This window comes from Pinus tabuliformis, chromosome 3_2, assembly GCF_031772625.1.
Source record: "Pinus tabuliformis cultivar Carrire ecotype Pingquan chromosome 3_2, CPIR1, whole genome shotgun sequence".
Lineage (NCBI taxonomy): Eukaryota > Viridiplantae > Streptophyta > Pinopsida > Pinales > Pinaceae > Pinus > Pinus tabuliformis.
In genome coordinates this window covers 547,883,857-547,955,945 of record NC_142302.1, presented here as the reverse complement: position 1 = coordinate 547,955,945, position 72,089 = coordinate 547,883,857, and the positions used below count along the sequence as shown (strand labels likewise).

The following is a 72,089-nucleotide window of genomic DNA, read 5'->3' as shown; positions in this document are numbered from 1 at the left end:
ATGAAGAACCATCTCTGGTGATTCTTTTTATCTCGTCCTGCATCAGATCCGACCAAAGTCGTTCCCAATCTGGCAGTTTTTCTCTTCCATTAACCGAGTCTTGGTAGCTATGCCAGTTCTTAGGAAGACAGAGGAGTGCAAGACTCACCATGTCATCATTAACGGGCGTGATCCCCACACTTCCAAGCTCATCCCTGCAGATGGTGAGCTTGTTCAGGAACGTAGAGATCGTTTCTCCCTTTTCACACTTGATTTCCTGAAGCTTGTCTTTCAACGCCAACTTCCTCTGATCGCTGCTATTCTGATATAGATATTTCAATGTTTTCCACATCGAAAACAGTGTCTCCTTCCCATGGAGACTCGAGACTATGTGGTCTCGAACTCCCTTCAGAAGGATTCTCGTTGCTCTAGCCACACATTTCTTCCATTCCGCCAATTCAGTATAATCAGTCAGCTTGAGGACTTCTTGATAAATGAAGTCCTTTAGACCGTTATCCTCTAATACTGCTTCCATGTGATCCTTCCAGGCTATATAATTCGAACTGTCATCAAGGGCATATTCGAGTCTTAAACCGTTGAACGTCATAGATGAAATAGAGATGTGATAAGAACTCGATTTCTATATTCAGGAATCACAAAATTCGAACTTCTCCCTTCTTGTATATTGTTCTTCCTTGATCACCTTTGCTCTGATACCATGTAGAAATTCTCAATCTAGATCACCTGATAATGCAATATACTAAAGCAAAATACTTGATCTACTTCTACAAGCAATTATGCGGAAGCTTAATCGAATATGAGCAAGATCAATAAGAACACATATAACTGATAAGGAGAAATCAATCACACATAACATAGAAGAAATAACCCGGGGAAAGCCTCGGCCTAAAACCCCAATCTCTGTATATCATACAAGTGGAAAATATAGTCCGGACTACAAAAAGAATCAGCTCACAAGCTATCCTGCTCTCTCTGCAATCCCTTTGATGCTCATAGACAGCCAAAGCCCTCCCACAAACCTTCTCCTCTGTCCTCCAAGCTTCCTATTTCCTTGCGTAGTTTTTCTTAGGGTCTAGTGCTTCCACAAGTGTGAAATCCTACCTCACACTACTCACTTGGCTCAGAAATAACTGCACAAACTTGAAGGAGATAAATCCTTCTACATAGATGAGTTTCCTTTATAGGAAAAATCCATCCAACTGATAGTACATTGTCCCTCCTCTGATCTCAACTAGGTCTCTGACTGAACTGACATGCATGAGTTATTTATGAGAGAATATTTAGTTATCTGAAGTGCAGTAGTTACATGCATGCAAGCATTAACTAACTGAACTCACAATTAATTCAACAACCTGTTTGAATTAATCTAACTGGACTTGACTTAGTTAATTGAGCCAACTGATTACAACTCATCCTTATCTCTTTAACTGATGCATAAATTCCTCAATGAATAGAGAAATTGTTGCATGTCTTCACATAGACTTCATGTTTGATTTTTCACAACTAATTAACTCATGGTGAATTAATTAATTATTTTACAAACAATTGCTAAGATCAAATTAGAATTTTACTTCTCAATTTTAGTCCAAGAGCTGAATAAAATTGAAATCCATCTTGAAATGCTATTTATAGCAATTCTACTTTTAACACTTCCATTTTTCGTTCCTTGTTGCTATGTCCAACGCTAGTACCTGAACTGCTATTTATAGCAGTGTTATTTTTAGCACTTCTATTTTTAGCATTTCTTGTTGCCATTTTCAACAAGCAAAACATAAGACAAAAAATAGAAGTTGGCATGATGATACATGGATTATGTGCATGAACATTTCCTTTTCATATTTGGAACAAATTGTTCTACTTAATGAATGAAAAGGGGTTAAAAGACATTATTTTTTCGAAAGAAGAATTATAGGAGAGGAGGATTCACTCGCTATGGCAGTTAATTGAGACCTCGATGTAGCTAGTTGTAGAGAGATTTAGTGTAGTTGAGCCTAGTGTTGGGTGAAGAGTTATCCCTAATACATTGTTGCAGTCAACGAAATCTGAATAGTGCAACAACTCTAAAATCTCTAGTAAGATATATCTTCGCTTTATAAGTAAGTCTTCTCTTTTCATGGCTTCATAAATTGGATACCAATCAGTTGAATATTTTCTTTGTGTTGATTATTAATAACATTGATTGATGTAAATAATTGGTATATTTTAATGGTGAAGAGTTGTCCCTAATACATTGTCGCAGTCAGCGAAATTTGAATAGTGCAACAACTCTAAAATCTCTAGCAAGATATATCTTCGCCTCATAAGTAACTCTTCTCTTTTCATGGCTTCATAAATTGGATACCAATCAGTTGAATATTTTCTTTATGTTGATTATTAATAACATTGATTGATGTAAATAATTTGTATGTTTTAATTTCGGGTTGTTACGTATAGCATTCGAGCTTAAGTTTGAAAACTAGAGACTTTATGGGTATTAAGCCTATGTTAAAAATTATAATGATGAAAAATATTATTAATGTAGTAAATGGGAATATATATATATACATATATATATTGCTTTCAATCTAATCCACGCACAAAAGAAAATGCATTTATCATGACTAGGATTTTGGAAACCCTAGCTCATAGATTTCAATGCCATATCAAAGTTGAACTCGAATTCACATGCCAACCATAATTGTTTCCTTAATGTCAATACTCCCTCTGTCTAGCACCCCTCGCGCTCTATGATTACTTGGCTTAAAAAAAATGATAACACTACTTTTTGGAATGAATATGGATAGCTATGTGTTGGCTCACATGATCATCCCAATTGTGAGAGCTATAATAAGTAAATATTTTTGTTTTGACTGGATTTTCCACTTACATTATTGGAGCTGCTCAATTATTCTAGGAAGATGGATGATCCATAAATTGCAAGAAGCTTTAGTTAAAGTTTAAACATTTTTTCCAATTAATAAGCAAGTGAATAATCTTAATGTGACTTGTTATAAAAGATTGAATTATAACCTTTGTAATTTAGTCCCAGCTAAACCTCTATAGTGCTAATCTTATTGTTTTCTTTTTGACTTGCTAGTTTTACGACTACCTAGCCTTTGGTAAATTCGTATGAATTTCATTCCTAAATGATCCATGAATTTGTGCCTTTTTCCTACACTTTCTTCAAAGGATATGTCCTTCCCTTTGTTTATATCTCATCCTTTATTTTAATTTTAGCGGGATCTGCACCAATTTAGGGCCTCTCGACAAAGCCTCTAAACTTGGATGGAATAAAAATATTCCATGTGCTCGACCCTTCGATTTGCAAGTTTTATATGAGTTTTCAATGCCACCATGATGTTATTGCAACATGCGATGATGAATTATTTAAATTTCAATGGACCACAGAGTGTGTCGGAAATATTTATGTGTGAGATGAAGCTTCAAATTTTTTACATTTAAAAATGGAAGATGTAGGAATTAATTAGAATTTAGTCAATAAAAGGGACTTGAACAGAGAAAAATCGTTAAAAGGCACAAAAACCAATTAAGTTCCATAAAACTAGTTGAATTGACATCGAACTTATTTGAAACACCGTAAGATTAGGTTTTTTCACTTGATTTACTAGGAATTTTATCGGGTAAGGTTAAATTTTACCACCAAAAGAATCATATTTTCATCGTTATAGGATTTTAGTGTTACATTTTGGGTTCCTAAATGGAGTGTTTTACATTTTGACAATCAGAGGGGGTTTTACTATGAACACTGTCATTCAGATTGTGGGTTCAAGTTCCATGTTGAAACAACCAAACAAATAGAGGAATTAATGGTTGATAGGGATGATGTTATTATTCACCCAGAGCTTAGTTCAATGATTTTTACTCCATTTTACACAATGAACACAACACAAGATTACCAGAGAATAAGCTCGAAGGATCTTCAACCATGATAGAGGGATGAATCCCTTAGATTGGTTATGGAAGATGTGCTTCTTAAATATTTAAGAATTGTGGTTTGAGTTATTGTTGTGACTTTTGGCTCACCTCCCTAAAAAGAAATATGTTTGAATTCTAGACAAATACCTAAGGTCCACTTAACATCTTAGTATGTGTGCTTAAGCTTAGCTAACTCATTTCCACAACATTGTTTATTCCCATCTTGTCTTGGCATAATTTTCATAAATTGTTGCAAAAATTTTGCAATTGGAACTTGTTGTAGCGGCTACAACCACCCTCCAAAATTTTGGCTTGCACCTAATTTCAGATCCTTCCTTAGGAGTTTCGCTTGATGACTGCACACCCTTAGGTTCCCTCGGTGAGCCCGTGGGAGTCTTTGCATCCGCCTTGCTTGTTCATTTCATCCAAGTTTCTACATGTTGGTGTCTAAGTCATGCTTGCGACCATGTTCTGGTTATGCTCAAGTCTTCGCTTCGTGTGTACTTGTTCTATTCACTATGAAAGCATCAGTCGCACCCACACACAGAGTCACATTCATTGTCACACAAGCGTTGTCATAGTCGATCAACAATCAATCACGAGTGTCGTGCTTGTCCTTGCACTATTGGTCGGTCATGTTGAACATGTGTGTCTGGATGTTTTGATTTGTTTTGTCATCGAGTCATGTGAGTGTGTGTTTGCGTGATCACTTATGCATCTTTCGATTGTTCACACACTTAGTCATTTTGCTGAAGTTTTGACGACTGGACTCCCTCTGACAGTCGGACCATCACCTCGCCATCAACTCGAACGAATGTCACCTAGAACAACACAGAAGCACCAAGCAAGTCTTTCCAAGTTGCATTGATCGCAAGCAATCCAATCAACTCCCATGCTGACCACCCGGACAGTCGGACCCACCATCCACCTCGGGACTGATCCCCTCAAAAATTGCGTAGAGGCCACCAACCTTTCCTGCTCAGCTGACTGAGGAAATTGTGTAGATAGGCTGAACAAAAACTAAGTGCTTGTCCCTGTCTCCCTCAGAGAATTGTGCAATTTTCCTAGTCAGTCCTCCTGACGGTCGATCAACTACTCATCTAGGAAATTGTGCAGTTTTCATGAGTTGTCCTTTTGTTGGACAGAAATCCGCTCAGCTCATAAACTATGCAGAGATGATTAGCAGGCCATCCTGTCAGCCTCAATGCAATTTTCCTCACCACTAGCCCCTAGCAGCAGACTGCCAGTTCCCTCCAGGAATTGCACAGTTTCTATTGCCAAGCTCCCAACAGTTGACCGCCTATTCCCCTTGGGAATTGCGCAATTTCTGCTGCCAGTGACCAGGCAGCCAACTGCCAGTTCCATCTGGGAATTACACAGTTTTTACTGCCAGGCTCCCAACCAGTTCCTCCCAGAACCTATAAAATTTCTGCCTATTGATCCTCCTTGCAACCTGACCTGTTCCTATAGAAAATTGCGCAAATTTGGCCTTCCAGCTCCTGCTTTCCACTCATTCCAGACACTGCACAGATTCTGCCTACCTTGCCTTCATGCAACCTGGACTGTCCCTCCCAAAATTTGTGCAATTTTACCTTTCAGTTGAGCCAGACCTCGCAGATAGTCGTTGTCGACTTGGATTTCCCATCTTCATCACTCATTGAATCTTGCATAGTTTTCATCAGCAGTGCCCAAAGCCATCATCCCACTTCACAATCTTGCTGCCTCTTTGGGTCACCTACTTCCAAAATGATCATGTTTAATGGTAGACTATGAGGTTTTTGGATTTGATGTCGTCTTTTCATGAGTGACTACAGTCATAGGTACACTGGGAAATATGGCATGACAATGAAAGGGATGAACGAAGGGAGCACATGTAGAAGGATAGGTTCACCAACGGACAAACGAACGATGCATGCAAAGAGATGTGCTCACGAACGGATGATCATGAAAAGTTGTGTTCACGGACAGACGGACAAGAAAACATGCAAGATGTGCTCATGGATGGACGAATGTACGAACATGCACCTTTCGAAAACAGATGAGCCTGTCAAGCCTTCCCACATGCAAGTAAGGAACAATGTGCCAAAGCATCATCAAGTGAACCAAAGACCATCAAAGACTCCGTGCACTTTTCCATGCAGAGGTGAAGTTGTGATACATCATGAAGACATCCATCACCTAACAGCATTGTAGCTCGACATGTACTCTAGCAGCAGCATGAATGTACCAACATTGTCATGTCAAGTCATGTCATGAGTCGTGTCGCCCACATATCTACTATGGGCTATGTTGTCAATCAATGTAATGTAACATGGAAGTCCAAGAGACTCACTTGTTTTACATGGAGTCATGCAAAGTCAAAAATTCATGGAAGTCAAACATTCATGAGGGTAGTTGAACAACCACAAGGGTCAGTTTCACCCTTGGCTATAAATACCCCCTCATTTGTACATGAAAGGGACTTTTCACCTCATCTCCTCCCACATAGCCAAGAGAGTCTGTGATATTTTCTTTGAGGAGTAAGTAGTGGCTCCAACGCTCTGCTCATAGGGTTAGTGATGTATGGTGTAACAATGTGTCTTGGAACTTTCGATTAATTCAGAAGCCTACTAATAGGCCAGCACGTTTTCACACATGTATTGTAACTGTTGTAAGACTAATATTGAACACTTGTAATGCATGTTTCTTTAACCTGTGTTGAACACTTGAACTATTTCACTTGTTGTAATACATAATTTGTTAATGGAAATGTGTTGTATATGTTGTTAACACTGTCTCGCCCATGGTGGATATCTCCTTGAACATCAGACAGACCTTTCACATAAAGCTTGTTGTAACAACTGTTGCACTCGTTCAAACTCATTCGTTGAGTGTTGTACATGTTATCTTACCTTGTGTGTTGTGAATTATGCATCCATGTGGACTGCTCCTAGAGAAGCTGTGCATGTCCTATTGTGTTGTGTGTTCCTAACCGAGTTGGGACTTCATCCCAACCAACTTGGGACTCACTGTCACCCTCTCCCCTTATAGTGAAAGAACCATTGACACAAGTACACTAGCATTCACTAGGCACGTGAACCTCACTTCTCGAAGGCAAAGCAAACCACTCTCTTGTGCTGACAAGCAAGAGTTTAGGCAAATCCTTAAGAAAATGGCAACCAGGCTATCATACCAGATGGGACTCCCACACCAAATGGTGTGAGGTCTAGTTGGGACTTCACACTGGAGTGATCCCCTGAATGTTGGCGGGTCCAACACCGTCAACATTTCTAGCGCTAAAAGGAGGGCAGCCAGTTGTATATGGTTGAACATCCCCTCACACGCATTCATCAACCGTCTGGTCAAGGCAGTGACTCGCATTCCCTCTCACCTACACGCGACTATGCAGTTGGTTACTCCTCACCTCCTAGTATTGAACACGAGATTTTGTATCATCAACATCACTTCCTCCGTCCCATTTCTTGCCAGTTTGTGAAAGCATTCAAACTGATCCCAGGCATACACATCAAGGAAGCCAAAAGACACTCCCATAGGAGTTGTTGTATCATCAGTGGAAGAAGAAATCCTTTCCACACTTGAAGGTCTAGCAAAAGCTATTGAAGACGGAGAGGAACCTTCATTCTTCTGGCAAGGCGAACAAGACTCTCTTGTGACCTTGGGATTAAAATCCAGTATAGGAGGCAGAGGGGAAGGCAACGGAGGCAGAGACGAACCAACAAACTCAAAGTTGGAACCATCAGACTCTGAAAGAGAGGAAGAGGATGAAGAAGAAGAAGAGACGGTTGACCCAAATCTTGAATGGATGGCTCAGGGCCCATTAACTCTCCCACCTGTTCTGCACAAGGTGTTGAAGCGAGTGGAGAGAATGAACATAAAGTTCAACCCTGACAATACGGTGAAGGCGGAAGAACACCTAGACAATTTCTACCTACAACTACAGACCCTTGAGGTACGGTTTGACGACGTAGCATGTAGATTGTTCCCATGTACCTTGGATGGTCACATAGCTGCATGGTATCACAACCTTCCACCTAACTCTATACAGAACTGGGGTGCATTCAAACGCATGTTCCTTAAGAAGTTCGTTGCCGACAAAACCCCAACCATGCTACTTAAAGAGTTGGGAAGCCTCAAGATGGAGGGAAAATAAAAAGTAAAAGACTTCAATCAGAGGTTTACGCATATTCTAAACGATTTTGCAGTGGACACTAAACCTCATGACTCCATCACTGTTGATTACTACACGTCCGCACTGCCAACCAGCATTGCGCAATTCGTCAAGCAATCTGCCAAACCTACACCCTTTGAAGGTTGCGAAGAGGCTATTGCTGTTGAGAAAGACCTGCACGCGATCGAAGTCATCAAGGAGGATGAATCAATGAAGGACTCCCAGGATGCGAGTAGGAAGCCCCAAGCAATGGAGAGCAAGAGCAGAGACAAGGAAGCAACCGATATTGAGACCTTCACTCGCCTTGTCAAGAACTTGACCACGGAAGTGCCTGAGCTCAAGAAATGGAAAACAAACACATTTACAAGTAGCCATCCGCCCAGACAAAGACAGGAAAACAGATCATCGAGCGACTCATCAAGCTACAATCGGTTCCCTTCACAAACTGCGCAGAAGGATGTGTTCTAACTCAAATTGTGCGTAGATCCTAAGTTTTGTTCCTTCCACGAAGAACATCTCCCTGAGAACTCTTGTTTGGATTGGAAGCGAGTCGTTAGCTCTATCTATAGTTATACACTCGATGTGAAAACCAATATGCAGGAGCAGCTAAAAGACACTGACGATGACGAAGAGGTTGCACCTAATGAAACATCAAGTTCTAGGCATGTGGTGAACACATGTCAGTGCTTGCAAATAATGTCGAAGGTGAACACCGAGAAGTAGCCCCAAAAGAAAAATGATCGTTACAATCTTAGGAGTAAAGGGGCTCCCACTACACTTGGGAAAATGTAAGAGAAGGTGAGACTACTGATGAAGAAGGTCGATTCACTGGCTGCCCCAAAGTAGAAAACACAAAGCAAGTCCGAGAAGAAAATGACAAATAAGAGTACATCCATGAGTAGCAAGTTGCAAAACAATCTAATGGACAACACGAACATTCGTTCCACCCCAAACACTTTGGTGAGTCTACCACCTCTAGACTATAACATTGTTGATGACATGAAGAAAACTGGAGCGAACATCAGTTTTCTTGAGTTAGCCAAGGTGCAGAGTCAACGAGATATCCTGCCGCGTGCATTGGGATAGAAAACAACGAACAATGTAGCCTCTACCTTCAAGCGAGAAATCACACCTCTCATATCACTTTCCACTATGATCAATACACTCGGATGGAAGAAGCAAACGTAGGTTGCCCCCCATTCCTAATTTCATTTGAAGTTTTTAACTACAATGTTCACAACTACTTGGTTGATTCTGGTGCGACATTCAACGTCATGCTGCTCACCATCTCTAGGAAGATCAATGCTCAATGGAGTGACACATCCATGCGAATCATCCAACTTGATCAGACATCAGTACCAACCATTAGTGAACTACGAGACGTGATCATATGACTATCTCATGACAATCAAGTCCACCAATGCATTAACATAGTTGTTGTGGACATACTGGAAGCATATGGTATATTACTCAGTGGAGACTGGTCCAGCAAGCTAGATGGATATTTTGCTACAGACTGGCCTCCCATGTTCTTCCATACAAGGGAAAATGCAACGAAATCCGAGTGTTATCCGAGAGGTATATGAAACACAATGTCACTCCCCTTAATAATGAGAATGAACCGTTGGCCTTCGCAGAAATCATGTTTGGCAACTGCCTTCTGGAAACAACATTGGAGCGTTATCCTACACGACCAGCTCCAACCTCATCAGACACACAGTTGGGACTCCTTCCTTGCCCAATTGACGGAAATGAAACTTGTATAGTTCATTGTACCAATAATAGCAATAGTAGCAGTAGTACAAGCATGTCAAACGGTCTGTGTATAAACAATTTGTGGGCCATGGATCTTGATGAATCAAAGACATATGATGGCTCAAGGACTGGGTATAGCTTAATTTCCCAAAACAATAGGAAATGCATGATCTCAAGCTGCTTGAAGTTCAAATGCACAAACAACATCGCTGAGCACGAAGTACTCATGTTGGGATTACCAAGAACCCTCAGCCTCAACATGGTCACACTCAAAGTAATACTACACTCCGTAAATAGTGTTGATACTTTCATGCACATAACAATTGATGAAGGTAAGCACGAGCAATCTCTAAAAACTATAGCTGAGGGAAAGAAAGGAAACCTCATCCCTAAAGGGTTGGGTTCTATCAACAAGCTCTATGATTTGCAGAACTTTGGTCAAGGACCAAGAAATAGCAGAACCCACAAGCCCACCATTACGAACAAACAAAGCAACTTGGGGACCAATCACAATCCGAAGATGGTCAGTCTTGGTACAAACTGCGTGCTGCAGCAATGGTCAGCTTTTGACCGCTTGATCAAACAGTACCAGGATGTGTCCACGAGGGTAGATGATGACCTGAGTACATACGACACGCAAATAACCCAACATGAGATTCCAAGTAAAGGAGGAGCCAAACTATTGTAGCAAAATTTAGGTAAAACACATGTCATTTGGACTCCTTATACATAAAGAATTGACTAAATTGTTGGATGGATGGTTGGGTTACTTGCAAGTTTCGTTATCATACTTGGGTTTCTAATTTAAATTATGCACATAAGAAATCTGGGAAAATCCGATTATGAAATGATTTCAGGAACTTGAACCATTCCCGAAATAAAAACAACTACCCTGTGCCATCATCCAAGCCTATGCTGCACATAGTACCTGAAGTAGTGGTGTTGTCTTGACTTAATTTTTTTTTCAAATGCAACCAAATTTCTGTAGCAGAACCCGGTGGACTTACACTGGTCCACAAGAATATTGGCCCACACATGTATCATCTGCAATCACGTGACGGGAGGATTGACAACCTTCCTATCAATGACCAAGATCTCAATCATTGCTTTCAGTAGGTCGGGCTGCACCCGTGCCATGTACATAGTCTACTTATTGCTTGTTGTTTTCATCTTGTTTGCTTTGTTTATTATCTTTGCTTTTAATTTTTTGATTATGCTTACTATTTTTGTTTACATTTGTTTTGTTTTCTTGGTATATTACTATTTTTTTTTTTTGGAAATAAGTTCTGCCAACTACTACGTTCTGGCTTTTGAACAAAGTATGTGGCTGAAATTTGAAGAGACTTGTGACACTGTAGCACTTGGCCAGTTTTGTGTCTGTCTTCTCTGTGCTGCGTTATAACCTTCAGCCGATGAATTCTTGACAAAAAATATGAGCCATCTGCAAGGGAAGTTTTGGTCCAACCATGAACCTGTGTCCACACTGGGAAGCCCCATGCATGTACTCGACCTTCTGCTCTGTGTGTTCAAGCTCATCCAACTAGTAGAAACAAAGAAGGGGAAATTCCAAACTAGAAAACCTATGTCAAAGGTCTTACATGATTCTTTGAAGGAACAACCTCTTCTCCTCTCAATAAGTCAGGATCCCTCTTCCGCCCCAAAAATAAATAAGTGCCTATGCATAGTCCTCTTGAAAAATACAAATGTGAAAGAAGAGAAAGGCTTCCTACGCAGAGAGGTGAAGCATACAACTCCACCGGGGTACTGACCAGGTTCATTGGCAGTGGAGAAATGTGTGTGTTCCTGTGTGACTCTGTTGGAGCACTGTCCAGACCTACTGGCAGCAGAGCAAAACTTGTACTATGAAAATATTCAACTCGCGAGCTAAACTACCATTCCTGAATTCGAAACATTAAGATCCAAGTTGAACTTGTGATTGTGTTTGACTGAGTTGGCAAAGGGTGAACCATGTATGTCCATGGGGTAAGTGGGGAAGCCAAAGTAACCTTCTCGGTGATTCAATACTCCCCAAAAGACCAAGGCCCTGTGCTAGCAATGAACCAAAACAGAGAAGCTGGAGTTCTACCAGTGTGTCACCAAGTGTTGTAGCGGCTACAACCACCCTCCAAAATTTTGGCTTGCGCCTAATTTTAAAACCTCCATTAGGAGTTTTGCTTCATGACTGTACACCCTTAGGTTCACTCCGTGAGCTCGTGGCAAACTTTGCATCCGCCTTGCTTGTTCATTTCACCCAAGTTTCTGCATGTTGGTGTCTAAGTCATGCTTGCAACCATGTTCTGGGTATGCTCAAGTCTTCACTTCGTGTGTAGTTTTTGTGTTTGCTATGAAATCATCAGTCACACTCACACACGGAGTCATATTCACTGTCGCACAAGCGTCATCACAGTCAATCAATGATTAATCACGTGTCGCGCTTGTCGCTTGCATCATTGGTCGGTCATGTTGAACATGTGTGTTTGGATGTTTTGAGTTGTTTCGTCATCGAGTCATGTGAGTGTGCGTTTTGCATGATCACTTATGCATCTTTCGATCGTTCACACACTTAGTTATTTTGCTGAATTTCTAACGACCAGACTCCTCTCTAACAGCTAGACCATCAACCCGCCATCAACTCGATCGAATGTCACCTAGAACAATGCAGAAGCACCAAACAAGTCTTTCCAATATGCGTTGATTGCAAGCAATCCAATCAACTCCCATGCTGACCACCTGGATAGTCAGACTCGCCAGCCACCCCGGGACTAACTCCCCTTAAAAATTGTGCAGAGGCCAACAACCTTTCCCACTCAACTAATTGAGTAAATTGCCCAGATAGGCTAAACAAACACCAAGTGCCTATCCCTGTCTCCTTAAAAAAATTATGCAATTTTCTCAGTCAGTCCTCCCGACGGTCGACTGGCTACTCATCCAGGAAATTGTGTAGTTTTCATGAGCAAGCCTTCTGCTAGACAGCAATGCGTTTAGCTCAGAAACTATGCAAAGATGATTAGCAGGCCATCCTATTAGCCTCAGTACAGTTTTCCTCACCACTAGCCCCTAACAACAGACTATCAGTTCCCTCTAGGAATTGCACAATTTCTGTTGCCAAGCTTCTAGCAGCTGACTACATGTTCCCCTTGGGAATTGTGTAGTCTCTGCTACCAGTGGCCCAACAACCAACTGCTAGTTCCCTCTGGGAATTGCGTAGTTTTGACTGCTAGGTTCCCTACCATTTCCTCCCAAAAATTGCACAATTTCTACCTGCTGATCCTCTTTGCAGCCCGACTTGTTCCTCCATAAAATTGTGCAAAATTGGCCTTCCAGCCCCTGCTACCCTCTCATTCCAGAAATTACAAAGATTCTACCTACCTTGCCTTCTTGCAGCCCAGATTGTCCCTCTCAAAATTTACGCAATTTTGCCTTCCAGTTGAGCCATACCTTGCAGATAGTCACTGTTAACTTGGGTTTCCAATCTTCATCACTTTGTGACTCTTGCGTAGTTTTCATCAACAGTTGCCCGGAGCCATCATCCTGCTTCGCAACCTTGCTGCCTCTCTGGGTCACCTGCATCCAAAATGATCATGTGTTATGGTAGACTAGGAGCTTTTTGGATTTGATTTTGTCTCATCATGATTGATTGTAGGCATAGGTACACTAGCAAACATGGCACGAAAATGAAAGGGATGAATGAAGGGAGCACATGCAGAAGGAGATATTCACCAACGGATGAATGAATGATGCATGCCAAGAGATTTTATCATGAACGGATGATCATGTAAAGATGTGTTCGCGGACGGACAGATGAGTAAACATGCAAGATGTGCTCACGGACGAATGAACAGGTGAACATGCACCTTTCGCGAATAGATGAGCCTGTCAAGCCTTCCAACATGCAAGTAAGGAACAACATGCCAAAGCGTCATCAAGGGAACCAAAGACCATTGAAGACTTCGCACACTTTGCCATATGGAGGTGAATTTGTGCTACACCATGAAGACATCCATCACCTAGTAGCATTGTAGCTCGACATGTACTCCAGCAACAACACGAATGTACCAACACTGTCATGTCGAGTCATGTCCCCCACATCTCTACTATGGGCTATGTTTTCAATCAATGTAATGTAACGTGGAAGTCTAAGAGACCCACTTGTTGTACAAAGATTCATGCAAAGTCGAAAAGTCATGAAAGTCAAATAGTCATGAGGGTAGTCGAACAACTACAAGGGTTAGTTTCACCCTTGGCTATAAATACCCCCTCATTTGTACATGAAAGGGACTTTTCACCTCAGCTCCTCCCACATAGCCAAGAGAATCTGTAATCTTTTCTTTGAGGAGTAAGTAGCGGCTCCAACGCCCTTCTCACCGGGTTAGTGATGTATGGTGTAACGATGTGTCTTGGAGCTCTCACTTCATTCAAAAGCCTGCTAACAAGCCAACACGTTTTCACACATGTATTATAATTGTTGTAAGACTAATCTTGAACACTTGTAATGCATATTTCTTTAACCTGTGTTGAACACTTGAACTAATCCACTTGTTGTAATACATAATCTATTAATGGAAATGTGTTGTATATGTTGTTAACATTGTCTCGCCCATGGTGGTTGTCTCCCCAGACATCAAATAGACTTTTCACAACTGTAGCACTCGTTTAGACTCATCCGTTGAGTGTTGTATGTGTTATCTTACCTTGTGTGTTGTGACTATCATATCCGTGTTGACTGCTCCTCTGGAAGTTGTGCATGTCTTGTTGTGTTGGGTGTTCCTAGCCGAGTTGGGACTTCATCCCAACCAACTTGGGACTCACTCTCACCCTCTCCCCTCACAGTGAAAGAACCATTGACACAAGTACACTAGCATTCACCAGGCATGCGAACCTTACTTATTGAAGGCAAAGTTGACCACTCTCCCAGCTGACAAGTAAGAGTTGAGGAAAATCCTTAAGAAAATGGGAACCGGACCATCATACGGTATGGGACTCCCACACCAAATGGTGTGAGGTCTAGTTGGGACTTCATACCAGGGTGATCCCCTGAATGTTGGCGGGTCCAGCACCATCAACAGAACTCAACATTCAATTTTGGAACAAATTCGTTATGCTAGTCATAGCTTTTGTATGACCAGATGATTGATTGTATTCTTGGTCACATCTTTCTATATGCCAAAAAAATGTTGGGGGGGGGGGGGTGGGGGGGGGTGGGTGGGTGGGGATGGGGGTGGTGGTGTAGATTTTCCACGTATATTCAAACTGCTAATTGTAATTTACTAAAAGAATATACTTGAATATACTCTACTCATATGCAAAAACAAAAAAACGATCGATAAATCACAACATAAACATAAGACAAAATTTAATGACACATATGCTCAAATATTTATCTAATGGGAAAGAAGCTGCTAAAAACCCCTTCCTATATGTATTGCATAAGTAAGAAAATAGAGAAGATTTATAATGCTTTCTTAAGCTTGAGCAACCTCTGCACTAGTACAATCTATCTCACTATTTCTTAGACAACCCTTGGAAAATACTTAAACCAATTTTTTGATTTCCCAAGTCTCTATTTCCTTGTGTTATTTCCTTGGGAATCAACCCCCTTTTAATTAGGGAAATCCCCATCCAGAACTATGCAATCTTCCATAGGCCTTCCTCTGATTGCATGCACCATTTGTACAACTCAAAAAATTATACAACTAATAGTACACTGCTCTTGAACTCCAATCTCAACTGGGTAACTCGAGTTATCTGCATGAATCAATTATTCTGGGATGATTGATGAGTTAACTGGTTGATCACTAGTTGATGCACCCCATCGTTTGATCCTCCACTAATTCTTAATAAGATAAAACTAGTTAAACTCACAATAACTCAAATTAACTAAAATAGATTGCTAGAAATTAGCAATCAATCATAACTAAATACAACTCAAGTGTCTCCTACTTGAACTAACTGATTTAACTGAATGATAAGTCCCATATCACTTCAGTTAAATTCCTCCAAGTATTTTTATGAAATTAGAATTAGAATTTCTCCTAATTAATTTGGGCAAAATCAATTTAGGAAATTCTTGTTGCATTTTCAACACTCCCTCTCAGCAAGAAAGGGATTATCTGATACCTCGATCTTGCCTCTATGGAACTCGAATTTTCTCTTTGACAAAGCCTTTGTCAAAATATTTGCATCATGTTCCTCTGTAGGAATGTACTCCAACAACATGATCTGCCTTTGCACACAATCTTGAAGATGGTGAAACTAGATGTCGATATGCTTGGACCGATCATGAAAAATTGGATTCTCAAAGACTTTGATACAACTCTGATTGTCATAGTAAATCACAGTAGGATCCATCATTTGATCAAATAAACCAACAAGAATTTTTCTCATCCAGATAACCTCACATGTTGTTTGGCTTGCAGCTATGTACTCTGCTTCTGCTGAGCTGAGTGCCATAGATCTCTGCTTCCTATTGTACCAAGAAACCGTTGCTGACCCAACTTTGAAAATATCTCCTGATGTGCTCTTCCTATCTAATGGAATTCCCACTCAATCTGCATCTATGAAGCCTTGTAGCTTCACTCGATCTATCCACCAATACCAAAGACCAAACTGACTGGTGCTTCTGAGGTATCTCAACACATGCTTTGTTAGCTTCCAATAGAGTTTGGTTGGATTAACCATTGCTTGACTAAGTTGTTTAACTGCATAACACATGTTCGTTCATGTGTTCACCAAATACATGAGTGAACCCACAAGCTACCTATAAATGGTAGCTTCCACTACTTCACCTAAAGTAGCATCTTCCTTCCTCCAATTCGTTGCTAGAGGAGTCTCCATGGGTTTGTTTCTCTCCATGTGGAACTTCTTTAGTATCTCATTGGAAAACTTTCCCCGATAGACAAAAAATTCCTCGTCTCCTTGCCATACTTCCATACCGAGGAAATAATGCATGAGCCCCAAGTCCTTAATCTCGAATTCTCTTGCAAAATCCTCTTTGCAAGGCTTTATCAAATTCTCATCACTAGTTAAAATTAAATCATCGACATATAATACCATAATAAATAATTTGCCTTCAACAACAATATGGTAAAGGTTCACATCTCCTTCACTTTTGGTGAAGCCCAACCGAGTGAGATAGCTGTCAATCTTGGTGTACCAAGCATGTGGTGCTTGTTTCAATCCATACAACACTCGCTTAAGTCTGCACACATGAAACTCTTTGTTGAAGATCTCAAATAGTTTTGAATGCTCAATGTACACCTCCTCCTCAATCGCTCCATTGAGGAATGTTGTATTCACATCCATATGATGGATCTTCCATCCCATCTGTGTTGCAAGTGCTAGAATTGATCTAATTGAATAATACCTTGTTATTGGAGCAAAGGTTTCCTCATAGTCAATTCCCTCCACCTGAGAGAACCCCTTGGCCACAAATCTGGCCTTGTGCTTTTCGATGCTTCCATTTGTTGCTTGCTTCACCTTGTAGATCCACCTAGATCCTACAACTAACTTATCCTTTGGCCTTGGGACCACTTCCCAAACATTGTTTCTGATAATGGAGTCATACTCTTCTACCATGGCATCAACCCATACTGGTTGTTGCACTGCTTCCTTGAATGAGGATGACTTAGTCTCTACAAGCTCACTCATCATAGCTATCTAGCCATTATACCGATCTGATGACCTCATCTGCTTGCATTGTGATGTGGGTTCTCCCACATTCTCTCTAGCATCATGCAATAATTTATGAACTTCCTTAATGTGCTTCCTTCCATCTCTGGATGTCTCTATTGGAGTTGGTGTCTCCACTCTCTGCTCCTCTTCTTGTGGTTGCTCCACAACTTTTGGAGGTTCTTCCCTTGGAGCTAAAATCTCTTCAAATGAATGCAACTGAAGCTCCTTCTCAAGAGAACACCTCATTGCCTTCTCCTCATCAAATTTTACATCTCTCCTAACAACTGCCATCTTGAGAGATGACATGTACACACGATAGTTGTGAGGTGTTTCTGTGTACCCCACAAATATGCCCAACTCAGTTGTAAGCTCTATATTTTTGCTTGAGTCCTTGGAAAAATGATAGTATACTGATGATCCAAAGATCCTGAAGTGTGACACATCTGGTTTCTTCCCTAAAAAAGCTTCCTCTGGTGTACTCATGCCAAGGATCCGATGAGGACTCATGTTCTACATATAAACAATTGTGTTGTATGCTTCAGCCCACAAGTTCAATAGTAGGCTCTGGTCATGCAACATGGCCCGTGCAACTCCCACAATATTTTTGTTCTTTCTCTCAGCCACCCCATTCTGTTGAGGGTTATGGGGTGTTTTCAACTCCCACCAAATTCCTTCTTTTGCACATACGTTCCTGGACTCATTCGACACATATGCTCCAATGTTACCTTCACTTTCCTACCGATCTCTTTCTCAACAAGTACTTTAAATTCAAAAAAAATAGAGAATGTTTGGTCTTTCTTCTGCATGAAAAATATCCAGCACTTCCATGAGAAATCATCTACAAATATTACATAATACCTGTGCTTGGCAGTGGAGGTTGTCTACAAAGGTCCACACACAGCTTAGTGAACTCTTTTGAGGGCTTCTTGTGCTTTACTGTTCGGACCATTGAAGGTTTCTTTTGTGTACTTCCCCAAAGTACACCCTTTGCATGTATCTCCCTGCTCTAGTGCTCCTTTGGGAAGTCCTGTAGAAATCGGTTGCATGATATTCAAAGTGCCATGATGAAAATGGCCAAATATTTTATGTCATAATTCATCCGTGTCTCGGCTCTGCAGCTTCTCTATTTTTTTGCTCAATTATTCACAATATTCTACATCAAATTTGTAGAGGTTCTTCACATGAACCCCAATCCACTTCACTTGTCCTATGGCGATGTGTCTACGGAAATCCTTTCCTTTTCTAAATATCACATCATAGCCATAATCTTATAATGTAGCAACTAACGATATTCTTCTTCAAAATTGGAACATACATGACATATTTTAATGTGATAGGGGAGTCAGACTCCCTCTAAAATGTAATTGTACTAATATCGGTCATGCTATACCTTCCATCATCTCCCATCTAGATGTGCATCTGTAGGTCCTCCTCCTCCAAGTCACTGAAGAATTCTCGATTTCCAGTAATATGGAATGAGGCTCCACCAACCAGATACCACACACTACCCATCATTATACTCACTATATAGGCTATGAGGGTTAAATAAAATTCGAATTGGGAAGCCAAGGCTTCACCTGCTCCTCCTCCTAAGGGCTTCTTACCCACCTTCCTGTGTGGACACTTTATAGCATAGTGTCCCAATGCATGACAATGAAAGCATTTTATTTTCGACAAGTCTTTCTTCTTGCGTCCTTCTCCTTTGGATTGGGATTTCTTCCCTTTCCCTTTATGTTCTCTTCTGGCCAAGGCATAGTTCTCCTATTCTGTTGATTTGGATGAGGCCCCATCTCTAGTGTTCCGCTTGAACTCGGCTTGCACCAAATCCGACTAGAGTCACTCCCAATTTGGTAGCTTCTCCCTCTCGTTTACTAAATCCTGGTAGTTGTGCCAACTCTTGGGAAGGCCTAGAAGGGATAGGCTCATGAGATCATCTCCAACAATTGTAATACCAATGCTCCCAAGTTCATCCCCACATTGGATGAACCTGCTCAAGTACTATGGTATTGTGTCACCCTTCTCCATCTTGATCTTTCGAAGCTTGTCCTTCAGTGAAAACAAGTCACTTATTTTTTGGAACAAGTCTGTCAAGGCTTGCCACATTATATATGGAGTCTCTTTCCCATGGAGATTTGAGATGATATGATCTCAAAATCCCTCCAATATGATCCTCCTCCCCTTTTTCACACACTTATTCCACTATGTTAGATCTTGAGCATCAGATGTTGGAGGCTTCAGGATATCATGGTCTATGAATTTCTTTAGCTGGTTATCTTCCAACATTGTCTCTATCATGTCCTTCCAAGCAATATAAATCTATTTGCCCTCAAGGGAATACATGAGTCTCAATCCATAGAACGACATCTTTCTAGCTCTGAAGCATGATAATGGAAATTTGAATTACCTGCAAAGACAACTTCGAATTGTTCTTACTATTGTTATTCCTGCTTCGATACCATGTAGACTTTCCATGTAGATTCAAACTGTGAATTTTAATTTACTAAAACAATAGAAATGAATCTACTCTACTCATTAGCAGAAACAATTAAACGATCAAGAAATCACAACATAAACATGAGAAAAAAAATTCAATCACACATATGCTCAGAGCTTTATCTAAGGGTAAAGCAGCTACTCAAAACCCCTTCCTATTTGCATTGCATAACTAAGAAACTAGAGAATATTTACAATGCTTTCTCAAGCCTGAGCAGCCTCTGCAATAGTACAATCTTTCTCATTGCTTCCTAGACAAACCTTGGCCAATACTTAACCAATTTTCTACTTTCCCAAGTCCCTATTTCCTTGCATTGTTTCCTTTGGAATTAGCCGCCTATTAATTATGGAAATCCCCATCCAGAACTGTGCAATCCTCCATAATTCTTCCTCTTACTGCGAAGGCTATCTTTGGTTTAGAATATGAAGCACTTGAATTACTACTACCTTTTGGTGGATGACAATGGTAGTAGTAATTCAATTGCTTTATATTCTAAACCAAAGATAGTCTTCACAAGCCAAAAGTGAAAGGGAACAATATCTAGCCCACTTGAAGCAAAGTGAGTCCACAATAAAAAGATCAAGTGATATTGAGATGGGAACTTGATGAGATAAGAAAAATATGTATAGCTATCAAGGAATTTAATTTTTATATTGGTGATTTAAAGAATGATTGTGCAGTCAGTAATATTTTAATGATGAATTTCACTAAATTACCTTGGGAAAGAAGAATGCATGACTAGAGATTAAGTTTCATGATGATGAGGTTGATTTGAAGTTTAACAATGCATTTAAATGACTATACCTACTGTGTAAGTTGTCAACTTCTTAATTGAAGGAAGTGGAAATGATTATTAGGAAGCAATTGGTATCTTGATGAGAATATGACACTCATAGTACAAATGATCCAAATTAGACTAACTCACTTAGACAACTATGTTCTATATGGATGCTTAATAAAATCGTTATATTAAATAAGATAGATGTTATTCATTTTTTTATGCATGTTAATGAATTTGATTTTGTCTCATGAATTATGATAAGCATGGTTATGATTATGTGTCGCTTTGTGTGATACATGTTGAGATGATTATAATATTGATATGATGTTATATTAACATGCGGTTCTATTTATTATGTTGATGTAATGCTATATATTTGATAGATGTGTTTATGTTATAATATTATGAGAAAATTTCATGATTTTATGGAATGTGATAGTTTCATGCAGTTTTAATGATGATTTTGTTTCTCATGATGGCATGCAAGATTTGGCATATGGATTATTTTCTATGATATTATGATTTTATAACTAATGCATTGGTTGCATGTTGAGATGTGGAGATTGAAAAGGAATCCACGAATGGATTGAGAGGGTCAGTTTATTTGATGATCTTGTGGGAGCCCATACTTGTGAGGGAGAATATCTAACACCATATGGGTTGGGGAAAACTCAATCGACACTACTTATGCCAATGTTTATTTTTCCTTGTATAGTTATCGATGGGTTATGAGACCATCTTGAGGAGATCGAGTGCCAGATGTTGGAGTTGGGATGCCAAAGTCCAGAAGTGGGTATGGGACTTCAATGCTTGGGGCTATACTTCGTAGGAGCTATGGAGGGATTTTAGGTCAACCTTTCGAGATGCCTGGGGTATGTGAGTACCAAATTGGATGCCTACCTTGGGGAAAATCAGGTTTGAGAATTTGGGCTTTGGTATAGACCAATGGGGCTTTATGTCTGGTTCTAAATGCTGCGAAAGAGGGCTTAAAATTTCTCGTGATTTCCCCATTGTTGTGATGTAACTTTAGATGTTTGTTTTGGTTATTTGGGTGACCTTATACTAGTTCAATAGAGGATTTTGGGTGTATGAGAAGAAATAAATATATAACTTATAAATTAAATGATTAAACTTAACTTCAGGATAAAGTTATTTGAAGAGGGGGAGTATATAGTTCCTCGTATTTAAATCAATAAATAATAATAATAATAAATAAAATAGTAACAATAAAAAGAGAGAGTATTAATATATAAATAAATAAAATAATAAATAATAAACAAAAGATAATAATAGTAAATAAATAATAATAAGTACTAAAGAAAAGATAATAATAGTAAATAAATAAAATAATGAATAATAAAGTGAAGTTCTAAATAAGTAAATAAAAATAAACTATAAAAATAGTAAGAATAAGTAAAGTTAACAAAAAGTAAAAAGGAATAAAATAAGCAATGATCAAATTAAGAAAGATGTTGAGTTAAAGAAAACCTAACATGAAAACATAAGTTGACATGATGACACATGGATTGTGTACATGAAGATTCCCTTTCCAGTTTTGGAACAAATTGTTTCTACTTAATCACTGAAAAGGGGGATTAAAGACATTATTCTTTCTCAAGGAGAATTCTAAGAGAGGAGGATTCACTGGCTATATTAGTTGATTGAGGACTCATGGGTGGTTACTTGTAGAAATATTTAGGCCAGTTGGGCATACGGTTGGACAAAGAGTCGTCCCCAAAATATTATTGTGATCAACAGAATCCTAATATCGCAACAACTCTGAAATCTCCAATAAGATATATCTTCACTTTACAAGTAAGTGTTCTCTTCTTATGGCTTCATAAATCGTATACCAATCAGTTGAATATTTTCTTTGTATTGGTTATTAATAGTATTGATTTATGTAAATAATTACATGTTTTAATTTTAGGCCGTTACAGTTGGAGGGGCTATTGTCAATCATTCAGATATTTGCTAGTGTTTTATAACAAGTTCACAGAATCCTATTTAATATAATAAGCTTGAATTTGTAGCATTTATGGGTTTTCATATTGAAAAATTTATTTATTGTTTTGATAATTTCATGGTCCAAATTGTGCAATTTGATTGGGTTTAAATAATAATAAAAGTATGATGTAGTTTTTAAAGTAAGATTCTAGAAAAAAATATCATTTTTTTTAAATATTAGAGAAATCATGGTTGGATACTTGTGAGCTCTCCCTTTTTAGAGCCTAATCGATATATCCTTCTTGGAGCATCTATGGTTTTAAGGGTTCTTTCTTTGTGGTGAATGTTCTCAAATTTTGAAGTTTTTCCTACTTGGTTTTATTTTGGTGCATAAATATTGATGGTGGAATGTTCAAGTTCTCCACAAGCCTTTCAAATAGATCCATTGAGGGAAAAATAGTATAAGTTGTCTCCTTATTGTTCTTTTATTTATTTGATGAATATTAGATCCCATGCTTTTATTTTCCTTATGGTTACTTGACTAAAGTATTCAGTGATTTCATCAAGTCATAGTTGGTTTTCAAAGGTGAAGGATTGTCTTTCATTGAACCCCATTCTTATAGACCTTGAATTCAATATTGATCTTGATTAGGTAATGGATTACACTACCATTTTTATGCTAGTCGTAAACCCTAATTTTTTAAGGAAATAAGCCATCTCCCTAGAGGGTTTTCTTCTTGATCTCATTTTGTCACTTGTTTCACCTTAACTCCCTTTACTTAGTTAGATTTGACATTAATATTAACATCCTTCCATCAATTTTATTAAAACCCTCAATTCTCCAAACCTACTTTTACTAAGGCTACTCTCAACATCACCTTGTGCTTCATTTATTGGTATTAGTAATCTTAATAAGGAATACTCCCTTAAACCATAGAAGAATTGGCCTAAAGCAGTAGAGGATAGGTTGTTTAGGTGACAATGTTGACCTTCCTAGAGGTTTCACTTGAATGGTACCTTATGGATTAGGGATTCAACCATTACATACAATTTTGTTGGTGACATTTTTTGCCACTATTGTCAGGGATAAATCTCACTCTCCCCAAAAAAAGATGAAAATATTTGGTAAGAGTGATTTCATTCAAGATATCCCTCTCACATGGAAACTTCATGAGGGGATGAAGCCATTATTACTTAAAGTAATGTAATACTTTTCTAGTTCTGGAAGTGATCACATCCATCAGTGTGAAGGCTCTTAAAGAAAGTTCATATTGGGGATTCCACCTTCGCATTGTGTAAGGTATGATCAATTTTCTTTTTTGATTTTTAATTTCATCCTTACATTGAAGTTTACTAGTAAAGAAAAGATGGAATCCATGGATAGCACAATGTTATGATGTGGTTGATTTCTCGAAAACCCAAGGTTTTCCTCATGACCATTCCAAGATATATCTAGAGGAAATTCCATGATTCCATGGGTATACTGATTTAGTTACATGTCATACCTTTTCCTTTATGGAATTAAACAATAATAATGGACTCTTTTATAAGACATTTTAATGATTTTTTTGCAATAAGTCTAAAGGGAAATGAAAGGGATTATTTTAGAAACCTTGGCAAGAAAATGTTTTCATATTTTTCATAATTTTTTCAAACATTTTTGCACACATTGGGAATATGTTCCTAAAAAATGTCTACCATTATTCAAGAGACCGGGATTTTTTTTTTTGATTATTATGAATAAAGGCTAATTGAAGAGGGTTCAATAACACCTCTTAAAGATTATGAAACCAATATTGAAGGAGTATTTTCCATCCTATATGAAGGGAGAAGTTCACAACTTCATGTTTGAAGAAGATGAAGCTTCTACTACTATTTCCAACCCTCTAATTGAAGATGATAAAGAAACAAATAAGGAAGAAATAGTAGAATTTAAAAAGAACCTGGTCCTGATCACTATCTAGAAAGGAGATCATCATGATATACTTATGTACAACCATGAATTGTAGTAGAAAGAAAGGAAGAGGCCTTCACATTACCTTACAATGATAACGATGATGTGGAAAGATACAAGTCGACAATGGGATGATGTTTTAATGCCCTAGAATAATAGAGCAACATGGTTAAATATGAGGGTTTTACTAGAATGAGAAACTCTTCACTAAAGGGAATTTTGAGGTCTAAAATGGGCCTCCTAAGGAAAATAATAAGATAATAGTAAAAATAATATAATAAATGCTATGGATTTTTATAGGAAAAGAAAGAAAACAACATTTTTTTAATTGTATTTTCGACTTATCTCCTGATAGACTTATTCAAATTTCAAGTGTGGGCATTCGTTGGATACAAAATTAGATTCATCATCTAATGAGAGCCCACTCTTCATACTTTTCAGTATACCCACACCTAGAAAAATTGAAAATACATGATAAAAATGTGTTTCTACTAAAACAACACATTTTATTATTATATATTTTCAGTTTTTCTAGATGTGGACTACTTAAAAGTAGTGGAATGGGCACGTGTTGTGTTGCAAAAATGTAGCAATAAAGGCTCAATTTGACTTAGCCTTGGTCAAATTGAGAAAATTCAAAAAATCCACATCAACTTGGAGGCATTTAATTGAGGTGGCATGGCTCTTTTCACTCAGTTAATTCAGTAAATTCGAGTTAGTGGGCTTGGAGTTCAGTTTGCATGTGTTGTTTGCTAATTTGTAGCAATCCAGTTCAATTATCTCCAGTTGTACTCAGTTAAACTAGTTCTAACAATTACTAAGAACTAGTTGGAGATCATTTGTGCAGTGGAACAATGGTCTAACTCAAAGATCATCTAGTTGACTAATTAATCAACCAAAAATAACTCATGCATGCAAGGAATTAGAATTTCTTAGTTGTGGTGGAGATTCTAAGGAAATGTAACATCAATTGTAAACTAGTGTTGAGTGTATAAGTGTTGTATGCAACTAGTGATCAACCCTTGGGAATTGCACAATCAATTAGGAGGAAATTCCTAAACAACAGGGGCTAATTTCCTCAGGATTTGCGAAAGGAAATATGGGCTTTGGTGAGAAAATAATTGGCTAAGTGTTGGCCAGAGTTTGTTCATTGAGAGAGAACAATAATTCGTTTGCAAGTTGATCTCAGAGCTGGAGCTATCTATTATAATAGTTTCTTAGTTCATTGATTAATGCAAATAGGCTTGAGGGGTTTTTCCAAGTTGGGTTCCCCTAGAAATGACTGTGTATTCGTGGTTTTTCTTATTGCATGTTGATGCATGTTGTTCTAAATTGTGGATTTCATTTCACAGATCAATAGAGTAGAATTGTGTCTCTTGATTTTAGATTAAATTTCTTGAGATTTTGCAATTTATATAAAATTTCAACATGGTATCAGAGCAAGATTCACATTAGAACAAGAATTTCGAATTTGTTCCTCAAGAGTTTCAAATTTGCAGCTTTGGTATAGCATGATTTCCTCAGAGTTGGGAGAATGGCCTTCAATGGACTGAAATTAGAGTATGCCTTTGAAGGTAGCTTTAATTTCATTTCCTAGAAGGATCTCATGGAGATAGTGCTTGATGACAATGGATTGTTGGAATATGTCAAGACAAACATTCCAAAACCAAGATCAACTGATGCCCAGCACATAGCCTAATGGAAGAAAGATGTAGCTAAGGTGAAGAGAATAATTCTGGAGGGAGTGAGAGACCATGTAGTCTCGAGTATCCATGGGAAAAAAACTCCCTTAGCAATGTGGAAGAGACTGAATGAGCTATTCGAGAATAGAAGTGACCATATAAAACTGGCCCTGAACGACAAACTTCAAAACATTAAGATGAAGAATGATATTATTCCACAGTATCTCTCCAGATTTACACAAGTTTGGGATGAGCTTGGAGGGGTTGGTGTGAATTTTGTAGAAGATGACTTGGTGGGCCTAGCTCTTCTAGGCCTTCCAAAATCTTGGCACAACTTCTAGGACTCTATGAATGGAAGGGAGAAATTATCGAATTGGGAAGGATTATAGTTTGATTTGGTACAAGAATAAATCAAGATAAATATTAGAGATGGAGTAACATCCACAGAAGAGGAATATGACTTTTCTCTAGTTGGAAAATGATTGAAGGCCAAGGATGATAAGTCCCAAGGTGAGGCTGAATCCATCCAAGGGGGCAAGAATAAAGGCTTATCCAAAACAAAGTGTTTCAATTGTCATGAATTTAGACACTATGTTACAAAGTGTCCACAAAAAAAGTCTAGCTAGAAGGAGCCTGCAGTAGGAGAATCAGGTGAAGAATTGGCTTCACAATTCGAGTTAGACTTCACCCTAATTGCATGCATGGCCAACAATGTGATGGGAAGTGTGTGGTACTTGGACTCAAGTGTGTCGTTCCACATGAAAGGATGTAGAGAGTTTTTCAGTGACCTGGAGGAGAAATATCTCTAGATGTATATTGAATTTGGGGACGAGGGAAGGTACAATGCTATACAGATTGGTATAGTAAGCTTTAAGAGGGAGTCAGGATACCCTCTTCACCTCAAAGATGTCATGTTTGTACTAGGTTTGAAGAAGAATCTCATGTCTGTAGCAGTTTTGGAATATTAGGGCTATGGTGTGATCTTCAATAGAGGGAAAGCCTTTCTAAGACACATAATTACTAGGTAGGTGAAGCAGATAGGTGTTCGAGTCAAGAACCTATATAAACTTGAGGTGGGATAATGTGAAACCTTGAGGCGCAAGGAAAAGATTAGATATGTGGTGGTTGGGAGGGTGCAGGATAGAGCTCTCAAGATGGAGCCTCAACCAGTTGGCAGTTGGGATGAACAGCAATATGATGATGATGATGACAAGCCATAGACCTCCAGTAGAGGGAGAGTTTGAGCCAAATGGGTGTTACACAGTAATTTGTCATTGTTCTCATCTCAGTCCCTCTGTTGTGTCATGCATCCAATAAACATGTTCATATCTTCCCACTCATGAAAGAAGATTAAGCAAATGCTCTCTGATGCTGAAAGTTGACCCTTATTCCCTAAGTTTCTGCCTTGTCGCGCGTAAGCCTTTAATATATGTGATGATCCTCTGTCATAAACACTCTCATCATGACATCGTCGCAAGTGTACACATGTTTCCTACGACAGTCGAATTTTAGGGCCTGGCGCGAGGCTGCCAGCTATTTATTGCAACGATTGGTCTACATGCATTGCCTCCTTGTGATGTCGTTGCTGAGACTTAGTTCATGACTAGCGACGATCCAGATTGGGCGAATTTTTTCAAAAAGTTGGCCTTCTAGATGTCTCTAGAGCTAGTTGTTGGGTTAGTTTGGGTCGCCCTTCCTTCTCTGGGATGGTAGTTTCGTCTTTTGTGCAGCCTCCCTTGAGGATGAGCTCCCTCTCCCTCATTTCATGGAGACTCCTTCTCCTATAAAATCACTCACCATTGCTATGATCTGCTAGTTCTTTTGGTTGGACAGTGTTGTTGGTTCTTTTGAGTTTAGTAGATAGCTTTGGTTTGAGTGTGACAAGTGTGGGATTACTAATAGTTTGGTAAGAGGTTGTGAGTGCCTAAACTTTGTATTAAAGCTTGTGAGTGAGAAAGAGATATTGTCTATTTGGGAGACCCATTTGAGAGTGAATGCTTGAAGAAACATACTGGCTGGAAAGAAGGCTTGCGACATCAAGACTTGGTTGTAAGCTTTACTCTTGATTCATTTTAATACAATCAATGATGATTTCCTATATCTTGTGTACAATTTACTTGATAGCTTATGATTTCTTGACTTTATAAGTAAATAGATTATTTTTGTTCTTGGTTACGTGCTCTATTGTTTTCTTGTGGTGTTTCAGGTCGATTGCTCATTGAGGAGAAAGAAACGGAAGTTGGAGCAGCGCAACGGAATGTCATCAACCACCAGTTTGAGGTAGGCCTCCAACGATGACTATTTAAGGGAATCAATTGTTGTTTTGCCTTTGCTGTGACTAGACCCATTCTAGGGCTAGAGGGGTTGCCTCTGTTTGCGGAGGGAACACTTTCCTACTTCACAAGTTGGCGACTCCATTGGGGAGTCCTTTGTATGTTTTTTCTCTTGTTTTCTTTTGTTCGGTTTTGATTTAGTGTCTCTTGAATTTTGGGGTTAAACCATCAATCTTTTGGGTTACCTGGTTCTATCTGGGAAGTCCCCATATTGTCTGGAAGGATATCCTAGTGTTTGTTTGGGATTTTTCATTCATTTTCCATTATTTTTAATCTTGTCACTGGAAAAATCTTGACATTCGCGCAACGTCGCCTTGTCTTTGTTTTGTAAACCTGTGCATCGCTGAATCCTGTTGTACAATCACCGCGATTCCTAGAATTGGCACATCGCGGAAGATAGGTGTACTCTCGTGACGACATTGCTCTGTTGTTGTGACTATTGGTTGATCGTCACTAGTTGCTGGTTTTATACTTGCGACGGTTCCTGTGTGAGTTAACTTCACCTCCTGAATTCACCAGTCTTGTTTATCCCCTGTTGTCTTCCTCTTGCCCATCAGTTTGTTTTTAATTTTTGTTAGTTAAAGGTATTGCCTCTTTGGTTTCATTGAGTGAATCTTGTGTTTTTAGGCCTTGTGACGTAGATCTTTCAAGTTTTTGAATTATCTGTCCGGGTTGCTTGTCTATCCAAGGTTCGTCCGCAACTGTCTTATTTATTTTCTTGAGGATTTTTCATTGCTTGTTTCTTGCTGGTTGAATTTTAGTGTCGATTATTGAACCAATTTTTGATATTGATTCGATTTCTTCACTACCAAGCATAGATTACAATTGTTTGGATCGATCAGTTCACACTTGCTTGTTTGTCTCTTTAACTTCAAAACAATCAAAATCAAAAGTTTGCATTCATTTAGTATATGAAAGTGAAGTACATTTGCATTTCAAATTTTCATGTTTGAGAAATTGGAAAGAAAACTTTAAATCTATCATTAGTAGTATCGATGCACTGTAGGATTGGTGTGTTAATGCATTGTGTTTCTTAGCACTTGCATTTGCTTGTCTTGGTTTTGTCTTGGTTTGGGAATGAACTTTCCACTTTTATGTAAGTAGGTGTTCATCGAAATGAAAGATGCTTTACTCATTCTAGTTGCATCCTAGGGCTTTTGATATACATACGGTAAGGCCTAGAAATTGAAACCTAATTCAAGATAAACTCTAAAATGAACTGAATGAACTTAACAACACATTGGAACTTAATGCACATTATTTAGAGGTCTAGGCTAGAGATGTGCTCCGCCATCGTTAAACCTAGTCACGATTGCTTTCGCCTAAGGTTCGGTGATTCCTCCTTCTATGACTCAATAGCCGCTAGTACGGATTTGTGCTCCCAGTACCGTTTAGTATATGTTGGGAGACCCCACTAAGTTATCATCCCACATCCATAGGAAGCCGTGTCTGCCGCCCTACAAACTGTAATGCACCGAAAACATAATTCAGTAAGATTGACTGCCGTACAGAAAGTCCTTGGTTATTTTTTCTCTCATTTGATCACCAAGGTGTATATGCAGTTGTACGGGTTGTTTGGTAAAACTTTTGCCTAGTTCTCCAGAGTAGTCATTTTCGTTCCTTTTCGACTCCTTAAAAGAAAAGGTCCATCTGAGCACTTGTCCTTTCAAGCTCATTAAACCTCGAAAGAGATAGAGTCACCTTTTCGTCCTTTTCTCGACTCTTGAAACATGAAAAGGTCAAGTTTTGTTCCTGCATCATAGAATTTACTGCCCATGAAATATTCATGGTAACAATTCGAGTTCTTGGTTGTGATAAGATTATTTTTTAGGCTCGTTCCCGATGGCAACATTCCCCGAGTCTATCATCCAAGGTCTTCCCCTAGATGGAAATCCTGGTCCGTTTCCGCCTTTTGGAAATGTTGGTGCTCCGTACATGGCAACGTTGCCTTTGCTTGGGTTAACCGTCGGTTTTCCCATTTAGTTGTTTTCAACCTCGGTGGTCCCAAGCGTCATGACTCCTGTTCCACTGTCTCCTTTGTCTGAACCACGACATGTTGACTCCAAGGTTGAGCTTGCGCCTTCTTCCCCTGTTTCTTCACCTTCATCTCCTCCTTCGCCTAGTGAAAGTTTCACATCTAATAACCAGGAGACTAAGAAGAATAAGAAGAAGTCGAAGAAGAAGAAGAAGTTAGATAAGCACCAGGCCACCCATGCAGCTTTCGCTCCGAGTACATCCCAGGTCAAGCCACCTTCTGATCCCCCACAGAAGGTTAAGTTCCCTTGTAAATTGTGCAAGGGTGACCATCTTCTTCGTGATTGTCGTGGAATCCCTAGGATCTTAGAAGTATGGTCTCACAATCTGGCTTGTCCCTCATCGTCCTCTAAAGCTCATGTCGATGTTCAATCCTCAATTAGAAGTGGTAAGAAGAAATGGAAGATTCGATTCCCCTATAGGCTATGTGAAGGCAACCATCTCCTTCACCTTCGTCCTCTTATGGATAAAGCTTCAGTTGTTTTGGAAAGTCTTACAGTTTCTTCGCCTCCACTTCTAGTTGGCTATCAGAGGCTCTCTTCAGACCCTCTCCTGGTTGACAAAGAGATTAACTTATACTCTTCTCTTGTCCACCCTTCTCTTCTCGAACCTGGCTGTACTCAGCCTATTCCTGACCAACCATTGGTCGGAAAAAGTGTCAACTTGGATTCACCACCCGTTGATCACTTTGTTCCGCAAGAGCATCATGATTACATTGTTCATGTTCTTCTCATCTCGTTAGATTCTCCTGAGTCTGAGAACAACCCTCCTATCCCAACTGATTCAGAGGGTCCTTCTTCAGTTCTTGTAGAGCATGGGGGAAATCATATGATACCCCCACCAAGTAGTTTTGTCATTTCCTTCGACTGGAGCCATTTGACTACTTTCTGCCTTCCATCCTATGTGCCTTTCCAGATTACTGTACTCGCCTATGATAAGGCCGTACCGGGCACTCTCTTAGATGAAGGTGTGTCTGTCAGTCTTATGCCTTCTACTACTTGGAAAGCTTTGGGCTCCCCACAGCTTGTGCCTATTACTCAGAATCTGTTAGCATTTTACAGAGGAACTCGTCAACCTTTAGGGATCCTTCTGAAGTTCCCTGTTACATTGGGAGGCAAAATCGTCTATATCGACGTGATGGTTGTCCAAGGTGCTTTAGATTTCAGTCTTCTCCTTGGTCGTGACTATATTTATGCCATGGGGGCTCTTGTTTCTTCACTTTTCCATGTGGTTTGTTTTCCGCACGATGGAAGAATGGTGACTATTGATCAATTATCGTTCTTTAGTCACCTAGTGCCTCCTGTACCACTGTCATCCCCCGTCGGTTCTTATCTGCAAGCAGTACCTTCTTTACCATAGGTCAATTATGTGGCTACCTGTTCCATTTCCGCCTCTACTGATGATTATGCAGATGGTCTCGTACATCATGTATTGGGGACATTGGAACTTGATCTGTCATTGGTGTCTAATGACATGTGTTCCTCCCAGAGCGCGATTCTTCCATCCAGTGAAGATATCTTGGAAGTCATGTTTGTGCATGACCCATGAACAGGATTCGAGGATAGTTTTGATCTTGTCACAACCTCGTTTAAAAATGAAACAAGGATCATCGAGCATATTTCCTTGTCTTGTGTCAAGCTTGTTAAAAAATGAAACAAGGGTTATGAGGATAGTTTTTTTACTGTGTCAACCTCATTAAAAAACGAAACAACTCCCTTTCCTAATCGAGTCTTTGATTAAGATCTCGTAAAATCCAAGTTGAGTCTTTCCAAGATCTCGAAAGTGAACCTTCATTCCATCCACCTCGTTGACTGCAATGAAGCTTGGCGGGCATGCGCCTTGATTTGTGTCATTATGCTAGGGGCATGCGAACTTATAATAAGCATAGTTTTTCATTTCAAGCTGGTGTAAACATTAAACCTTATCCAAGCAGAGTTCTTTGTGGTTCAAGCTTGTGTAAACATGAACCCATATCCGAGTTACATCTCGTGATTGCCTTTTTTATCCGCTAAATTTTGCTAGATGAGCCTTGGTTGTTTCATTCCATCGCCACCATCTCTTTGGCTGATCATATGCTTTCACTTGGTTGTTTTTCCTTTATTGAGGGACCGCAGCAATGAGTGGTTTTATTAGCCAGCCTCTTGACCATTACATGTTTTGAGCAGTTCCACCATTGCCGGAACCAGTTGCTACCTTTTATACCACTTGTTCCTCTAGGACGAGTCACCTTTAAGCTCTTTTATGACTTGTAAAAGATGTAAAGATTGCCGAGTATTTTTTCCCTTTTTGACTCGTTAAAGAGAATAAAAAAGGTGGTCCACTTTCAAGTTCTTTTCTGACCGTATAAACATGAAAATATTTATGGACTTTTGTCGTTTCAAGTTCGATACTAGTTATGAAGCGACGTGTCTTTGATCGCTTTTTTACTTTTCGGATCAGGGCCACTAATTACGAAAAGTACTCCTTGATTGTAATGGTCAAGCGGTTCTCTCGAGTATTATTTTATACTTTTTCGGGCTCAAGGGACACAAATTTATGAAAAAGGACCCCCCTGGAGTTTTCTTTTCCGTGTCTTTTTCAAACTCTCTAAACATCATGAAAAAGACCGCGAGTTTTCCCTTTGTCGGACTCATTAAACCTTGACGACATTGGACTTGTCACCATGACGAGACTCGAGCTTCTTCTCCCTAGGACTCATTAAATTATTACTAGGTTGGATTCGTCCGAAGGTCGAACTTATATTACAAGCATATGCTATCCCCTTCAAGCTTGTTTTCAAAAATAATTGGGGTACTCACCAACAATGATGGGGGAAAATTCGGAAGTCATCATTGGTTACCTACAACAGCTAATCACTCTTGAACATTGACACTTTTGCTTCTCATTGGGTTGGGATATCTTCACATCGTCATTGGCCTTCCAGGGTTTTGGGTTGCCATTTTGCCTCATTCCATCTGATCCATGTTGTCTCCGTCAGACCTCTGATCCCTTGGTACCAATATGCTGCCACCCTCCGGAGTCGTGTTGCCAGCATGTTCAAGAGTATAATCCTTCTGCAGTTCACACCCTTACCTCCTCCTTTGATACTTTGTTTCACCATCTACTACTTGTTCCTTATCTCACATCGTTGATGGGGGAAACATTATGGCCCTCCTGCGACAGATCATCTCCTGTCGACACCAGCTCATTATCCAGGAGATTGGTCTAGAGATCCCCTTCGGTACCTTGGAGCTTGCATGCCTCAATGGCAAGTTCTTCGTGCCTGACAATAGACTTTCATCATTGGTCTTCGATTGGGTGATTCCACGAGTGTTTGACTTCAGCTCATTTTTCACACTTGGTGGATTGTACTAGACAGTACCTTGAGAGCCATTAGCATTATTGGTGGTTTCTCTCACACTTGGTAACAGTTTTCATCATTGACCGGTAATCAAGTGACTTTCTATCATGCTCGGCCTCAACAAATTTGTTTGCATGCTAGAATTGTACTAAGATCAGTTAGGGTTTCACAACCCCGAACTAAGCTTACATATGTTCGGGCTGCGTGGATTGGTTCGTGATTACATACATGACTCTTTTATTGGATGGCTACGACCATACCTGAGTCTTCATGGATGGTTGTGACCATACCTTTTTCATTATATGCGGTATTATCAACTGGGTAGTTGTGTCCATACCACAAACCACGTTTCATATGTCTTTTGGATGGTTGCACCCATGCCTAGACTACATGTATTTCACTATCAGAGATATCAGTTGTACTTGTGCCTGCAGGTTCTTCAAAGTGGTGTTCCAGTTCGGTCATGGTTTTGTAAAGCATTTCACCCCTCCCACTCTCTCGGGATTCATGCTTTAGGGGGCATCTATTACACAGTAATTTGTCACTGCTCTCATCTCAGTCCCTCTGTTGTGTCATGTATCCAATAAACATGTTCATATCTTCCTACTCATGAAAGAAGATTAAGCAAATGTTCTCAAATGCTGAAAGTTGACCCTTATTCCCTAAGTTTTTACCTTGTCGCGAGTAAGCCTTTAATATATGCGACGATCCTCTATCATAAACAGTCTCATCGCGACACCATCGCAGGTGTACACCTGTTTCCTACGATAGTCGAATTTTAGGGCCCGACGCGAGGCTGCCAGCTATTTATCGCGATGATTGGTCTGCATGCATTTCCTCCTTGCAATGTCGTCGCTGAGACTTAGTTCATGACTAGCGATGATCCAGATTGGGTGAGTTTGTTCAAACAATTGGCCCTCTGGATGTCTCTAGAGTTGGTTGTTGGGTCACCCTTCCTCCTCTGGGATGGTGGTTCCGTCTTTTGTGCAACCTCCCTTGAGGATAAGCTCCCTCTCCCTCATTTCATGGAGACTCCTTCTCCTATAAAATCACTCACCATTGCTATGATCTGCTAGTTCTTTTGGTTGGACAGTGCTGTTGGTTCTTTTGAGTTTAGTAGATAGCTTTGGTGTGAGTGTGACAAGTGTGGGATTGCTAATAGTTTGGTAAGAGGTTGTGGAGTGCCTAAACTTTGTATTAAAGCTTGTGAGTGAGAGAGAGATATTGTCTATTTGGGAGACCCATTTGAGAGTGAATGCTTGAAGAAACATACTGGCTGGACCCTCCGAGAAGGCTTGCGATGTCAAGACTTGGTTGTAAGCTTTACTCTTGATTCATTTTAATACAATCAATGATGATTTCCTATATCTTGTGTATAATTTACTTGATAGCTTATGATTTCTTGAATTTATAAGTAAATAGATAATTTTTGTTCTCGGTTATGTGCTCTGTGGTTTTCTCGTAGTGTTTCAGGTTGATTGCTCATTGAGGAGAAAGAAACGGAAGCGGGAGCAGCGCAACGAAACATCATCATCCACTGGTTTGAGGTAGGCCTCCAACTTTTAAGGGAATCAATTGTTGTTTTGTCTTTGTTGTGACTAGACCTACTCTAGGGCTAGAGGGGTTGCCTCTATCTGTAGAGGGAACACTTTCCCACTTCACAGTGGGAAAATGGAGAAATTGCAGCTATACCTCCAAGAGTGAGGTGGAGTGATGTAGATCCTTAGTCCCAGAGTTGTGGAATTTCGGGAAAGGTCCGTTGAGGCGTTCTCCTCATGGATCAATATCTTGTTACAAGGGCCCATAGTATTTAGTAGGAGGAGGATAATTGTTAGTTAGATACCGAGGAGTGTAGAGCAATGTTGATAGCAGAGTAGGAGGCTCAGTAGTAGAGTCAACAACAACATAATTTTCCCAGTAGATAGTTGCAAACATAGTTCATTCAATTTTTTTTGGATGCTTCTCAGTTGCAGTTGTTATAGTGCAACAACAACAGTGAGAGGTAGTGCTACAATACATTCCACAAGTGCAGGATAGGGTTGGTTGATAATCTCGTTCTTCCTAAGAGGGTGTGTTGAAAAAATGTAGCAAGAAAGACTCAGTTTGACTTAGCCTTGGTCAAATTGAGAAAATTCAAAATTTCCACATCAACAGACAACTTGGAGGCAGTTAATTGAGGTGACATGGCTCTTGTCACTAAGTTAACTTGGTAAATTTGAGTTAATGGGCTTGGATTTCAGTTTGAATGTGTTGATTGCTAATTTTTAGCGATCCAGTTTAGTTATTTCCAGTTGTACTCAGTTAAACTAGTTCTAACAATTAAAATAACTAGTTGGAGTTCAGTTGTATAGTGGGACAATAGTCTAACTCACGGATCATCCAGTTAATTGATCAATCAACCAAAAATAGCTCATGCATGCAAGGAATTCAAATTACTTAGTTGTGGTGGAGATTCCAAGGTAGTGTAACATCAATTGTAAACTAGTGTTAAGTGTATAGGTGTTGCATGCAACCAATGATCAATCCTTGGGAATTCTGCAATCAATTTAGAGGAAATTACTAAATAATATGGGCTAATTTCCTCAAGATTTGCGCAAGGAAATAGGGGCCTTGGTGAGAAAATATTTGGCTAAGTGTTGGCCAAAACTTGTTCATTGAGCAAGAGAATAATTATTCTTTTGCAGGTTGATCTCAGAGTTGGAGCTAGCAATTGTAATAGTTTCTTAATTCATTGATTAATGCAAACAAGATTGAGGGGTTTTTCCCAGTTGGGTTCCCCTAGAAATCATTGTGTATTTGTGGTTTTTCTTATTGCATGTTGTTCTAAATTGTGAATTTAATTTCGTAGATCAGTAGAGTATAATTGTGTCTCTTGATTTTAGATTAAATTTCTTGAGTAGTTGCAATTTCTATCAAATTTCTACATGTTGGAAGTTGAATTTAATTTTGCATTCAATGAGTTCCCACACTAAAAATTTGAGTAAATTTATAAAGATATAAGTTTGATTAAAAAAATGTAGTTTTTTATTTTCCCTCCAAAAATATTTACAGTTGGGGATGACATCATCATCTTGAATCCAATTGGTTCCTTTAAGTTTATTTTGTTAATACATTTTTCATTTTGATGCCCATTTTTGACATCAAAATTCCCCTAATGACATATTAACAAAAAGCATGTTTGTTTAAAAAAAAAACATGTTCCTCAGTTTAGATTTCATATTCAATGAAGATATTGGTTCAAAATTTGAATTATTTGATGAGGAATAGGTATGTGAAGATGTACGCTTTTCTGGTTTAATAAATAGTGTTAATTTGAATGAATAATATATCACATACTTGAATATCCTTGAGGATATAGGGGAAACTATATATCATATTAGAATAATACAAATTATGATGTTATCGACCACTCTTCTAAGGAGAAAGATTGACCGCTTGTTGACTTTGGACATGGAAAGTGGAAAATATTATATTCTATATCACCACTTGTTAAGTTTGGTCAGGGAAAGTGGAAAATATTACATTATGTATCTTAATGGCCCCCTATATTTGACAACAATTATGATCTTAGCAGAAAGGAGAATTAAAGCATTGATGTTTTTGCACATTTTTTTAAACCCTATTAAAGGCATGCATAATATGGTCTCCTTTGTAATTAATGTTGTTTTTTTATAACTTAATATAAGGTAACATGTGCCTTGGATCCTTCTCTCATCTTGGATGATGAAATCCATATTTTCCAACAATCAAACATTGATCTTGCTATGGATAGTGATAGTGATTGTGTCCCTTTTCCTCATGTAATTGCAAGGTTTGCATCAAAAGGAGAAAACAATGTTGAATGTAAGCACATCTATGATATCATTGCAATGATAATCCATGCATGTGATGAAATAGATAAAGAGAATTCTCACTCCTTGGTTGTAGGCCCTTAGAATGGTTACCAATAGTTGGTCGATAAAACACCTGATACATATACAAGTATTCCCATTGTTAAATATGATTCGTGCATGTGATGAAGGTAAAGGAGTATCACACAACAAGAATGATCTCACACCAAGATCGCCTTCTAAATTATGTGATACATGTAGAGGCATGTTTCAATTTTATTAGACAATATTTGGTGTGAGTAGAGACTCCACGGTTGTCTTGATGACCTTGCATTGTGAAAATTTGAAAAGACATTTACAACCCTGCTTGCAACCTCAATTATGCTTTTGCATAGTCATATTTATGCATTCAAACTTGGAAGATATTTCCTGTTGAAGGTAGTTCAACCTCCAATATAGAGTGGACAAGTGCTACCTTAATGGGAGATGCTAAAATTAATAAATTTGACTGTGTCAACATGTGGCATGTAAACAACCTAGAATGCAATGGTAGTTAAGTGATGTCAGTTCTCATCTTTGTAAACTATATAGTGGAAATACCTCTGATGAAATTATCTATATCCAAATATGAGGTAAACATTGATGTTGGTGGTCTAATTTATATGTCTCATGCATATTTTAGGATACATGCCTAACCTAAAGATTAAGTTGGCTCATCTTTCCCTCAAAATATATTTGAGTCATAGCTCAAAATACCACATAGTGTGTTGATGGTTTTCTTTAGAATAACATATATTGAGAAGATTTCCAAAGGGTGGATGATAGTTATATATATATATATATATATATATATATATATAGATTTGAGAAGTGTCCCTATATGTTACAACAAAGATGGTGACAAGAATAGATACCAAGTGTTGGGTGTCTATTAACAAATCTATAAGATCATAGGTTATAACCTTCCATTGAAAAATAGATTAGAACAACATTCAACTTCTTTATATAGCAACCATCTTCAAGATTACGTCTAGGAAACATGTAGCTATTAGCCTTGGAACCTTTTTGAAGATGTCATTTAGGAGAAAATAACCAAGGTCATTTTCATATTCATTCTCGCAGTTGTGGAGATGCCATCTTACAATATCCATATTTTGACACTGTGTTGTTTTGCATAATGAGAAAATGCAAAGAAAGAGGACATTATAATTTGGAGAATCGAGGTGGTTGCATTGCTTAACATATTTAAAGGAGGTGAAATATGTTAAGCAATGCAACCAACTCCACCTGGACATTCTACATTAGGGTAGGAACAAAATAAGTCTTTTGAAGAATAGTCAAGCTAGAATGAGCTCTTCAAGCATTTCATTTTGTCTTGTGGAGTTGACATGTACAATGATGAGATTATGAGGTCCTCATGCACTCTTGACAAGAGCACATATCCCTGAGTTAGATCAAATTGTTACCCCTCCTTCCATTAGGGATATTCACGTGCAATTTTGATGAATAAGATAATTTGATGGCATTCTAATTTTTGGATGATTTCATTTTTATTGAGGCATATTACTTTTCACAATGCATTGTCCACATATTTCAAGGCATATTTTGGCTTGTTGTACACACTTAAGAATTTATTTTACTGCCACATGGAATGCTCTATAGCACTCTCTGAGTTGACCATTTATTGAGTTGATTTTTCCATCTATTGTGAAGGTTGGTTCAAATGTGTGGATGGTATGATAGATGTGGGGTTACTTAAAGCATGATATCATGTAATGGGGGTCACTTGAGTGACATTTTGTCTTGAAGGTATGACTTCACACTCACTTAAAATAAGTTTGAAAATGTGGAGGTGACTTAAATGACACCACTTGAAGACTAATTAACTAAAATTGAGCCATTAAACTAATCTATTTCGACCTCAATATGGATGTTGAGGGTTATTGCCTTGGCTTTTAGCATGAGAAGTTACTCGCATGCTTCATAGAGGTCCCTTAACCCAAGATATCATCATCAAAGTGAAATTGAGACATTATTTGGAGGTGTTGGAGCATTATATTTCATATTCATAGAGTTACTTTCATGATTTTGCCTCCTTTCAAGGATTTTATTTTTACTTGGCAGATTGTTTTGAACATGGAAGCCCATTCAACCACTTTGGAGGATCTTGGGAGGATCAATTTGCAACCCCTCTCCTACAAAGCAGGTTGAATGATTCCCATGTAGCCTTGAAAGTCTCTCTAACATGTGTAGATGCTCCATGAATCTCTCTATGTTGCAAATCATTCCTCCGAAGATCCCTCCAAATTGATTGAAAAAATGTCTTCCAAATAAAAAATAAAGTCTTGCAAAGGGGGCAACTCCATGAAAATAATTACATAAATTATGGAAAGTAATGCTCCAATACCTTCAAATAATGTCTCAAAAGGATTCCCATGGTTATATCTTGGGTCAAGAGATCTCCATGAAGCATGGGAGAAACTTGCCAAGCTCAAAAACAAGTCATAAAACCCTAAACATCCATAATGATATTAAAATCGATGGGGTTGACCCCTCAAATTTAGTTCATTGGTATTCAAGTGGTGTCTTTTATGTTAGCTCCAAATCATCAAACTTATGTTAAGTGAGTGTCAGTAATATATTTTCAAGATAAAATTTCTTAAGTGACCCCATTTACGTCATTATCATACTCTAAGTAACCCCGCCACTATTATCACAACGACACATGTGGATCACTCTTCGCAATATGTGAAAATTATCTCAATAAATGATCAACTAAGAGAGTGCTCCATAGCCTTCCATGTGGCAAGTTAATAAAAAGTACTAGTGTGCACAACAAGCCTAAAAAATTGCCTCAAAAATTGTGGATCATGCCTTGGGAAAGATGAGATTCTTCGAAAATGTGAAAACATCGAAAAATCACAAGGTCATCATATTGTCATGTTCATCAAAATTTCATGTTAATATTGCTTTTAGGAGGGATAACAACACACATCTTCACTACACGTATAGTTAGATCTATCTTAATAGGCAATATCACTGTTAGAATTGTTAGAGCTTGATTAAGTGTAGTTTTAGAGTGATTAAATGCATTGTCAAGTGTAGTTTCAAAGTGATTAAATGCACTATTAAAGTCGACTTTTGTATTTTAATTAATTTATTAACTCTAACAAATTATCGAGAAAAATTAATAGCATACACTAGGGGAATAATGCCATATCATATTACATGTGAACCAATGAGGAAAAAGATTGCTAAAATTTAATAACTAAGAAAATAAACTTCTTTTTAAAAATAAATTTCACTAAAACTTTTGACATGGTTTTAAATTTAGAATGAAAATAATAATGATTCAAAGAAATTTAACTACAAGTTGAAAAAAATAGTCACATGCTCTCCCCTAGGGTTCAAATCCCCAATGAGACTTTGGCCCATTGTGATAAGGTTGGAAGGGTATACACCCGTTGGGATAGGCCCTTTAGGTGCCTTGGGATGTCTCGACCCTTGCTAAGTCATAAGGTTCTTGCTAGGAATTGGCTTTTGATTTGTCCGCAATAGTCTAGGGGTTATAGTGGCAATGAAAGTTGGGCCCCACTTGGGTAATCTTATTGAGTTACTAATTCCGGAAGATCTAAATTGTATACTAGCACTTGATTTCTAAACGAAAATTGTGTGGTATATGGCATGTTAGGTGTGTGAGAGTTATTTGTAAGAACATCAAAGATTTTTTTTTTTTATGATAAAAGTCACTAAATTTAATTGTTCAATATTAGTGAAGACAATTATTATTGGTTATTCTTAATGAATATGCATTGAGTCATTATCTTTATGTTAGGAAACAAATTTTCCCTCTTATTAGACACCTAGATATTTTAGACTATTAACTTATTTTTTTACATTTAAGAAAAATAAATTCTTAAAATTCAAAAATAATTTTAATTCTTACTTTAATCCGAAAAATAATTATAATTATATATATATAGATATATATAAAATCATTATTAATACTACTTCCAATATTATATTATTTTTACAAACATTTAACTTTAATTCATATCAAATACATAAAATTATATTATTAATTTATAATTTGTTAGATTTTAACAATATGTTCTTATATGTTTTTATATAACACCATGTAATTTGTAATTGGTTGTATCTTCTTCGGTTGGTTGACAATTTAATTGGTTGTAATTGGTTGTATCTTTTGAAGGAGCGTAAAATAACATAATATTTACCCAAATCCAATTCTAATTGCACGGCTGTACAGTCCAGTAACCTATAATGTCACAAGATAGACATGAATGGTGTAACAATGTCATAATACCGAGATGAATGTTTTTTACTATGTTATTTAGAATTTATAATATGGAGATGAATGTTTTTTAAATTTATAATATGAATTTGGAATAGGTTTTAAAATTATTTTTTTAATTTAAAAAAAAATTAAAAAAAAATGGTTTAAAATTTCAATTTATTTAATAAAATTTAAAATTAATTTTTTTAGATTATTAAAATCATTCTCCCCGTTATTGGATCATTTAATTATCTTAAATTTTTTCACTTTATTAAAAAAATTAAATATAAAAATAAACTACTCTAATTTTATGTAAAACTCAACGCATAAAGCTTTAATCTATGCAGAAAGTTTTTTAAGAAAATACAACAAATTACAAATTAACGTAATTTTATGTTTTACTATGATTTTATTATAATTTTATTCATGAGATATAGATTAAAGTTAAATGTTTTTAAAAATATATGATATTAGAAATAACTTTAATATTAATTGTTATTTTATGATTGTTAATTTCAAAGTATATTGACATTTTTGTAAATACTAAATACTATATTATCTAATGTGATTTGTTAAAAAAAAACTGAAATTACTTTTGATTAATTTGAAATTCATACTTTTGATTGGTTAGAAATTTATATGTGTGACTTACAAACCCTTTCCATCATAAATATTCCCTCCCCATAGAAATAAACTACTCTAATTTTATGTATAAATATATGTAGAGAGCATTTTAAAAAGATACAACAAATTACAAATTATCATGATTTTATGTTTTATTGTGATTTTATTATAATTTTTTTATATGAAATATAAATATAAATTAAATATTTTTAAAAATATATAATATTAGAAATGACATCAACAATAATGGTTAATTTCAAAATATATTGACACTTTTGTAAATATTATATTATTTAAAATCATTTTTTAAAATTAAAATAAAATTTAAAATTATTTATGATTTGTTAAAAGAACTTAAACTACTTTTGATTGGTTAGAAATTCATATTTATAACTTAACGGCTCCCTCAATCATAAATACTCCCTCTCCATCAAAATAAACTACTCTAATTTTATATAAAATAAATTCTATGCAGAGAACCTTTTAAGAAAATACAACAAATTAGCAATCATGTTTTACAGTGATTTTATTATAATTTTATTTATAAAATATAGATTAAAATTAAAAGTTTAAAAATATATATAATATTAAGAATATCTTAATTTCAAAATATATTTAATTTTTATAAATAACATAAAACCACTTGTGATTTGTTAAAAAAATTAAACTACTTTTGATTTGTTAAATATTTATATTTATGACCTAAAAGACTCCTTAATCATAAACACTCCTTCCCATGAAGAGTGATTTTTTTTTTAATAAAGATTATGTTATAAATACTCCCCATGAAGAGTGAAAAAATTCTTGAATAAAGATTATGTCTGAGCCCAGGTTCAAACCATGGGACCTTTAGTGTGTAAAAAATCCTTCCAATAAAATTCGAGCCCAGGTTCGAACTGGGACCTTTAGTGTGTAAAAAATCCTTCCAATAAAATTCGCGTCCAGGTTCGAACTGGGGACCTTTCGTGAGTAGAAATATCCTTGAATAAAATTAGTGAATAGAGATTATGTCTGAGCCCAGGTTCGAACGGGGGACCTTTCGTGTAAAAAAATCCTTGAACAAAGATGATGTTTGAGTGCCAGGTTCGAACATGTTTTTGAATAAAGATTATGAACTGGGGACCTTTCGTGTAAAAAATTCCTTGAATAAAGATGATGTCTGAGTGCCAGGTTCGAACATGTTTTCGAATAAAGATTATGTCATAAATACTCCCCATGAAGATTGAATTTTTTTTTGAATAAAGATTATGTCTGAGCCCAGGTTCGAACTGTGGACCTTAAGTGTGTAAAAACTCCTTTAACAAGGATGATGTTTCAATTCCAGATTCGAATTTTTGTTCGAACTGTGGATTTTTGTGTAAAATATCCTTGAAGAAAGATAATGTCTGAGCCCAGATCGAACTGGGATCGAACTGGGACCTATTCCTTTAGTAGAGATGATGTCTGAGTCCCAGGTTCGAATTTTTGTGTAAAATAGCTTGAATAAAGATGACGTCCAAGTCCCAGGTTCGAATTTTTGTGTAAAATATCTTGAATAAAGATGATGTCTCAGTCCCGGGGTTCGAATTTTTTATAGAACTGGGATTTTTGTGTAAAATATCTTGAATAAGATGATCTCAGTCCCGGTTCGAATTTTTGATAGAACTGGGACCTTTGTGTAAAAGGTCCTTGAATAAAGATGATCTAAGTCCCGGTTCGAATTGTGGATTTTTGTATAAAATATCCTTGAATAAAGATAATGTCAGAGCCCAGATCGAACTGGGACCTATTCCTTTAATAAAGATGATGTCTGAGTCCCAGGTTCGAATTTTTGTGTAAAATATCTTGAATAAAGATGACGTCCGAGTGCCAGGTTCGAATTTTTGTGTAAAATATCTTGAATAGAGATGACGTCCGAGTGCCAGGTTCGAATTTTTGTGTAAAATATCTTAAATAAAGATGTCTGAGCCCAGGTTCGAACTGGGGACCTTTAGTGTGTGAGACTAACGTGATAACCAACTACACCACCCAGACAGCTGATCAACGTTGAGCTGATTATTCTTCATCACGATTGTCTCAGATTAACTTTAAAACAAGATAGTATATGAAGAGTGAAATTTTTTCTTGAATAAAGATGATGTGTGAGACTTAGGCTCGAACTGGGGGCTTTCAGAGTGTGAAACTAACGTGATAACCAACTACACCATTAAGACACCTGGCACGCTACGAGAATTGTGCTCCACAAAACTTGGTACTGTCCACATTAACTTTAAAACAGGAAAGTATATGCTGACACAGTCGACGACGAACAGAGGAGAATCATTAACGTCCTTCCTGTGTAATTAAAGTAGTAGAGCTTTCTATCAGTTTGCTTGAGACTAAGTTCCGGTGCGTATCCGGGGATTCGAACCCTGGTCAGCACCGTGGGAGGGTACTACGATATCACTACACCAGATGCGCAGTGTTTTTTTCAGTGCATTGTCTCTTTTTATCTCTTTGTTTTGCAGCTGATAACGTTGTTTTATTTCGGACTCCATGGACGAAAGAATGTTGCAGGCCTTATTGCAGGTTTGAGGGTGCTGCGTATATGCTGTAAGTTTGTCATGGGTTTTCTTTCACATCTCTTAACATCTTTTGTTATATTTAGCCGTGCATTAGATTCGGGGGAATTTTTATGTTTTGGGAAAGCTAAAATATAACGTCAGAATGGTTTCTGAAATCTGTGAACCTTAATAGACGATCCTTTGGAGGCTCTTTCTTGTTATTTTGGAGCATTTTTTTTTTGGCAATATTGTTTATGGCCATTGATGAAATTGCAGAGCCTTGCCTGCTATCGTTGGGGACAACTAGTTGGAGGTTGGAGATCGGGTACAAGTATGTGTCCATTAAAGTGGAGCCTCCTGCGACTAAATTCTGCAGTATAACCATTGACATCGACTTCCGGAAATGATTGTTGCCCAATCGAAGGAACGACCTACAGACAAACAAGGATTCCACCTGCAATTCCAATCATCAGTGTCAGGGTTGCTGGTCATCCACAACATTTTTATTTTTTTTTATTTTATTTTAATTTTTTATTTTTTTTATCTTCAAGTCGAAAAAGCTATATTGCATTTATATCAGAAATATAAACAAGAACATTATATCAGTTCAGTTGTTCTTCATATACATGATATAAAAACATACGAAAGATCTATCACCAAGGCTCAGACCAAAACTGAAAGACGGAATTGTTCCACATATATGAGCCTATAATAGGATCGGCATAAACCAAAAAAGCTCCCAATAAGATTGAACAGCATCTGAACAGGACTGCCTAATGAAACCAAAAATTTACAGACAATAAAGGACTGAAACTATAGAGGACTCGCAGTCCATAGCAAATCGAAGGCAACAAAAAGAAACGGATCCTGGTATACTGCTTCCGGCAGCAGGAGTATGTAAACACTCATGAAGAACCTGCGATCACTGGAAAAGCAAAGCTTCAGCGACCAGAGAGAAATATCAGAGCTTACTAGAAAACAAAACCAGAGAAAGATGAAAGAGCCAGAGTCAAGAGAAGGTTAGAAATCAGGAGGGAGGAAGTCCTGAATGGATATAATATTGCCCTCAAAAGAAACCTGCAAGAACCATAAACCTGGAGCCATCCGGAGCCCTTTTTTGGATAAATCATCTGCGGCTTGGTTAAGATCCCTCTTGATGTGACGAATGGACACACCCTTAGATCTGTTCCATAAAAAATTAATCCTATCAATCCATCCAGAGAGCTGCGGTTTCCTTATGATGTTCTTACCACGAAGACCATCAACCAAGACCTTAGAATCACCAAAAATGGAAACATCCTGGAGATTGACAAAAAGACAAAAATGAAGAAGGCCAGCAAGGGCCATCGCTTCCGCCTTACTGTTAGAACCACTCCCTCCATTCCAAAAAAGATGATAATGGCAATTTTCATTTACCACAATAAAAACCCCACAGCCACATTGGCCATCCTGTTCAGCCCCGTCGAAGAAGGCTCTCGGCATAGCAGACAGGTCCTGCTGACTCACACTTTCTTTCTGATCTGGATCCTTGGATATGCTTTGCGGGATCGATTCAAATATAGAAGAGATGGTGGAGATAATTTCCATGAGATGGGAGACCTTACCATTGAAGACAACCTTATTGCGCCATTTCCATATACACCATACCGTAATGATGAAGATTGATCTCCATGATTTCTTTTGAAGGCTGCACCATAAAAAAGCATCAGAAATAGAAGAATGAGACATGTGCTGTACACCATGGGTATTCTCCAGATTCCACCACAGAAGACGAGTCTTCTTGCAATCAAAGAAAAGGTGGAAGTTGGTTTCTTCTTCAGCCCAACAGATGGAGCATACACCCGGACCCTGCCAACCGCGTTTTCTTAAGTTATCCCAAGAGAGGTTCCTATTGTGAAAAGCCAGCCAAGAGAACAGGATCATTTTTGAGGGGCATCCTGTTTTCCAGAGAATGGGCGGAAAGGAGGGTTTGAGGAGAGAAGGTAGTTTGCTAATCAGATCTTTGTAAACATCCTTTACTTGGACAACATATAAAACCTTTGAACTTCTCCAAATGAGATCATCATGTTCCTTTGAACGAAAAATTCCACAGTTCCTGAGTTGGATTTTGATTTGGTCCCACTGCAAAGCTATGTCTAAAGGCATCCCCATACATTCAGCTTCCTTCCATAGGGGAATCGGGCCATTCCATCCAGCAATAAGACTCTCCCAGTAAAATATACCTTTCCTGTGGAGAAAGTCTAGAAGAGAATTCTGAATCTCAATCACTTCAGCACCACCCATAAAACAGTCTTTTCCAATGAGAATATTTTTACCTGTTTGGAAATGCCAGAATAAATTTTCCAGAAAAAATTTGCCAATTTTCCGAAGGCTTTGCCAAATAGGAGATCCCCTAGAAGAGCCTAATTGCTCCTTTCTGAGCCAATATGCCAACTTCTTCCTTCTTAGATATTTGAAACGAATAATGTTACTCCACGGACCATCCTCGAAAATGCCTCTCCATAGAGTCCTGCATAGTAAAGCTCTGGCAAAAGATTTCAATTCTAAAAGCCCCCAGCCTCCGCATTTCTTTGGTTTGGAAATACTGGCTAGAGATGCGAGATGGTATTTTTTTCCCCACTTGATCTCCCCATATGAAGTTCGCCGTGAGCTTATTCATTGCCGTAATTATGCTTGCTGGGATGGCAAATAAATGAGCCCAATATACCATCAACTGATTTAAAACCGACTGGGCGAGGATCACTCTGCCCCCGAGAGAGAGATATCTATACTGCCATACGGAAATCTTCTTGTAAAATTTGTCTAAAATCCATCCCCAGTCTGCCTTTTTATAACCTGCAGCTTTTAGCTGAAAGCCCAAATATTTCAACCCTAGCCTGATAGGATGGGCTTTGATTCCAAACAGCTCCGTCAGCCAATCAATCACATCCTGGCTCGATTCATTATGAAAAAAGACAGACTTTTCAAAATTGATATGAAGGCCTGTTGCTTTTTGAAAATTATCCAAGATCTCGAAGTAGCATGACCATGTAATCTTGCATAACATTCCAAACATTATGATATCATCAACAAACAGATTATGGGATATCGAGATTCCCCTGCAAATTTTAAGCGGAGAAACTCTGGATTCTTCAACGGCTTTATTTATATGAAGACTAAGAGTATTCATTGTCAGGATAAATAAAAGAGGCGATAAGGGGCATCCTTGCCAGAGACCTCTGGAGGCAGAAAAGAAAGGGGAAGGAATTCCATTTATGATCACCGAGAAATTCACCATCTCAACACACGCCATTATCCAGTTTGTCATACCAGTATTTAGGCCAATCTTTACCAATAAGCACCTTAGGAATCCCCAATCGAGGCAGTCGTATGCCTTTTGGAGATCAATCTTAAGGATGACTGCATTCCTTTTCCTTTTCTGAATAGTAAATAATCCTTCCTGGGTACTTGCCACGGCATCCTGTATGTTCCTCCCTTTTAGAAATGCATGTTGCTCTGATGAAATATGCTTTGATAAAGAACCTTTAATCCTTTCTGCGATTATTTTTGCAATGATTTTATAAGTAATATTGCATAGAGAGATCGGCCGGAAATCCATAAAAGACTCAGCTTCATCATTCTTTGGGATAAGGGCGATATTGGTGGAAGCAACCTTTGTATTTATACTGCCCGCTATTCTTGAGCCCTCTACCATTTTTAACAAATCCCCTTTGAAAAGGTCAAAGAAGTGAGTAAAAAACTCAATTGTCCAGCCATCCGGCCCTGGACATTTATCAGATTTAAATGACTTCATAACCCCAAGCAGCTCTTCCTCAGAGATTTTTTGAAAAATTCTATCATTTGTTTCCTCATCAAACATCTTTGGGAAAATTTCAATGCCCCATAGGATGTCCTTAAAGTTACATTTTTCAGATCTTTGATATTGCTTGCCAAAAAATCTTACTGCCTCGTTTGATATATCTTGCTGGGAATAAATGAGCTGACCATTTCCATCTCTTATCTTCCATATGGAGTTTTTTTCACGTCTGGCATTTGCGAAATTGTGAAAGAACTTTGTATTTTTATCCCCTTCTTTAATCCAAGTCGCTCTGCTTTTTAGCCGCCAATAGGATTCCTCTTGTTCCAAAATTTTAATTTTCTTTTTTTGCAGCTCCTTTATGAGGCATCTCGACTCCAGTGATAAACTCTGAGAGGCAATAGCCTCCGATGCCATATCTAAAGCTCTTTGAATACTTCTTAGTTCTTTCCTGTTTGCTTGTCTTTTCTCATATTGCCATTTTTTCACCACCTTCCGCATATAATCCATTTTGTCCTTAAAAGTCATCAAGAGCGTGGACGGATTATTATTTGCCAGCTCAATCCATGATTTTTTAATGATATCATTAAATCCCGGATCCTCCAGATAAGAGCTGTTAAACTTGAATGAGTATCCTTTCCTGAAACTTTTTTCCTTCCAGCCTAACATGATTGGCCTATGATCTGAAATGAAAATGTTTTCTATTGATGAGAATGGCATACCCATACAATCAATCATACTAGCGTGAATAAGGAACCTGTCCAGCCTTTTTGCAACATAAGCTTCATCAATTCTGCCATTTTCCCAAGTCGGGATCATTCGAGGAGGAAGGACGTCCACTAAATTCCTCTTGAGAAATTCATTTTTCAACCTTTCAGCAAGAGGATCCTTTTTTCTTTTGCTGCCCCATATCTCGTCCATGCTTAAAGTGAGGTTTAAATCTCCTGCAATCAATAAATTTTCCACATCAAAAATTTCAGAATCCAAAATTTTCTCCCAGAATAGCATTCTGTCCCTGTAGGGTGCATATATATTGAGAATATTAATGGGAAAATTATGTCCTCTCATTTTTGCAGAAATTAAAATTCCTGCCAGACATCTATAAGTTTTCGCCTTGATCCAAGATGGGTCCCAAAGGACTGCTAGCCCTCCCGAGAGCCCCATCGCTTCAGTGGCAGAGATGTGCCATGAAGGATACATCTTCCTGAAGTAAGAAACCGCAGCAGAGGCATCATGCATTGTCTCCTGTATTAGAATTATTTTGGGACTTACAGAATGAAATTTTTTTTTTAAGGCCAAAAACTTGGGATCTGTCCCCAAGCCTCTTATATTCATGGAGATTGCAAAATTCATATTGGAGAGTTCTCGGCCTTGCATGCTCTAAGAGGCCTGTCTTCAGTCATGTCTATGATTGGGACTTCAACCAGAGATAAATTGCGGATCCCCCTGCCCTCCCCTCTCCCCCTGAAATGCCTGCTTCCCCCTTTTGTTTTCCTTCTCACTGTTATATTTCTGGCCGACTTCGGACTGATTTGAGGGGACGGTTGAGAATGGGGCTTGTGAATTGTAAGCTCCCTGAGCTGAAGCGATTTTTTGTTCAGCAGGAAATCCAGATCACTGCCTACCGAATTCGAAGGCGATGAATTAGGCGAGTTAACAGGTGTAGGCGAAACCATAATTTCTTTTCCTCTATCTGACGACAGATTTTTATTATTCTGAGAAGGAGTAGAGGATGGATTGAACAGATTTTCATTAATGGTTTCATAGAGAGGATGCGGAGTCGGATGCGGGCAGGGGATCTCGTGGTCCAAAGCAGGCTCCAAAGGGGGCATAGACGGAGATATAGGCTCCAGAATGTATGGATTAACAGGAATGTCGTGGTCCGAGACAGGCTCCATGGATGGGATCGGATCTTTCGGATGAGATGAGAGTCGACGGTCATTCTCAGCGATATCCGGATGGTCATCAAAATCTGTGAGAGACCTGTTCTTTGCAGATGACGAAATCTCAGATTCCCCGTCAGGGGATGAGCTTTTGAAGGGCTTTGCAGCATACCTATTAAGACTGTGCTGTTTCCGGTTGATTGATAGGCGTCTTGGACAGTTCTTAATTAGATGCCCAGTGCGATGGCAAACTGAACATCTAAAGGGAATCCCCCAGAAATCGAGCCTTTGCCTGATTTTTGAGTCCCTCCATTGAATGTCTATGTGAGCCGGAAAACCCCCTCTGAAAGGTTTATCTATCAGTATCCATGCTACCCGTTTGTCTTTTTCACCTAACACCCAAGGATCCACGTATACGCATCTTCCGATTGCATTACCAATTTCTGCTAGCATTTCCTTTGACCACAATTCTAATGGTAATCCGGGTAGCTTGACCCAAATTAAGTTATTAGATGGAATGTTTTTCAATGGATTATAGCCCATGTACCATCTGTGTAAGGCCAAGAAACTTCTTTTATAAACCCATTGATGATTTAGGATGATTTCCAGATCAACTGAGTTTAGAAAGTGGAAGCAATACCATTCTTTTAATAACCTGGAAATAATCGGAACATATCCAATTAAAGGCTTCCATTGTTGCTCAAGCCAGCATCTCATTTTCGCATCGTCTAATTCCGGGAAATGCCATCTCCCAACTAAAGCCTTAGTTTGAAGACTCTCAATGCGTTCTGACAGATGACTACTGTTAATACTGATGGCAGCGGGAGGGGGAATAGTCTTGACAGGTTTGATATTTCCCTTGTGACGGATCTCTTGCCATGACTTTTGGGATATATCCTTTCCGAGCTGGCTGTTAGGAATATGACATTTTTCATTTAACAGACCTTTTCTCTCATTTTGTGGGACCGAGGGATGAATGAGCATCTCCTCCAGCGTGGATTGCCACTCGTTATCCCCTTTGGCAGATTTATGAGCCGATTCCGCCTGTATCGCTGCTTGTATCATCGCCTCGAGATCAGAAGTGTCAGTCATTATTTATTTCTCCACCTACTTCTGAACCCGGGAGGATCACAAAAAATCCAGCGAAGATATGATCCAGGGTGGACTGACAGAAAGGATTGAATAAAACCCAGAGAAAGAGAGCCTAGAACATCGAAATCAAACTGCAGTACAGGTCCGAGATGCCTAGGGATTGAGTCGCCCCTAATTAGGACCTTTGAGGAATTAATTACTTATCCCTCAGACAGAATTCCTATAAAGGGGGAGGACTATGTCAATACCTGGATACTGACAGTCATAAAGAGAAAATGGAAAACGACGGCTAGATTTTATATCCAAATTCTGATCTGTCCCTTTAGTAATTTCGAGAAGCCAGGGGAAGTACAAGACTTTCCTTTACCCGAATTCCTAGACAGAGAATGTTTTAAGGCTTTGTACTTATGAGAGCGGGAATTGGTATCCTGGAAAAAAAACCGGCCCTGAAAACCCCTGGAGATTCAGGCAAGGAGAAGGCCTAAGTTACAGAGGTTGAGCTTGTTTCAGGATGATTCCCCTGGGCATACAAAACATCATCATACTAATTGACAAACACACCACCATTGACCAATCCTAAACCGAAAATCCGAGCATGGCTTTGAGATAACAAAGTATTTCTGAGGCTTTAGAAACGATACCCATGATCGTCTCGTATCCACAGACATGGGAGGAAAATTATGGTCTTCCTGAAGTCGATGAGGCAAAAAAAAACCACTCTACACCATATCCTTTCTATATAGCTCACACTTATCTACAATCAGACTAACAGCTCCATGTTTCCTTTGTTTCAACAGAAGCAGCCACTAATTATCAATGTTTTTAAACTCCTTTTTTAAAAAACAGAAAGAAATAGAGAAAACTCACAGTATAGAGGTACTGACCTGGAGCCGCATGCAAGCTAAGCAAAGAGTGCAGGAAGCAGCAAACTTGAGCCAATACCAGAGAAGCCTCCTCCCACACAGCGTCGAAAATGAGATACAGCATAACAATCATCCCACCATTCCTGATAAAGGACCTTAACCAGAGAAAGCTCTCCCTCACAGAGACGAAAACAGGAGATTCTGCGCGACTTGGAACCCACTACATTGGACCAAGAACCTAAGGAGAAACTTGCCTGAGAAGATAACAGAGATGAAGTAACTGGGGAGGATAATGGTCCTAAGATGGCAGATTTCAGAAGAGCTGAGGGCCCTCTAAGCTCTGTAACGCTTCCTATCCGTGATACTAACAGCTAAAGACACAAAGAGCTTGCAGAGCACTCGACCATCGAAGAAATCGATACCTCCTGCCATTCCTGAGAATTTAGCTGGGGGTGGCATGCGTTTCCAATCGCCAGATGTCGAGCCGGTCAAACCTTACGTGCCCTGAGAGTTTGCATGCAAATGCCTCCGAAAATCAACATGCATTGGCCATCAATCCATTTGTCTCCCTCCTTCCTGCTCACTGGTTGGCTGCTGCATACACCTCCTGCCACACGTTCCTACACTCCGCTCAGCTGCCGCGCGCTCCTTCTCCTCCTTCGAAAAGCGTTCTTGCAACTAGTTTGTCCTGGTCATCCACAACATGCCTCGAGAGATTGGCACTGAAACATTTGCTGGTTAATCAAATTTCTTAGAGGGTATATATTAAGTGGTAATGCTAAATCAAATTTATTAAATTAGATATATTAATCTGTACTGAGTAATTAAAAGTGTAATCCATGGGTGTGAAAAAACACATTTTAATTTCCTAGCTGTAGCTTATTTGTTATACTTTTTTGGATGTGATTCTAATTTGTTCAGAGTTTGGTAGAAATTTATTTGAACCATTAGAGATTTATTTTAATCAGAGATCGCAATGATCTAGTAAGTAAAAAGGGAAATCAAATATTTTAAAGTGCAAAAGTCAAAATTTGAGAAAAATGTTAGATTCAAAGCCTTGGAAATAGAGATTCACCAATTGGGTTGTGTAGATGATTCATTGACAAAAAGAATCCCTAAAAAAATATCAAAATGTAGAATAATGAGACTCCTTAAAATTTATTAACATAATTTTTTAATTTTTTCGATTGTGTTATACCAACATAGATCCATATCAAGTCTGGATCTATCAACCACCTAAAGGGATAAAATATCTCAATACACAAACCTCTCTATGAGTGAAAAACTTGAGCAAAGGTTTTCATCTCCAAAGATTTGATTCCTCTCAACTCTTGGTAGATCGAGAGTTAAGATGGATCTATGTTAGTTTAGAGCAACACACTAATAAAATGTTTTACCTATATTTTTTTTTTGACTTGTTTTATATAATATATACTTTGTTGATATTGAAATATTTTATTTATAATTTACCTTCTCCACACTAAAATGTTAATACATCCCCATTAGAAAACATATATCTATAGGATTCTCTCTCTCTCTCTCTCTCTCTATATATATATATATATACATATTATTTTCCAAAATGGTACATATCAATTAAATACTAAACATTTTAGGAATTAGAAACATCCCTTGTATTTTGAATTTCTCTTTATATATGTTTGATTCTAAAATCTTTTAGTCACCATGCATATTGAAATATTTGTTTATAATATAGGTCCCATTTTTTTTTTTTTGTTATTAATATTTTTAAATGTTATATGTTAAAGGAAAAATGAAATAAATTACACATCTAAGTGAAAATATTAGAAACATTTAAATTTAAATTACTTTATTTTTAGTTAATATAAAATTATGTTATTTAATATGGATATTGAAATATTTGGGAGGTCATGGGGTCAAATCTCCTCGATGCCCTTGGGGTTAGGCCCTAACAGGAGCCTAACCTTGAGGGTGTCTAGGAAAATTGACCCCATGACCTTCCATTAGCTAGGTGCTTTAGCCAGGGAACTGGACCAATTGAACTAGCCCTTAAGGAGATATGCACAATTAATTTTATATTAAGAATTTGATATATTATAAATCTCTCTTATTATTTTTATTAGGAACTAGTTGTATTATTTTACTTACACTTTTTTTTTTGGGCATTGAAATATTTTATTATGGTCAACACTAACAAATTTTTTAAATCTTTCTTTATATATGAAACTAATCTTGAAATAAATTAGTTCTTATAGAACAATTTATTTAAGTGTTTTAAAATATTTTTGAAAAGTATAAGAATTATACATCTTGCTCACAATTAAAAGCTAAAATATAAGGTCCACTTATGTTAAGGCATCCCCATGTGATTTTAACAGCTTAGATGTTTCTCGTCCCAGTTACTCATGCCAAAGGTGAGGCATGCTAGTCATCTCAGACGTTTCTCGTCCCAATTACTCATGCCAACGCTAAATCATGCTAGTCATCTCAGGACTCACAATACCTAGTACAGAAAACAAAAAATATATATAATGTTTTTTTACTTTTAGTTACTTTATCTCTCTAAACTTAATATAGAATCACATGGATATCTAAGTATTTTATTTATGGCTGAAATGTTTTACCACATCTTCTATACTTCAAACATATATTCATTTTTGTTTTTTATTATACTAGACATTGTTTTCTTTTATTTAGATAAATTTTATTTTTATTTTAAAAGTGGCACTTGTCAACTCCAAGTTGAGCACAGATGAAATCACACATTACTCTCACATAGGGCTTGCTTCTCTCGCTACAATCGCAAGTTTAAGTTGTGAATTCTCCAAAATATAATTTATGTGTCTTAGAAATATATGCCTTTATTTCTTTATTTTGTCTTCTTATAAATTTATGACGAATCTACTTATGGGATGTTTTTTCCATTTCAGTGGTTATCTAGTAATGCAATTTATGGTTGGGTTGTGAATTTTAGTTGTTTAAAATGTGATTTTGAATGTACAAAATAAATTTAATGTCCTAAAAAACTTCTAGGGCACTTGATATTTTCATATTACACAATTGAAATTTAAGGTTCCAAGAAATCTTGGTTGGATTTCAATCAAAATTGACCCCAAAAAATATGTCCAAAAAAGGGAAAAAACATCTAATAGTTAAAGTACCACATAAATTTATCTGACATTTATTCTAATATTAATCCATTTGCACTACAGTTTTCCGTATGAAGTCAAGATTAAAAAATATAAATAAAAACAATGAATAAATTATTTAAAGGTTGTATCTTTACATTCTACAATCTTTGGGGCCTAACACTCCATAGTCTAAGAGTCACTACAATTAATACATCAGATAGAAATTGGTTGTCATCCAAATTTCAATTGCTACCAACGTTTCCAATTGTGTTGTCAACATCTCAATTTGGTAGCTTGCATTAATTGTCTGCAAGCTAGTGAGGCCAACTGCCTCTTTTACAACTCCATCACAAATTATCACCAGTTGGTTTAAGGAAAGATATTAAAAGTCATAGTTCTCATATATATCTATAATAGGAGCTTCAAACAGAACACTCTCCAAGTATGTCATAACACTTAGCAAGAATGTCCTACATTACCTTGGGAAGCCTTCACTAGCTAACTCTACACAAGGTCATTCCTATTTGTATAGGTTACCTTAGGAGTCTCTCACTAGCTACCTCTATAAGAACCCATATATGTCTGTATTCGAAGTAATCCAACTTAATCTAGCTTTCGTTTTTCTTAGAGTTGTTGCATTGTCAACTGGAAAAGTGTTCATTTCTTCCATCGTCAAGTAGGTGTTTTCTCTTATATGGAACTATAAAAAAGAAAAGAGATTTTTCTAGTAGGTGACTAACTTTAAAATTCATTGAATATAGTATATATATAAATATATATATAAGAAATAACTTGGTTCATCTTTCAAATTGAATAACATCATTAGGACACCATAGAGGGTGGACAATATCCATGAAATTGGTGGAATGCTATACATAAAATGAAATGTTATTTGACAATAGATGGGTCTTTCACAAATAATAAAATAATGAAAAAGAATAACATCATACTAATTGGATCTTATATGAGAATTTAGATCACTCACTATACCACATTACATTATTGTTGTAACTAGTTTGGTTTGTTGATAAATAATCTAACGACCAACTAACCCAAAAATTCCTTTTTCAAGCATGTTATCAACTACATCATAGGCTTCTTCTAAGGTCTCTACAACAACAACTTATTACCTAGAATCCAAGCTAATTTCTTTCACAACAATGGGTGCCCCTTGTTTCTATAAGCACCCAAAGACATAGACGCATAATTTGACTTTGTTAAATGAAGATTGATTGTAGGAAAGAAGAAACAACACATCAATCAAATGAATGTGTAGATTATTACATTTGATTTTTCATTGTTTCCATGTTCTTGTTAGAAATGTCAACAATTAAAGAAAATGTAAATGTAATTTTTTTACCTCAACAAATCTTGTTTTACGGTTCAAGAAATTGTATAATGATAGGTAGTTCATAAAAATGCCTATTGATTAAAATATTGTAGCCCAAAAGGAAAAATGTATCTAAGAGTCATTGATTAACCTTGATTAATAAAAGTATTCAATGATATCTGTAATAACCTCGGTTACAATTCTTGTATATTTAATTAAATTAAAAGAGCTAAGTTGGGGACCCGGATTCCAGAGCTGAGTTGGAGGGGGAGACTACTTGGGATGTTGACTAGCTTGGTGGTAGCCACAGAGGCTGATAGGTGGCAAGCAAGGAGTAGGGGACCAAGTGGCACATTAGTGATTGGCTTGCAAGATTAATAGGCAGACCAAGGGTGATAAGGAAAAATCAATAGAAAAATCAAGGGGCAGGTAGACAGGTGGAGTAATGTTGATTGGCTCACAAGATTTGGGCCAAATCGACAAGAGGGAAGGAGAGGCATGGTAAATCGGGATGGAGAAACAACTCGAATGCCATGGGGAAACATGTTTCACATTTGGGACAAATTTCCAGGTACTGAGATTGGGGGGAATTTTTCTAACATATTATATTTATTGAAAGAATCCTAAGCAACTCTCTCATAGTAGAACTCTAGTTAGTTTTCTGATTCCTAGCAATGTGGCAGAATTGATTACCAATGATGTGGCTAAAGGTGGATGGATTTCTTTCTAGAGTCTCATCCCACAAGAAAGCCCTCACTCATGCACTGGAATCTGACTTGAGGGTGACAACTGCAAGTGAATTGGCTGCAGCTTGTCTATGGTTGGGTGGAAAATCAGAACCTGCAACCTGTCTATAGTTGGGTGGAAAATCAAAGCCCCCATCTCAATCTCCAATTCTAGCATAAAATATAAGTATTACTCTGGTCTTATGCACTGTGATGTTTGTTAATAATATGAGTTTTTGGCATGGAATGTTTCATCGAGTTTCCCTCCTACTTGGTTTGTATCTATAATCACACGATTTTTCTTATATATCTTCTTCGAAATCAGTTTGGTTCTAATTTTTTCTACTTATGCCAATAAATAGCCTATTGTTCATACTAGAAAATCCATGGAAACCATTAAGACACCCAAGTCTATAAACTACGGCTCTACAACTTTCTTCACCTTTCTAGATTATATCTTCATGCTCATTTTCTTTTTCTTCTTGTGTTGTAGTTATTTTTCTTAAAGATGGTGGGCATCTAAATCTTTGTCAAAGTAATTACCAATCACTTTGTGAAGCAACTATCGGTTGTGGAGCCTGGTTATCTTCTTGATTCAAAGGTCTTGTTTCAGTCGGATGTATACCCCAGGCGGGGATGCCGAGGAGCATCCCCCTGGATGGGGGGTTCAGGGGAAACACCCCGAAAGCTAAAAATATATGTAAATTCTCTTTGTAAAATATTGTAATTTTGTAGTCAATCTAGGTCGTTCATTAGGAAAATGAACTGATGGTAGAAGTTATGTTTAATTTAGGGTTTTTTTCCCTACAAGGCAACCCCTTGATTTATATGAAGGAATTGCATTGAAACTGTGTATATGTGTATTCTGAGTGAGAAAGAGAGAGGAGATTATGTGAGGGTGAAAAGGAAATTACAACAGATCTGATGCAGCCCAAATTGGGTGAACCACATATATTTGTGTCTCTCTTGTTTCATGTGTTTTCTGTGTTTGTGTTTCTAAAATATTTTATGTGTTCCATTGCTCTATAATATATAATTTTCTAACAATTGTTATCAGAGCAAAAGGTCTATTGGGTTGAGAAACTCGTAGGAGAGAAGGGTTCTTGGTTCAAGTGGGAGAAATGACGGAATATGGTAGGTTTTGGGTCAAGAAATCTAATGACCAAAACTACCAATTGTGGACAATGCATATGGAAGATTATTTGTATAAGAAATATTTGTACCTACCACTGAGCAGAGAAACAAAGAAGTCGACAACTATGGCAGACACATAATGGGAGATTCTTGACAAAAAGTCACTTGGAACAATACGATTGTGCCTAGTGGCATCAGTAGCCTTTAATATTTCAAAGGAAACAACAAAAAAGGGTTTAATGACGACATTGTCCAAACTATATGAAAAACCTTCAGCCTCAAACAAGATATTTCTTATGAAGCATTTATTTAATATGAATATGTCATAAGGTGGATCTGCTGTTGAATATTTAAATGAATTTAATACAATTACCAATCAGTTAAGTTTTGTGGAGGTAAATTTTGGCAATGAAGTTAAGACTTTGTTATTTCTATGCTCATTGTGAGAAAGTTGGAATGAATTAGTTATGGCCATTAATAACTCTGTCTCTGGATATAGTGATTTAAAGCTTGATAATGGAGTTGACGTTATCCTTAGTGAGAAAATGCGACATAAAAGCTCCGGTGAGACATCAAGTAATGCTTTGACTGCAGAGACTAGGGGAAGAAAAATCGAAAGAGTCTAGGATATCGCAGTAAGTTAAGGAAAGGTAGATCCAAGTCCAGATCGGGGATAGTGTGTTGGAAATGTGGGAAGAAAGGACACCTAAAGAAAGACCGTAAGTTTCAAAAGGAAAAGGAAGGAGACGCACAATAAGAAAACAATAGTGAAGAAAATGTGACAGGTGATGTGTTTCAAGATGATTTGATTCTTTCATTAGAAAATATTATCGATGCCTGGGTGGTAGATTCAGGGGTCTCATTCCATGCCACACCTGATAGGAAACATTTTCATGATTATGTTCAAGGAGATTTTGGATAGGTTCTCCTGGGTGATGATAAACCCTGTAAAATCATAGGAATGGGTAAAGTTTTTATTAAAAAACATAATGGAAACCAATGGATATTGAAGGAGGTAAGGCATGCTCCAGATTTGAAGAAAAATCTAATTTTAACAGGGTAGTTGGGAGGTGAAGGTTGTGTAACTACTTTTACAGTTAAAACTTAGAAGGTCACTAAAGGAGCCTTGGTAATAGAAAAATGAGAAAAGGTTGGTACATTGTATTTATGCAATGGTATTTCTAATTTTGTTAATGCTTTGACCTCCACAAGAGAAAATACAACATTGTGGCATCATAGGCTCGGGCACATGAGTGAGAAGGGGATGTAGATTCTCCACTCAAGAAATTTGTTGCTAGGTTTGAAGAATGTTGATTTGTATTTCTGTGAGAATTGTGCTTATGGAAAACATAAGAGAGTCAAATTTCTCAGAGTTGGGAAAGAAAAGGAGTGAAAAATTAGAGCTTGTACATACAGATGTATGGGGAACTACTCAGGTATCATATTTGTGGCTCTTGTTATTATGTTACTTTTATTGATGATGCAACCTAATTTATTGTATTAGAAATAAATCTAATGTATTTGATACTTTCAAGAAATGGAAATCTTTGGTTGAGAATGAGACATGAAAGAAGTTGAAGTGTCTTAGATCAGATAATGGAGGAGAAAATTGCAACAAAGAGTTTGATAAGTACTATTCAGAGCATGGAATTCAAAGAGAGAATACAGTTCCAGGAACACCACAGGAAAATGGTGCCTCAAAAAGGATGAATAGGACAATCATGGAGCATGCAAGGTGCATGAGATTACATGCATGATTTCCTTTACAATTTTGGGTAGATGATGTAGATACTATTGTTTATCTAATAAATAGAGGGCCTTCAAGTTCTTTGGATGGTGGTATTCCAAAGGATTCATGGACAGGTAAAAAGGCAAACTAATCATTTTCAAATACTTTCGGTTGTGAAGCCTTTGTTCGCAGTAATAAAGAAAATAGAACAAAACTTGAGGCACCTTTATTGGATATGGTGTTAATGATTTTGATATCGCTTATATGATTATGAAAATCACAAAATAATTAGGAGTAGAGATGTCATATTCAAAGAAAGGGTCTTGTATAAGGATCAGAAGCAGAAAAAGACAGGAAAAAGAAAACAAAGAATACACAGTGCTTGATGAGATCATAGAAAAAGTAAAGGGGCCTGGAAATCATAATGATCAACAACCACACCAATAACAACATGCACCTCAAACACCTAAAAGTGGTGTTAGAAGATATACCAAGATAAGTAGATCCCCTTAACTATACTCTCCATTATATTATGTATTGTTGACAGATTCTGGTGAACCAGAATGTTATGAAGAAGCAATGCAGGTAGAAACTAAGAAGAAGTGGGATTTATCCATGAAAGAAGAGATGGAATCCTTGGTACATAACTAGACTTGGGACTTAGTAAGGTTGTCTGCAAGTAAAACAACATTGCATAATAAATGGGTTTACAGGTTGAAGGAAGAAGATGGAGGTAGAAAACAATTTTAAACTAGACTTGTGGTAAAGGAGTTTGCATTGAAGAAAGGTATAGAATTTGACGAAATATTTTCTCCTATTATTAAAATGACTTCAGTCAGAACTATTTTAAGTCTAGTAGCAGCAAAATATTTGCATCTTGAGAAGTTAGATGTAAAGGTTACCTTTCTCCATGGGGATTTGGAGGAAGGAATCTATATGCATGAACCACAAGGGTATGGGGTCAAAGGGAAGGAGAAACTAGTTTTCATGTTGAAGAAGAGCTTGTATGGCCTAAAATAGGCTCCAAGGCAGTGGTATCTAAAATTTGACAGGTTTATGTCTGAACAAGGTTATACTAGATGACACTTTGATCATTATGTTTATCTCAAAAGGAAAAAAGATGGAAGCTAGATTATATTGTTATTGTATGTAGATGACATGCTTGTTGCAGGGTCTAACAGATAGGAAATAAATGTGCTCAAAGAAAAATTGGCAAATTCATTTGCAATGAAGGATTTGGGTGTTGCAAAACAAATCCATGGTATGAGAATAACTAAAAACAAGAAAAATTGCAAATTAACATTGTATCAGAGTGAGTACATAGAAAAGGTGTTGGAAAGATTTAATATGTAGAATGCAAAACCAATTAGTACAGTTTTGGCTAGCCATTTCAAACTAAGTAAGGGGATGAGTCCCAAGACTCAAGAAGAGATGGAATATATGTGTAAAGTTCCATATGCATCAAAAATTGGAAGATAAACGTATGCAATGGTCTGCACGAGGCCTGATATTGCACATGCAGTGGGAGTTGTAAGCAGGTAGTTGAACACTCCAAGAAAATAACATTGGATGGTAGTGAAATGAATTCTCGGGTATTTTAGAGGTACCACAAATCAAGCATTATGCTTTGATGGTTCTAACATTTCTCTACAAGGATATGTTAATGCATATATGGCAGGTGATAAATATAACAGGAGGAGCACCATAGGGTATGTGTTTACTCTAGGTCGAACAATTGTCAGTTAGATTTCAAAAATGCAAAGTGTTGTTGCAATTTCAACAACAAAAGCATAGTATGTTGCTACTACAAAGGCTAGTAAAGAAATGATATGGTTATAAAGGTTTATGGATGAATTGGGTAAGAAATAAGAGATGGGAAGGTTATAAAGTGACAACCATAATGCCATTCATATTGAATATAACTCAAAATTTCATTCCAAGACTAAAAATATACATCTCAAGTACCATTTCATACGGTCAGTGTTGGAAGATGGGCATTTGAAGCTGGAAAAGATACACACTAGCCAAAATCCTCTAGATATGTTAACGAAAGTTGTAACCAGGGAGAAACTGAGATTATGCTAAGTTTCAATTGGTCTTCAAGTATGATGATGAAGACGGGAAATAGCGAGGCCCAAAGTGGAGTCATTTTCTAGCAAATGAATCAACGGTGGAGTTGGTATAATTAGTCTTCAAGTGGGAGATTGTTCGGTGTGGAGCCTGATTATCTTCCTGATTTAGAGGTATTTGTTTCAACCCAATGTATACCCTAGGAATACCATACACCCCTCTACATGGGGGGGACTTGTCCTCCTCGAGGGGGTCCAAGGGCCAGTAGGGGTTTGGGGGCAGTATCCCCAACACTAAAATAGATGTAAAATTTCCTTGTAAAATATCGTAATTTCGTAGTCAATCTAGGTCGTTCATGAGGCAAAAGATCTAGTGGTAGAAGTTATGTTTGATTTAGATTTTTTTTCCCTAGAAGGAAACCTCTCGATTTATATGGGGGAATTGTATTATGACTCTGTATATGTGTATTCTGAGCGAGAAAGAGAGAGGATACTTTGTGAGAGCGAAGAGGAAATTACAACAGATCTATTGTAGGTTGTATCTCTTCATTTTGCTGGATAATATAAAAGGAAGGACTGGTTCTTTCTCCATGGACGTAGCCAAAATTGGGTGAACTACATATATCTATCTCTCTTGTTTTATGTGTTTTCTATGTTTGTGTTTCTGCCATATTTTATGTGTTCCATTGCTCTATAATATATAATTTTCTAACAACGACAAGCATAGAATGTGAGGAGAAGTGGTATGTAGAATTCACAACTCGTGGACAAGCGTGTGGTAAGACACGTGGAAACATGAATGATTTGAAAGGTCAATGGCGAATCTATTGACCATTAATAAGTGTTATTGTTGTTTATCACTTGACAATTTTTTTTTAATGATTGTCTAGACTTGAGGTCAAGGGTGTGAGTCACAGTAGTAAGGGTGTGTTGTGTAGTTCTAATCACAACAATCTGGGCATTGAATTCTTGAATTTTTTTCCGTGTAAAGAAAGAATATTGTTGCACAGATTTTGAAATTTGAGGGTCATAAGGCATTGATATAAGGAGAATTAGTGTCCTTCCTACTAATGAGTCACGTGGTGTGAAGGAGGAAGATGTTATATTCTTAAGTTGTTGTTGGTTTGCGCAGATGTAGAGCTACTTGTTGTGCATGTGGAGAATGAGAGCTTGTTGTAGACAAGAAGGAATCATTTAAGGCTTGTATGACTATTGAGTGGTGTTATCAAAAGATACATAGATTTGTAATGAGCATGGAGTAAAGACCCAACTTTTCCATTGAGGTGCTTAAGAAGTCAGAAGTGGGACCTGACTGGTGTGGTATGCATATGGGATCCTAGGTGTTTCATACACGAATTCAGAAACTAGATCAAAGTGATTCTTTTGTGAACCTGTGTTCAATGATCAAACGTGTTATGGGAACCACCTTGTAATATGAATAATTTGGGAAGCCTTGCGTTGTTGTGTTGTCGTGAGGTTGTTGGGTAATAGAGGAGTTTCTTTTGTGAACTCCACTGGTGAACCAGTCTTCTTGAAGGTGAGCTTGATGTTGGAATTTTTTTTTTAGAAATGTGGAAGAGGTGTTATAGATCAATGAAAAAGTGTGTGATTCTAGCCTAAGAACCGTGAAAGTTGGGTACCTCAAGGTGATCTCTATTAAAGTGCAAGTGTTGGATGTTGGATCTGTGAAAAGCATAGAGTTTGTATTGATGTCTTGTGGAACTGTTGGAGCAATATGTCTGAAGAGTCGCTAAAAGAAATTATACAGAAAGTTATTGAAAAAAAGAGAGAAGGAATTAAATAAATTAAAATGAAATATGAGAATGAACAACTTTCAAGAGAAAGGTGGTTCAAAATGTTGTAGGAAACGAAAATCATAGATAAACTACTTAACGGAGTGGTATCTCAAGTTGAAGATCAATGGTATGAGCAAGATGAAGTTGACTACAAATCTTGTAATGTAGTAATGAATATTTGGCAAAAGAAGACAAAAATGAAGATGAAAAGCACTAAAATTGTGATTTAGTGAATCTTATGATTATTTCTCAGTGTGCAGGTTGTTAGTTCCTAAATCTACCTCAGGCTGAGAAAGGTAGGATCTAGGATAACATCAAACCAAGCTTAACTTAGTAGCTAGCCCTACGAGGTCGGGAGAGGGCTCTCTCCTTGTCAATCTCGGCAAAATATGATCAATGAGGCTTGAGATGACTGATTTGATGACTAACTTTAGGCTAGGTATGTGTGCAAAAGAGTTTGATTAAATTTAATGATATTTTGTTGGCTCAAATGGAAAGGCAGATTTTTGGTTTAGGGAATGAGGCTAAGTTTTGCAGAGATCTCTATGGGGCAAGGTAGACAAATGGGTTGGTACTTCAAATTGAGTGAGATGAAGAGATTTTAGACTAGTGAGGAGTTGAATAGGGCAAGAAAGTCTCAGGGATCCTCTTCAAACAACTGAAAACATAAATAACTAAGCAAACCCTAAGTAGAGCATTGCAATCTCAATGGATTCTACCTTTATCCTTGTTTGATTTAGTTAAGATGAAACAAAGAGAGATGATGGCATACATAAAACACATGTAAACTTACAATTACAAAGGGAAACACAACACCAAAGAAAGATGCCACATGAATCCCATAAAACACTGCAAACCCTGGTCTATTCCTTGGCCAAACTACTGAAATGAGTATACAATGAAGCTCCAAGCTTTCCCAAAAGTCCAACCATGCTAATGACTAAAAAATCACAAGATATAGACAAACCATAACTCATCCTAGCCTCTAGGAGTCAAGCTCACAAGTTTAGGAGCTGTTCCAACTAATTCTAAACTGAGAACTATAAATTAGGCATTGGAAGAACTTGCCTCTAGAAATTAGAGAACTGATTCATTCAATTGCAAACTACTTTTTGATAGATGAATCTACCTCCATGAGTTAACTTTTGACATAATTTCATCAATATATATCAATTTACAATAAATTAAATCATAAGTTTGACATTAAGAAGGAGGAAAGTCAAAATGTCAAAAAGTTAGGCGAAAAACAAAGTATTCTTGGTCAAACTGAGCAAAATTTACCCAATGCACCGCATCGATTTCCCTGTGCATATCTCCTGTTTACAACCACTTTTGGAGGCCTTCTCAATGTCCAAATCTTCTCCAAGTGTGCTTGTTGGAAAGGTCTACCTGTCTAATTTCCAGAACAAGTGGAATTTTTGAATTTAGCCTCCATTTGCCCCTCCAAAATTGAGTTCTCCCAACATTGCTTCATGTGTGTCAAAATAGGGGCAGTAAGGTCAATTTTTGGGTGTTTTTGACCTTTTTGAGGGCTCAAAACCTGTCAAAACTTCTTGGCCATTGGTAGAAAAGCATATTTATTCACGAAAAATCCAAAAATGTTGTGTTTTTCTCATTTGGAGGCCTCCATCAAAAGCGAGCACCAGGTGGCGTGGTGCACAGGGCAGAAAATTCTGTGTTTTAGCCCAAAAATTTCAAAAATGCAAAAAGTGTCCCAATTTTTTTGAAATTTGGGCTGGGTCTTCTCCATCAAGTGCTGTGTTGGGCCAAGGAAGCCTCAGCCAATATCTGAATTCTATCTTGCTCCTTTCCCCTCCTCGATGCCTTCTTCAACTTGGCCTTCAAGTTCCTGATTCTTGCCTTGCAACTTTTGTTTCTCGCCAAGTAATGGTAGGCCATGTGCCTCAACATTGTTTTCTCCCTATTGGCCTTCTCTAACAACTTTTCCATGTGCATATTAGCCCTCTCAAGCCAAGACTCACGATCAACATGAATTTCCCTTTCAAGTGTTGTCAATTTGGTTTTCCTCCTCTTGGCAGCTTGCCGATTTTTCTTTATGCTTTTAAGCTCCATGGATGAGTGGGAATGATGAGGGGAGGATTTGATGCTAAATATAGGGTTTTGGGGAATGAAAGGGTTTAGGGTATAACATTTAGGGATTAGGTATATTTGTTTAGGGTTTGGGATAGTGAGATTAGGGATTTAGGGTTGGTAGTTTAGGGATATGGGGAATATGGAAAGGGTAAATATAAATGAAAAGGGAGGGAGAAAATGAAGTGAGGGAGTGAGGGAATGAGTGAGTGAGAATGATGGGAGTGGGATTTAGCAGCAAAAAATGCAATTTATAAACCCTATGCAATGTTTTTTCATCAAACTGCAAGGAGCTAGGGTTTCAATATTTCCCTATTAAATCACCAAGAGGACTGAGACAAACTCATGCATTGAGCATATTGGAGTGTGAAATTACTTGGGCAATGAGGAATTTACAATTTTGGGAGCTTTGGAGGAAGATTTGAATGATTTCAGGCCTTGAAGTCCTGTGCGCCGCGCTGCCTCAATGCGTCGCGCCCATTATAAAAATACACTGTAAATCACTGCCCAATGCGCCGCGCTGGCTCAATGCATCGTGCCTTTTTAAATTTTACAAGGGTCCACATCTTTAACACATGGAAGGTGCGGTCAGGTGCACTGGAGACATGACCATTAAGGTGCGGGACTGCAGGTAAGACAAAGAGAAAGTGTGGAGCGCCAATTCTGTGCGTAGCGCCTTTTTGCAGACCAGTTTTGAGAGCCTTCTCAGTGTCCAAATTGGATGCACGATAGCTTGTTGGAAATATTATTGAGTATAATTTCCAACAAAACTTGAATTTTTAAATTTGGAGTTCATTTTCCCTATCAAAAGTCAAATCTCCCAAGACTGGTCAAAATGTGCAAAATGAGGCTGCCTAAAGGCAGAGTGCTGTTGCAGTTAACTTTTGAAGGTCTTTCTCAACTCCAAATTGAGTTCATGATAGCTCATTGGAAATATTTTTGTGTCTAGTTATCATTTTGCTCATCAAGAAAGTCATTTGATCAACCAGGCTAGGAGAAAATTTGATTGTCCCAAGTCCACTCCATAGGTGCAGCAACCCTCATGAGGAAACTATAATTTTGACATTTCTCTGAAACCATGATAGCTGTGTAAAAATTGAAAGAGTCTTTCTTCTTGGGTAATTGAAGGAAAAAAACCTCTCTCACTTTTTCCAAATTCATCTTTTCTTTGTCAAAAACACAATTTGAAGAAAAACCATCCCTTTTGTGTGATGAATGGCTTGTTCCTTGGAATGACTTCTCGACAAATGATGGAGATCTGATGTTTCGATGATATGAAATGGGCTCATACCTTTTGATATCCATTACGCCTCCTTTGCTCATATATCTTTGATCCCATAGCCAACCCTAGCATAGTGGGAGAGGAAATTAGGGTTTGTTCTCTTTTGCTTTTGTAGGTGGATTGGTGCTCAAGATGACTTGATTTTTGCAACGGCAGGTGCTTGGCAATATCACCCGGTGACTAGGAGAAGCTTGTAGATACTTATTACATATAGAAGACACTTAAAATTATATAAAATTTGTACATGAAATGGAGAAACCCTGTTTTCACCTCAAAACAGAGTTTTGAGGTAAAAACCCTTTATGGAGCAAATCATGAGTAAAATTTGTGATTCAGTAAACTTATTAAACATCCTCATTTGACTGATGGCCTGTTATTGAGCTTTTGAAGATCATGGTGGTAAACCTTAGACCTAATGAGACTTGAAAACCCTAAAATGACTTTTGCAGATTTAAAGACAAAAAATGACTGCAGATGATCTAGATGAGTGGAAATGGGCCAGTAGGTAAAGGACATGAGGGAAAATGTACAATAAGCTACTATTGTCAGATGATCCATGATCCTAATGGAATGCAGTTGACCGAGTGAGACACCTAACACGCAGTGAAATAAGAGAATTTGATCACTGACGTAGGGATGAAGATACCGACACTAACATTGGCTCCAATGGGGATGGTAGCTCCTTGGAGGTGCCAAGAACTACAGATCTCTAGGAAAGCAGGTAGTTCCTTTGTCCATTGGGCTATGGAGTCAATAACTTCGACAAACCAAAAACCAATTACTATGAAACTTTGACTCAAGACTCATAGTTGAACTGACTTAATTCAAAACTAAAACAAGACCCCCAAAAGCTGAAACTGGACACTCAGCTGAAACTATCTTTAAACTGACTGAAACAAAAAATGACTCAAGACTAACTTAACTGAAACGAGTACTTACAAATCTTTTAAATGGTAGCAGACGATCGAGATTTGAGGGCTTCAAATCGTGATGACAACCACCTGCCTACTGATGAAATATGTACAATCATGTGATGTGGGCCTTCTAATGTAACCAATCCAGTAGATGGCTACATACTGAAATTCTGCTCTCACTTTCCCTGAGCAGGTAGGATGATGTAGATGTAGGCAACTCACAATAAGAATTGAAACCAAGGCTTATGCTAATGAACCAGGCAACATTCATCTTCTCTAGTGCTTGCAAAAGAATGTCGAAAGGCTCTTGAAAGTCCTAAAGCACTAGCCTGGCTTGAGATCCAGCAGCAGAAAAACAAATACTCCCTTCATTCTGATCTGAAAGAAAAACTGGTTTCTGAGTGATAGGAAGACACAGAGAGGTATAAGCTTCTGCCATCTGAGTGTTAGCTATAAATTCCTTGACCATGAGAAATTCTGGCATATTGTCTCTCTCAAGCTCATATTCCTCAACTTCATGGTCGAGGTCATTCTTAAACAGAAAACAATCTTCAAGATTATCAAACATGACAGCCTTATCATCTTCATGAAATAAAATATTATCTGTTTGTTGATATATAAAGCTAATTACAAGACTGTCATCATTTTCAAAAGAGGAAGAAGTTTCACAACACTTTCTTGACCATGTGTGCACTGCAAATTTGCTTTAGCTTGGGCTGTAACATGACCTTTCAGGAGTTGATCTATCTCATCTTTATATAAAGGAGATAATACTTTCTGCTTTGTTTTTCTCAAGTGATTATTGTCTTCATGAAATAACATTTCAAAACATGAAAAACCTGAATGACAGTCCTCATTTCCCTGATCTTCTGAAATTTGAAAACATTGTTGATCATCTTCATATGACATGGAAATCAAATTATCATTTACCACTGAGTTATCGAAAGAAGATTTTTCACTTACTTGAACAAAGATCTCATTTTGTTTTTCATAAAATGACTGGATTACCTCCTCATGAAGGCTTTGTTCTAATGAAATGAGAACACTTGGGTCAATAACTCTATCTTCTTCTTTCCAGATGATATCAACAACAGATCTCTCCTTCATGGGATTCAGACCAAGGTACTCTTGATCATCATGATCTGAATCTAGATCTAAAATAGCCGACTTGAATTTATCACATTTTGAATTTGAAACCTGAATTTCCTGCATACTGTCTTCTTCTATGGACAGATCTGAAATAAAACCCTCTCCTTCATCATTTTCCACAGTAGTAAGATCTTGATCCAACCACAAATTTTCCTGCACATCTTGATAAATATCCTCTTTATGCTGCTGAAATGGATTTTCATGCAGGGCTTCCATGATCTCATCATCCATGAAGTTATCATCTTCATAAATTCGCTCAAGATTTTCAATAAAACTATAAGCATGTTTGCAACAGTTCTGAACTAAATTTAAGGATGGATAAGATTCTTTATACCTTTCAAAGAACATGGCATGAAAATCATTTAAACAATAAATACAAGCAGGCGGCAAAATTTTGTACCAAGATTGGGCTTCACCTTCCAGTGTGGCCATGAATATCTTCATCAAGAAATCTTCAGGAAAATCAACCTTCAACTTGGAAAGACAAAATTGGAAACTTCCTTTCCATATTTCTATAGATGCTTCAGATACAGCTCTAGGGGCTGTATTGGGACAGAAAGATTTAGTTCCTTATTCCATTTACTATACCAGTAAAAATTTAACTCCTACTGAGTTGAACTATACTGTTACTGAAAAAGAGTTCTTAGTTGTTGTTCATGCAATCAATAAGTTTAGACATTATATAACAGACTATGAAACTTTTATTCATACTGATCATTCTGCAATTAGATATCTAATGAACAAACCCATTACTAATGGCAGAGTTACAAGGTGGCTCCTACTTTTATAGGAATTCAATATTACTGTGTTAGATAGACCAGGGAAGCAAAATACAATAGCTGATTTCTTGTCTAGGATTCAGAATACTAAAGAAGATTCTCCTGTAGAGGACAAGTTTCTTGATGAATATTTATTTGCAGTAACTACTAAGACTCTTTGGTATGCAGATTTAGCTAACTATTTGGTTATAGGGAAACTACCTCCACATTTATTTCCTGATGAAAGAAGAAAGATTATTTAGGAAAGTTAAAAATATTCATGGATTTCTAACGAATTGTTTAAAACAGGGCTAGATCTTGTGATCAGAAGATGTGTTAGAGAAGATGAGATGCCTGATATTCTCAAAGAATGTCATGATGAACCATGCAGTGGACACTTTCTTGACAAAAGGACAACCTATAAAATCCTCTCTGTAGGATATTATTTGCCATCCCTCTTTAAAGATGCAAAAAAATATGTTAGAAGATGTGACAGCTGCCGAAGAGTAGGGAAACCTACCCTCTCAAATGAAATTCCATTACAACCACAGGTACTCATCGAACCCTTTGAAAAATGGGCTTTAGACTTCATTGGACCTATTAACCCACCATCTAAACAAAGAAAGTATATATTGGTATGTACTGATTATGTCACTAAATGGGTAGAAGCCAAATCATTATTTTCTGCTACTCAACATTCAGTTGTTAGTTTTCTTTATGAGGATATTTTTACTCGCTTTGGTGTTCCAAGAGAAATTGTGATAGATCAGGGAGGTCAATTCACATCCAAATTGGTGGAGAAGTTGATGGAAGAGTACAAGGTCAAGCACAAAAAATCTACTCCTTACCATCCGCAAGCAAATGGTCAAGTGGAGTCTACAAACAAAGTTCTTGAAGGCATCACTACCAAGACTATTCATCTACGCAGAAGAGATTGGGCAGAAAGGCTTCCTGAAGCCTTATGGGCCTACAGAACTACATGGAGGAATACAACAGGACATTCTCCTTATGAACTTTT

At 37.6% G+C, this 72,089-nt stretch overlaps 1 protein-coding gene and 1 non-coding gene across 2 annotated transcripts; both read right to left on the bottom strand.

The window, feature by feature from the left end:
- Positions 1-44,764: 44,764 nt before the first annotated feature.
- TRNAV-CAC (transfer RNA valine (anticodon CAC)) lies at positions 44,765-44,838 on the bottom strand. The gene has a single exon. It is a non-coding gene; the product is annotated as a tRNA-Val (tRNA).
- A 1,529-nt stretch (positions 44,839-46,367) lies between these two features.
- LOC149181674 (uncharacterized) lies at positions 46,368-47,630 on the bottom strand. The gene has a single exon (XM_089414288.1). It carries the CDS (start codon positions 47,628-47,630, stop codon positions 46,368-46,370), a length of 1,263 nt encoding a protein of 420 aa, XP_089270414.1.
- Between the last annotated feature and the right edge of the window lie 24,459 nt (positions 47,631-72,089).

Excerpts from the sequence above, each read along its gene's own strand:
- LOC149181674 (XM_089414288.1), bottom strand. The coding sequence starts at position 47,630 with ATGGGTGGTGCTGAAGTGATTGAGATTCAGAATTCTCTTCTAGACTTT.